The following is a 72,089-nucleotide window of genomic DNA, read 5'->3' as shown; positions in this document are numbered from 1 at the left end:
CTTTCTTCCTTCCTTTTCTTTTCAAATTTCTGTGAAGAAGTTACTCCAGTGTCTCTTGGCTGGCATTATTTCCATTGACAAGTTTCCTATCATTCTTTTCCTTGTTCAGCAGTACATTACACATCTTTTTTTTCTCTTCCACAATGTTCTCTTGTGTATCCAATGTTCTTTTCTCTCCACTCAATATATCTACATTTGGCCTTGTTGCCAGTCATATAAGATTAATGAAACCACTCAATACTAAGAAGACATTAATGATAGGGTCCCTGGGTGGCTCAGTGGGTTGAGTGTCCCATTCTTGGTTTGACTCAGGTCATGAACTCTTGGGCTGTGAGATTGAGCCCCACATTGGGCTTCACACTCAGTGGTGGGTGGGGGAGGAGGTCTGCTTGAAGATTCTCTCCCTCTGTGTCTCCCTCCCCCACTCACACACGCTCTTCCTCTAATAAGTAATCTTTAAAAAAAATTAAAGAAAGCCTTATTACCTCCAAACTTACTAAGTTGTATACATTAAATGTGTACAGTTTTTGTATGTCAATCATATCTCAATAAAGTGGTCTTTTAAAAAATTATTTTTCACTTCATTTCTCTTTTGCAAGTGAGTAAGATCTCAATGATACTTACCCTAAATCAGTATCAAGGGAAGAGAGTTCAACAAAGACAGGATATAGGGAAGAGAAACAAAATGTATTGATGCATCTTTTATAATAGATTACCTTATTTAACCAACTGTCATTTTGGTGAACAGTCATACTACCAACGCTATTTTACAAATGAAGAAAGTAGAACCCTGAGTGATGGAATGATCCATCCAGGGTGTACAACTAGTGACTTGCAGAGCAATGATACCAACCCAGGTGTACTGATGGAAACCCTTGTGCCCACAGCCTTAAGTAGGTGCTGTTCATTCCTTTCCAAAGGTTTTGTGGCTGTAAAGACAGGTCAAGTGTCCACAAGTCACCCCTACTGGATCCCCAATTCACAGAGATGCTCTGCTCTGCTCATCCTCTGCCTTCTTTATATCCCTCATTCTCCTTTCATCTTTCTACAGCACTGCCTGGACTATGAGAAATATCCCCTATTACCTGCATAAATGCTGTCAAGAACCTATATTACCCCAAAGTGTCTGAATATCTAAATATTCAGTACAGACACAAGGACTAACTAGGACTTATACAAGTTTAGCAACAACCACATGCAGAGTCCTGAGCTGGACAAGTTGGAGATGGGGCATTGTCACTCACTTAACCTCTCCTGGCCTCACTTTCCTCCTGTCCTCTGAGAAATGGAGAAGAAAATAATGTATCTTAATCTACTGAGGGCTAAAATCTGTCTGCTTTTTAACAGTTGTGACCCTTGGGCAAGTCCCTTTCTCAGAGTCTCATGCTTCCCACAGTGTTCTGAGCTACAAGTGAAACTATGTCAATTAAAAGAGTATGGCAGCCCAGGTGGCTCAGCGGTTTAGTGCTGCCTTCAGCTGAGGGCCTGATCCTGGAGATCTGGGATCAAGTCCCATGTCAGGCTCCCTGCATGGAACATGCTTCTTCCTCTGCCTGTGTTTCTGCCTCTCTCTCTCTCTCTGTCTTTCATGAATAAATAAATAAAATCTTTTTAAAAAAAGAGTACATTTGAGGGGCACCTGGGTGGCTCAGTCAAACACTCTACTCACTCTTCATTTCAGGTCAGGTCATGATCTCAGGGTCATGAAGCCCTGCACTGGGGAGTCTGCTGGAGATTTTCTCTCTCTCCCTCTGCCTCTCCCTGCTGCTCCTTTCTCTCTCTCAAATAAATAAATTTTCTTTTTAAAAAAATAATATGCGGGATCCCTGGGTGGCGCAGCGGTTTGGCGCCTGCCTTTGGCCCAGGGCGCAATCCTGGAGACCCGGGATCGAGTCCCACGTCGGGCTCCCGGTGCGTGGAGCCTGCTTCTCCCTCTGCGTGTGTCTCTGCCTCTCTCTCTCTCTCTCTCTGTGTGTGACTATCATAAATAAATAAAAAAAAATTAAAAAAAGAATATGCTTGAGGGATGCCTGGGTGGCTTAGTGGTTGAGTGTCTGCTTTTAGCTCAGGGCATGATCCCGGGGTCCGGGATTGAGTCCTGCATCAGGCTCCTTGCAGGGAGCCTGCTTCTACCTCTGCCTATGTCTCTGCCTCTCTGTGTCTCTCATGAATAAATAAATAAAATCTTTTAAAAAAGTATGCTTAAAATCATGTGCTAAGTTCTAAATGGAGGTAAGCGGTAATTCTTCAATACACTCAACTGCATTGATTTGGACTGTTTATCCAGCCTGCCACAACAGCTTACACAACAGCTTGGTGGTAAAAAGAAATGTGACTTTGTAGCCAGAGTTCCAAGATTGGATCCTGGCTCTGCTATTTACTATCTGTGTAATCTTGGCAAATAACTTAAATCCGATGTTCCCTAATTTCTTCATATATATTATGAGAACAATAGCATTTAAATCACAGGATTATTGTAAGGATTAGATGAGTAAAGATACATGAAAGGCATGAAAGTGTGCCTGGCAAAAGTAAGTGGTTCTGCTAGAATGCATGAGGGGAGTTACCCTCGGTGCACAACAGAGGTGATCATAAGTAGTGGCTGGAAGGGAGCACCAGGGAATGTTTTCAGTCCTAAAAAAAAATCTGCCTTTTAACACAGGTGCTAGTTTCATAATACATTTAGTATGTGAAAATTTATCATATTGCCTGCTGAGGATATTTGCAGTTTCTGTCTGTGCATTTTACTTCTTAAAAATAGAGTCTGGAAATTAGTGAAAAAAAAGTCTGTAGAATTGGTAGAGTCTAAGCCTGCATGTCCAAGGAGGAAACAGAAACAGCTAATATCTGGGTTACAGAGGAGAGTAAAGAGAAACTTGCACCAAGGTGTATATATACACGTAAATGATATGCCAAAATCTCAGTAGAAAATAAAATTGTACATTGTAGGTAGAAAATGGAAAGAATCAGGAGGGATCTAGTGGTCATGAAGGGTGATAGGATCTGCTGGATTGGATCTTGGGGCATAGGGATCAGGTTCACCTTCCCCATTTATGGCCCCCTCACATTCCAGAACACTTTGCCACTGTTCCATAGTTCTGTTATCCAGGCCTAAAACTCTAGGCTGGAGTTCTACTGTCTGTTTTCAGCAGCCTGAGGGAGTAGTACACTTTAGGTGAGGGAGAGTTTTGGTTGCTTCTGCATTTCAGTGAGCCCTTAAGCATTGGTTCCATCTTTCATTTTTTGTACACAGTTGGCACCACCTTTCTGTCTCATTATTGAATTTAGTGGTATATATATTTATGTCTGAAGGAAACATTTGAAAAAAAAAAAAAAACAGGGACATTAGTCCGGTAAGGAAACTCTAGGCTGAGCCCACAAGTGAGATCACCTTGATTCCTATTTTTTTCCTTTTCTTACTCCCATATTCTGAATCAATTATTGGAATGGAAAGATAATAGGACGGGGAATTGTCAGGAGAGATTAGCCCATCATCTGTCTAGGAGAAGAGACTGGGTGGGCAAGTAGTATAGTGGAGACTAGGGTTTCTTTTCTTTCTATATATTTTTTAAAGATTTTATTTATTCATAAGAGAAACACACACACACACAGGCAGAGACACAGGCAGAGGGAGAAGCAGGCTCCATGCAGGGAGCACAACGTGGGACTCGATCCCGGGTCTCCAGGATCACACCCTGGGCTGAAGGTGGCGCTAAACCGCTAAGGGAGTCTGCTGGAGATTTTCTCTCTCTCCCTCTGCCTCTCCCTGCTGCTCCTTTCTCTCTCTCAAATAAATAAATTTTCTTTTAAAAAAAAGAATATGCTTGAGGAATGCCTCAAGCATCCCGGGCTGCCCTCTTTCTACTTTTAAAGAAAGATTTTATTTATTTATTCATGAGAAACACATAGAGAGGCTGAGACACAGGCAGAGGGAGAAGCAAGCTCCCCACAGGGAGGCTGATGCGAGACTCGATCCCAGGACCCCAGGATCACGACTTAAGCCAAAGGCAGATGCTCAACCACTGAGCCATCCAGATGCCCGGAGACTAGGGTTTCTATCCAAAGTTATAGACTCTACCTAGATATGATAAAGAGTTTGGAATTCACTGAGTTGTCACTCACTCTGGCCTCCCGTTTCTCACTGGATTGGACCACCCTTTCTCTTCCCTTGTTTTCATCATCAACACTGGGGGTCCTTCATCAGAGCTCCATTTAACATTGAATGCAACATCGTTCATACCACCTTCTTCCACACCACCTCTTCTTTTCCCTTTCTTCCTCTAGAGAACACTCAGATACTAGACCCTAGTTCCCAGCTAGACCCTCTTTGTCTTTAAACCATAACTCCTGACCTTGATTCCACATTTATGAATACACCTTTCCCCTCTTCAGCCATTCATATTTCAAAAACTAATTCCTTTGAGGCTATAAAAAGCCCCTTGGAGGAAACCCTCAAGCACATCAAAGAGAAGAAAGATTCAATCCCTGGCCTGAATAGCTCCTTTCCTTCATGCTTACCTGTGGATAAAGAGGCCAGATGGCCATGAGGTCATCTCCCTAAAATTTTGTTAACAGGCTGATGGGCTCAGGCTGAGTAAGAGAGGAAACAAGACAAGAATCTTTCACCAACTTAAAAGACCCTGAGAATGCTAGGAGATCTTTGGCTTGAGAAGATCAAATAGGGAATGTAGGATGGGAGACCATCCACTCCAGGGAGTCCTTCCTCTGCTCAGGACAGCCAGTTAGACTCCTAGGAACAACTCATCCTACTATCCACCATAGGATCCACCAAAGAGTACTCAGAAAATAGGAATAAGTGTGTGTTCCAGTGGCTTCATCCACTGGACAGAAGAGACAAAAAGATCCATGGAACAAAACCAAAACACTGCAGCTTCTATGCAGAGTCCATATCTACTAGAAATCAGAGCTGCAGGCAGCCCCGGTGGCTCAGCAGTTTAGCGCCGCCTTCAGTCCAGGGCGTGATCCTGGAGACCCAATCGAGTCCCACATCGGGCTTCCTGCATGGAGCCTGCTTCTCCCTCTGCCTGTGTCTCTGCCTCTCTCTGTGTGTGTCTCTCATGAATAAATAAATAAAATCTTAAAAAGAAGAAGAAGAAGAAGAAGAAGAAGAAGAAGAAGAAGAAGAAGAAGAAGAAGAAGAAGAAGAAAAGAAATCAGAGTTGCTTCTCTGGGTAAAAGGGATATTGAGACTCAGAACAAGTCAATCATTGGCCAGATTTTAAGGGGGGGGGGGGACCCAGAATTATATGCAGAATTAATGCAAGGAAAGGAAGTCCATCTAAGGTGGAACTGAAGGCCCAAGTTTAGTTCAAAAGTATATTTCCAGTGATTACAATGCTCCCTATATCCCTGAGAAAATGAAAGGGCTGAGGACCACTTCTTGACACCAAGTGGAATTTTTTTAGATTTATTTATTTATTAGAGAGAGAGAGTGCAAGTGGGGGGAGCAGCAAAGGGAGAGTAAGAATCTTCAAGCAGATCCCCTGCTGAGCGTGGATCCTGACATGGGGCTTGATCCCAGAACCCCAGATCATGACCTGAGCTGAAATCAAGAGTTGGCTGCATGACTGACTAAGCTTCCCAGGCACCCCTCAAGTAGATTCTGAAGTTGCCGAGTACCCTAAAAACAATAGGCAGGCACAGTCAGAATCATAAAACCCAGGAAAAATGTGAGGCTCCAGAATGAGAAACTGTGATTGATGCTCCTCAGGGACCCTGCACCAAGGGCACCAAGTCCAAAAGGCCATCCTCATTCTTCTCTCTGGGTGTGTGTGTTCCTAATGGTCAACCATAAAATTTCTCCTCCATCCCTTGATGCTAGCAAAATTTCTCTCAAGAAAATGTTTCCATACAATTAGAGAAAATTAATTGATTCTCTCATCACAGCGATTCTCTGAAGAGGTGAGGCACAGCTTCTCATAATCAGAGTATTCTCAAATATATTTGTTTCTTCTAAAAGGAGAATGGTATCTTTGGTCTCTGCTGCATTTGGGGGAAGTTTAGAGTGTCCCAAGGACTGAGGCTTAGAGAAAAAAGAGGAGGTCAGTTTTATCTCTTTTTGAGAGCTGGCTTTGAATTCTTGAAGCTGATGAAAGATAAGGATGGCCAATGACAGTAGCATTACACCCCACTACCATCTTGAGTTGCCCCTTTTATCTCCCAGAGATTATTCTCTTTAAATGTTTATTATAATATTGTCCTTACAAAAACAAAAATATTCAGAGGCTTTAAAAAATGAGAAAAGCCACTAATACCATGCCCCTTACCAGAAATTCCTATTCCATAATTATTTGGAACTTTATACCACTGTGGGTTAGAATGGTTGAGCTCACACAGGCATCATAGGGCCAGAATTTCCCACTGAGCCTCCATGATTATAGCAAGAGACAAGAAACTTCACATATCATAAAAATGGAATTAGAGTTTGGTGACCTTGGGGTTCTGAGTTTTGAAGAGCAAGAATTCTCTATGACCCTAACTACTTTGATAGACAATCACTTCTACCTGTCCCCAAGTCCCTCTTACATTCCTGATGGGGGCTGGGACAATGAGCACTGCTCCTCACATAGCAGGCCCTTAAAGAAAATATACAGCAGGCCACCACTTCCCTTTCTTCTCCCCATACAAGCTCTAAAGCAATAGAAACACAGAACCACCAGCTGTGCTTTAATGAGTGGGAGATAGGAGGAAGCCAGAGCAGGGTTAAAGTCTTAGCAAACCTGAGAGTTGAAGGAGCATCTATTTTTATCAGGCTTGGGAAAGAAGCCTCATATCATCTTTAAGTAGGACCACTCTCCAGCCAGTGGATGATAGCTGGATTCAAAGTGAGAGATAAAAACTGATGCATGTTCTGGGTCACCTTCTCCCATCATGTCCCAACCAGCAGAAGACAGCCCCACTCTGAAAGTGTGTGAGAATGACTTTTTTAAGTTTTTTTTTTTTTTTTTGGCAGAGAGAGAGAAGGCACAAGTAGAGTGTCAGGCAGAGGGAGAGGGAGAACCAGGCTCCCCGCTGAGCAGGGAGCCCAACATGCGGCTGGATCCCAGGACCCCGGGATCATGACCTGAGCTGAAGGCAGACGCCTAACTGACCACGAGGTGCCCCAAGAATGACTTCTCCAGAAAACAGTGGCATTTTGAATGTTAGAGAAACTGACCCCCTAGTCCAGTGTATACAGAACTGGGTGAGCTTGAACGTGACAGATGTTTGGGGGTTATGCCGAGGTGGACTATAGGATGGATATGACAGCCCCAAGGAACAAAGTAAGTGCTGTTTATGGATTTGCTGAGTCTGGGGGACTCACTGGTCTCAAAACAGGCTTTGAACTAAAAAATGAATTCTCCCTGCTGGGTGGATATCTAGGGAAAGGAGGCCCTACTTTTTCATGCTTGACTTGATATCATTCCAAGGCAAAGGGATCCCACAGCCTTCAGTGATGGGGTGGCTCATAGGTCAGTCACACAGCACCTACAGAAAAATAAGGGCAAGAATGGGGAAAGGCTGGGGAATGAGTAGGAAAGGAAAAAATCAGCAGAGAGAGGGAAAAATAACCCAGCTGGTAGGAAGGAATAGGAATGTTTTTGTCATCACTAATTATCATAACACACCTAACCTCACCAAACAACACACACACACACACACCCTGATCTATTTGTGAGTGTCTCACATACCAGTAAGTGTGCCTGAGAGCATGTCGTTAAGGTGTCACAGGAAGGTCAGGAATGTAGAAATTTCAAAAGGAAACAAACATTTTCTCTCTCCAGGTTAAGTGCAGAACATCATATTTCCAATTGCTCCATTTCATTAGGTTCCAAATATACATTTAAATTTGATCCTTAATGTGATCAGCACATTAAAATCATAAATGTGAACAATTATGCAACAGACTTTGACCTGGTAAGAATGTCTAGCAGCATGCACAATGACTGTGTTGTCATATCGACAGTAATAACTTCACACCACTTCAAAACTGTTAAACAAAAAGGGAAGAGTGAAATGAGCTGTTCTTCCCCTCTCTGACTACCAACTGCACCAGTGGTCAGGCTTGACCACAGTCAAATGACATGGCTGCAGCCCCTTTGTTGGTGGGAAGAGATGGCCTTTGTACACAGACATGGCTGTAGCATGTTATTTTTCAAGATCTTGTTCTTCATTCATTGTCAGTGGAAGCAGAAGGAGAAAAACTTTATGCCATCCACTCTATGGGCCTGCCTCCACTTTCTGTGGGGGGCTGATGTACATTTTCCTGGGTATTTCTCGTGTACTTTCACACTGGAAAATGACAAGCCATTCTCTGGGATCAGTAATGTATTTGGTGCTTCCATAAAGCTGGGGGCCAAGAGAAAGGCTCATGAGTTTGAGGTTCTCCCTAAGTTGAGCTGCAGGGCTGCACAAAGGCCCATGGTCCACATACTGGTGGCAGCGTTCTTTTTTGACTGGCCTTGCCCCTCTGCTGCTGCTATTGGGTCTGTTCTGGCCCCACTGCCCCTCTTGCCCCCAGGGAACCCCTTGCTGCCTCCTGAGTGATGCCGGGAATAGGCAAACCTGCCCACCTTTATCAATGGCATCATCTCTGGCTCCAGACTACTGCATCTGGAGCCCTGCCCCTGAATTCTCCAGTTATAACATTTGTGAATTGCACCCAGAGAAGCCACATTCATTTTCAACCTGCTCAGCTTGCAAGGTAGATACTCCTCTGTGTCAAACCCATCATTAGATTCCCTTTCCTCGAAGGCCTGGTTGAAGATAGAAGCACTCTTCCTAGATGTCAGTTGGTGGTCACAGATGGTTGGTCACAGATGGTTTCCAGCATAAAATTACTTGTGTTGAGAATAATAAGAGTTTCTTGTCCTCCTCATCATCTTCCTCTTCTTCCACCCAGAACAGACACTTAGGCCCACTGGTCATGGGTTTCAATCTTGTGGGTTTCACTGTGGAGAGTGCTGGTCCAGTCTAGCCAACTCAGGTAGGTCTGAAATTCTTGAGAGAACACAATCATAGCCTTTTTTGTTTGTTTGTTTTGTAATCTTATATAATCCAAGAAACCTCTGATAGAAACCAATGGAAAGGAGATTGTAAGTTTACCTATGTAAGTGGAAATGCTAAAAAGGAGGAATATGGGAATATCCAACAAAAACAGATATTAAAGCAGGTTTTCTAAATACTGTCATTGATTCGTAACTGTAATTAATAATATGAAGATCCTTTTCCAAGAGACCAGAACCTCAGTACACTATTAACTACTACTAAAAAATACAAAGTAGGTTGCACCTTCATATTCTGTTCTCTTACTGACTGAAATACTTTTCATTTCTAATGCTACATTTAAAATAAAATTACAATGTGATATTTTGTTGTCTTGTTTGTTTCATTGTGGTATAAGCAACATAGTGAAGTGCAAAAAATTAAGCATGTTGATGAGTTTTAAGAAATGCATATACACAATAGCATATAGAACATTTTCATCAGATGAAAAATTTCCTCCATGTTTCTTTCCCAGTTAATCCACTCACTGAGGCAACCACTATTGTGTCTTTTTATTTTTTAAATTCTGGTATAGTTAACATACAATACTATGTAAGTTTCAGGTGTACAATTCTGATTTCTTATACCATAGATTAATTTAGGCTATTTCAGGACTCATATAAATGGGGTCATATATATCTTACTAACTTTAAACTAGTACCATGGTCAACTTTACAGGAAGTATTGAAATTGTGTAGTAAGCTCTCCAAATTTATATTTCCTTTTAAATATTTTTTTGGCTATTTTGGTTTTCTCATATTTCCATGAATTTTGGAATCAGCCTGTCAAATTCAATAAAAACAAACAAAAATTGCCTACTAAGAATTTGACAGAGATTATGTCAAATGTATAGACCAATTTGGGGAGAACCGGTATCTTGAATCTTCTGCCCAACCAACCAGATACATTTTTCCATGTATTTTGGTTCTTTTTCTTTCTCTCAGCAATGTTCTACAGTGTTTGGTGTATAGGTTTTCCATGTATTTTATTAGACATTATCTATATTTCATATTTTAATATTATTAGTACTGTTCTTTTAATTTCAGTTTCTGATTGTTGTTAGCATGTAGATGTGCAATTGATTTTTGTATTTTGATCTTTCCTGGCAATTGTCCATTTTATCGAAGTTATCAAGTTTCCTGGCATTAAGATGTTCATAATATTTAATTATTATTTGGATGTCTGCAAAATCTGTAGTTATGTCATTTCTCTCATTTCTGATTCTGACTTGTCTTCTTTCTTTTATCCTGATGAGACTGTGACTCACATCAATCTTCTGAAAAAGCCAGCTTTTGCTTTCCTTTACAGGTGATCTTTGTTTTTTTTTTTTTTGTTTTTTTTTTTTTTTAAGATTTTATTTATTTAACACAGAGAGAGTACGCACAAACACGGGGAGTGGGAGAGGGAAAGGAAAAAGCAGGCTCCTCCCTGAGCAGTGAGCCTGATGCAGGACTTGATCCCAGGACCCTTAGATCATGACCTGTAACAAAGGTAGACTTAACTGACTGAGCCACGCAGGTGCCCCTATGGGTGATTCTTTAACAATATGGATTTGAACTGCATGGGTCTCCTTATACACACTTTTTTTTTTTCAATAAATGCAGACGGCACTAAAATGATATTTTCTGTTCCTTATGATTTTCTTAATATTTTTTCCCATAATCTACTTATTAGAAAATACAGTATATAATACATATACAAAATATGTGTTAAAATATGTATTAATTGACTGTGTTATCGGTAAGGCTTTCAGTCAACAGTAGGCTATCAGTAGTTAATTTTTTAGGGAGTTAAGTTATATGCAGATTCTCAATTGTATGGGGGGTTGGCACCTCTAACCCCCATGATGTTCAAGGGTCAGTGGTATTTTCTCTATTTTTTTTTTCATTTGATTTCTTCTCTGAACAATTATTTCCTTTCTTCTGTTTACCATGGGTTTCATTTTTTCCTTTTTCTAGTTTCTGAAGATGGAAAGTGAGTCATTGATTTATGACCTTTCATCTTTACTAATAAACATATTTAGTGCTTTATATTTCCCTCTAAGTACTGCGTTAGGGGCATCCCACAAATTTAGATATATTTTCATTTTCATTCAGTTCATAATACTTTATTTACCTTTTGATTTTTTTTCAACCAGTGGATTATTTAGAAGGATGTATTTATTGGGGGATTGTCCAGATACTTTTTTATTGATATCTAACTTAATGTTGTTGTGGTCAGAAACATACTTCAACTTTTAAATTAAGAGTTGTTTTATGACCTCTGAATATGACCTTCCTTAGTAAATGTTTTGCATGCACTTAAAAAGAATGTATTCTGTTGTCTATTGGGTGGAATGTTCTACAAATGCTAAACAGGTCAAGTTGATTGGTAGTGATGATGTTCAAGTATCTACTGTATCCTTTTGATTGCTTATGTGCTGTACTCAGTACAGTACAGTCCTTGTTCAATTAATTATTGAAAGAGGGCAGAAATTTCCAACTACAATTGTGAATTTGTCTAGTTTTCCTTGTAATTCTATCAGTTTTTGCTTCATGCATTTTGAAGTTCAGCTATTGGGTGTATAAACTTTTAGGATTACATCCTCTTAATAAACTGACCCTTTACTATTATGAAATGTTTTTCTTTATTCCTTGTAATTATTCTTAGTTCTGAAGTATAATTTATCTAATATTAACATAGTTCCTTCAGTTTAATTTTTAAATTGTGTTAGCCTGGTATCTTTTTTGGTTCTTTTAACCTATTTGTATCTTTATATTTAAAGTGTTTTTCCTGTAAACAGCATAAAGTTGGGCTGTGCCTTTTTGTCCAATAAGACAACCTATTCTTTTAATTAGTGTTTAGATCATTTATATTTAATGTGATCATTTATATTGTTAGATTAAGCCTATCACCTTAATTTTGTTTTCTATTTGCCCTTCCTATTCTTTTTTATCTTTTTCTTTTTCTGCTTTCTGTTGCATTAACTGTATATTTGTTATGATTTCTTTTTATCCTTTTTTTGAATTATTAGCTATAATTTTTTAGTGGTTTATTTAACATTTCCATGATATACTTTTAGTTTGTTCTAATCTACCTGCAAGTAATATACCACTTTGTGTATAGTATGAGAGCTTTACAATATATTATCATATTTTGCCATCATATGGCCATATGGTCCCTCCAATGACTGGGTTGGCTTACCTTTCCCAGGTATAATTATAGATGGTGTGACCTTCTTCAGAGAGCCATATCCAGGAGCTCACCAAGGATTTCCTTAGATAAGGAACCGCAAAGCAATATGAGACATTAGATCATGCTTCCTTTTGGTCATCTCAACAAAATCCATAGCCAGAGTCTGCTGGTAATTTTTTGGCACTACCTGCAACAAAAAGAGTATCATTAATAAAGATATACCTCCCAAGGAACTATACCTCTAGATGGTCTAGTCTTAGAAGCCCAAGCTTAGGGGGTTCACTGAATATGTAGCATCAATGGCCTCCTTAATGTTCTTTATGCACTGATTCTCTTAGCTTATTTAAAAATCCAGCCTGGGGATCCCTGGGTGGCTCAGCAGTTTGGCACTTGCCTTTGGCCCAGGGCCTGATCCTGGAGTCCCAGAATCGAGTCCTACATCAGGCTCCCTGAATGGATCCTGCTTCTCCCTCTGCCTGTGTCTCTGCCTCTCTCTCTGTGTCTCTCATGAATAAATAAATAAAATCTTAAAAAAAAATCCAGCCTGATTTCCATGTTTATGTGTTTCCAACCAGCTCTCATTGCCAGGATGTAGAATAGGTCCTTTTGAACATCCAAACTTAAGGATTAAGATAAAATTTGAATTGTTTAAAATAGTGATTTAAAAACATTTTTTTTAGTGCAGATTTTTTTTTTCAAAAATGAAGTTTGGTTAAATAGAAGACTAAATGTTGCCTTTGTGCAGTCATCACAAATCATGAACTAGCTCAAAGAATAGTTTAGAAGGGAGAGCAAAGCAGGAGGAGGCAGCACAATACAGTGGTTATAAGTGTAGACTCTGAAATCAGAATACCTGGGTTTGAGTTATAATTTCTGATGAATGAAAGCCAAGTAGCTCTTTTGTTTAGTTATTTGATTTTTGGATATTTTGTTGGATATTTTGATTTTCTTTTAGGTATATAGGAGAGTAGTTTAAAACAGTTCTTTTGTTTTGATGATAGAAAAATGTGTGCTTCAAAACAGCTTTCCAGCTTTAAAATATTGGTATCAGTCTTTGTATAAAGATGCTGTCTTATTTAGTCTGGTGAAAAGATTCCAAAAGGGTGTGGTGACATGGCATGCATCAATGCAGTGAAGAGGTAAGTCATGACAGGCATGCAGTCTATTATCAACAAAATTATGAAATCGCTGGTGGTGTGAGACAAGTACAGGAAATTGGAGAAGATTTCAGGTAATCATCTTGAGGATTACCTGCGATCTCTCACAAATCCAGATTTGCACGAGTAAGTGCTGGACAGTAACTGAATAAATTCCTGGAGAATTCTGTTATCTTTCAGTGTCAACTCAGAAATACATTATTTCCCTGTGGCAGGAATGTATCAAAACCTCCCTAAACCATTTAAAGCATGAGCCATTAGAATGTAGAATCCCCAATCACAATATAATGGACCTCAATCATCTTAATGAACTTCATTAAGGTTCATTAAGATGATTGTATGGGTTCTTCTAGGGCTACTGCAGATAAGGACTTAAACATCAAGTCTTTCACTGGCACAAATGGAAGATGAAATTCTTAGTTATAACTACACAAATAGAAATGATGTTGACATTGGCTATGCCTTGTGGGTCAACATGATATAGAGCTGGTAATGAGAAAACAAAAATGACCTCTCAAATATGAACTTATGAATCAATGTGGGGAAGTATGCCAATGATTCATCTGCAAAGACATAAAAAGAATTTTATGAGTAATAAGAAGAGAATTTGAGTTTTCATAGACTGTACATGACTACACTTCCTTATTGGATAACTATCCTGTTTGCATTTCCATATAACTTTTTGAATCAGCTTGTCAGTTTCTACAAAAAGCCTGGTGGAAATTTTTTGTGGGTGATTAGATAATATACATAACAATTTGAGGGGAATTAATATCTTAACACCTAATCTTTCCATCCATAAACACAGTGTATCTCTCCATTTATTTCTATCTCTTGGAAGAGCCACTTTTTAAAAAGTTTTTATTAATTCCAGTTAGTTAACATACAATGTAATATTAGTTTTGGGTTCACAATATAGTGATTAAACACTTCCATACATTACTCAGTGCTCTCACAAGTGCCCTCCTTAATCTCTACCACCTATTTAACCCATTCTCCCTCCTCCCCTTTGGTAATCATCAGTTTGTTCCTTAACAGTTAAGAGTCTGTTTCTTTGTTTGCCTTTTTTTTCCCCCTTTGCTTGTTTCTTAAATTCCCAGGAAAGGCCATTTATTAAGTCTATTAGGTTTTTTATAGTTTTTGAGATCTTCTATGTAGAAGACCATGTTGTCTGCAAATAGAGACAATTTTATTTCTTCTTTTCCCAAATGTATGCACTTCCCATCCCTACCTCCCCCCACTCCACACACAACCTTCCCTTTTTGTTTTCCCTACGGCAGTGGCTAAGGTCACCAGCACAATGTTCATTAGGAAGAACAAAGCAAAAAGAAAAAAAAAAAAAGGAAGAACAAAGCATACATCTTAGACTTTTTGCCAAAAAAAAAAAAAAAATGCTTGGGGTCAAGCATTTAGTCTCATCATTAAATATGATGACCAGATTTTTTTTTTAAAGATGCCTTGTAACAATATGAGGAAGCTGGCTTTTATTTCTAGCTTGCTGAATTTTTATTCTAAATAGATGTGGAATTTCTGTCAAATGATTTTCCTGCATCTATTGAAATGATCATATGGTTACTATTTTTTTCAGGCTATGCATATGATGAAGTACACCAATTGATTTCATATATTGGACCAACCTTGCATTCTTAAACTCTACGTGGCCAGGATGGACTTTCCTTTTAAAATATTGCTAAATTTGATTTGCAAATATTCTGTTAAGGATGGCTATGGTCTATGTTCAGGAGAAATACTGATCACCAATTATTTTTTTCTTATGTCTCTGTCTCACTTTAGCATCATAGTCATGTTAGCCTCATAAAATATATCAGAGATCTTTGATCTTCTCTTTACTGGAATAGATATTGTGGAATTGGCATTATTTTTTATTTATTTAGTTGTACTGAAATCTTTTTAAGATTTTTAAATTATCTGTAGATTCTGAAATGATGCTGTTTCCTTTCACTGCTTATTATGGATATTTATGCCTTCTTTTTCTTTGTATTGCCACGGGATTAATGATCTTTTTCATAAAAAAATGTTGTTCTGTTGTTCCTATTTTGTTTTTTCTCCTCTATTTTTCATCTTCTTTTTTATCACTTCTGTTTTTACTTTCTTGGTTTTTAGTTCACAATGTTTTTATTCTAATCTATTGAGTTGGATGCTTAGGTATTTCCAGGCTTTCTTCTTGCCTGATCTGTACTTATGCAACACATTTTCTTCTATTACAGATTTAGGTGGAACTGTGAACAGTATGCAGTAATTGGAGTTTTCATTTTTTGTTTTACCTGTGGACAACTGAGCCAGAGACATTTATTGAAGTACCACTTTTCTCCTGCAACCTACATTGCCACCTTTGTCCTAACTCGAGAATCTACAGGTAATTGTTTCTGGATTCTCTTACCATTGGTCTATTTGACTACCAAATGCAATGCCACATTGTCTTTACTATTAGTTTATGGGAAGTCTTAGTCTGGTAAATTATCCAAATTTGCTCTTCAAAAGTATCTTGGCTATTTTTGCCTTTTAGCACCTCCATATGTAATTTTATAACTAAATTTTAAAATTTCCAAAAAAAGAAAGCTTATGGGGTTTTGACATGAAATGCATTGAATAATGTGGGAAATTGATCTTTACTGAGGAATGCTAAAGGATATGAATCATCGTATGTGCTATATCCAGTGCCATGGCAACCACAGGAAGAGGTACTGTGAAAATTATGAAGAATAGACTATCATAATAAGCTTGATACAGAATTAAGTGTAACAGAACATCAGAGCAAGCTCAGTTAACTACTGATAAAAATAGAGTTTCTGCCATTTACTAACAGTAGGATGATTCATAACAACTGTAGCTCTAATTCCAATTCCATATAATAGAATTAAAAATCCTCACAGAAATTTATAGCCAGTTGCTGGTTACCTGTATGGTATGCGGTATTTTGTTGTTCCTTTACTTTTTTAAATATTTTATTTATTCATGAGAGACAGAGAGAGAGGCAGAGACACAGGCAGAGGGAGAAGTAGGCTCCATGCAAGGAGCCTGATGCGGGACTTGATCCCGGGACTCCAGGATCACGACCCGGGTGGAAGGCAGGGGCCAAATAGCCGAGCCAGCCAGGGATCTCCTTGTTTCTTAATAATAAAATAAACTAACTCTATATTTATGAGTGGGCTTATTCCTTTGGATTTCAATTTCTTTCCTCATCTCCCCAACTATATATAAATCACTTTAATGGAAAATAGGTATCCTTTTTTAAATTAAGATTTTATATAAGACATAGAGAGGCAGAGACATAGGCAGAGGGAGAAGCAGGCTCCCTGTGGGGAGCCCAATGTGGGACTTGATCCCAGGACATGGGATCATGCCCTGAGCTAAAGGCAGATGCTCAATCACTGAGCCATGCAGGCATCCTCAAAATAGGCATCTTTAATATTGTCTTTCAGCCAAAAAATTTAATGAATCCATCTTTAAGCCTAATTCAGTAATGTTTTATAATCTTCTATATAGTGGTCCTACACTACATGATTTCAGGTGTTTCATACTTTTGATGCCAATTAAATTGTATTTTTAAAATTTTCACTCTGCTGGTGGTATGTAGAATCAGCTTATTTTTCAATATTAAAACTCTATAAAACAACTAAACTTCTTTACTTCTAACTTAATCAGTTCATTTTTGCTTTTTTATACACAATTGCAATACCCACAATGTCCATGTTTTCCTTTCTAATCCTTATGCCTATTTCCTATTCTTGCTTCATTGCACTGATTAACTCCTCTAATAAAATGTTAAAAAAAAGTGGTGAAGTATTAAATCAGTAGGTAGTAAGTATAAATTGTGATTCTTATAGAAGTTCATCATCAGATCAACAAGGTTGCCTGGAGGTTTGTGACAGAGGAAAACCAAATGGGAGGCCTGTAAAGTAGGAATTATGAATCTTTGTTATATCTACATTACTTCCATAGCTGTCGCTATATAGAACTCACTTTTCACTAAATTTGTGTTCACCAATAAAAGTAAAAATTTTAAAAAATAATTTTTTTGGGGGGGGTCCTTCTCATAAGGATCAGTTGGGACATTTTCCATGACCAAACCCTACAGTAGCTCAACCCAAAATATGTACTGCTAGACCTTCTTTCTCAGGTCTGAATGGTCAATTAATATCTGATGGTAGTGTTCTCAGTTCACTGTTCATAATGAAACCAAAAATTTGTCCACACAGACTAGAAATTGGCTACATTACTGTTAGGCTGCCCTCTCCTCTGCAGAGGTTCTCACCCTAAAGGTCCCCATCTTTTCAAAATAGTTCAGCCATTCAGGTGGGGAAGAAATGTGAAGGATCAAGTGGCAACTACATGAAGAACTATGTGAACATAAATATATGTACAGACACCCTCATTCTTGCCAAGTATGCCCTTCTGTAGGCAACTCCAGCAAGGGTCCTCATCTAAAGCTGTTCATGGAGGAACAGGCAGAACCACAGGAAAGAGACCAGGAGATATTTTAGAGATATCAAGTTCTCAAATCTGTGGCAGGCATAATTTCTCATCCCAAGAGTTTTGCTCTACAAGTGTCATTTGTTCCCAGGGAAAACAGTTGGGGTTGCACAGTGGAAGTCCTGAAGAGACATTAGTCAGGGTCTTTATGTGTAATCACCATGGTTTATATAAATGTACATAAAAAATAATAAAACCATAATAAAATGTCACTTTAACACACCAAGAATCAAGGCCACCAGGGTCAAAGACAGTAAAGCGAACTGTCATGGGAAAGGGATATCAAAGGCAGAGTGTCTGGAATGCAAAGCAAATTTAGATGTAGCTTTTTGCACATTAGTCTTAGCATCCAGTTGCAGGAGGATAGAGAGGAAAGATAAAAAGAACGAATAATAACTGAAAACATGCTCTACATTGTATTTTTTTAATGATAAAATACTCAAATGGGTGAAGTACGCTTGCTTGAAGTCACACAGTCTGTGAGTAGCTGAGCCAGGATTAAAACACAAGACCTCAGTACCAAAGCATTTCCACAATACCAAACTCTTAGTGAGGAAGAATAAATGGGAGAACTGGTCAAGGTGCACCAATTTCAAGGTCCAGGATCCTTCCAGAGAGACAGGTCAACTTATATGCAACTTATATTCTTGAGATGGGAAAATGCATAAACATCACCTGTATTGAATCTGATCCACCTATCTTTCCATCTTTGTACAAGAATTTTACATGTATCTTTAGGGGTTATGCTAAGCCCCTTCCTTATAATGTAGTTTCTTAATTTTTTTTTTTTTTTTTTTTTTTACTCAAGCTTTCTTCATGTCCTTTATTGGGAATTACTGTATGGCCAAAATTATGCCAAGCTAATATTAGCAATTTCACAATATCTGGTTATTGTTATATGGTATAATAAAGAACATATAACTTGACAATATTCTATATACATAATTTGTTCCACTGACCATAAAAAGCTTTACACACCATGTTGAAAATGTTCTTCATTTATGATTACTTTCCATCATCTTTGCTGAGCTAGGTATCACCACACTATAGACATGAATTCTCTTGTATAATTTTATCTATAAAGATGTCCCATAAATATCAAATCAGTCAGGTTTCTAGTATTCATTAAGGCTTGAGCTAATACTGAGAAGGCTTTATTGTGTTCAGTTCATTATGATTTTACCACTGTTATGAATCCTCTGGTGTACAGTGAGCTGTGACTTCTGAATGAATGCTTTCCCACATACAGCACACCGATAGGGTCTTTCCCCAGTATGAATTCTCTGATGCAAAACAAGATCTGACTTCTGGGAAAAGGCCTTTCCACATTCAGCACATACATATGGTTTCTCTCCTGTATGAATGCGCTGATGCCCTGGGAGGTGGGACTTCTGAGAGAAGGCTTTTCCACATTCACTGCATATATAAGGTTTTTCTCCTGTGTGAATTCTCTGATGTCCAATGAGGTGTGATTTCTGACAAAAGGCCTTTCCACATTCACTGCATTTATAGGGTTTCTCTCCAGTATGCGTTCTCTGATGTATGATGAGCTGTGACTTCCGGGAGAAGGTCTTCCCACATTCAGTACATTCATAAGGTTTCTCCCCCGTATGAATTAACTGATGTGTAATGAGTTCTGTCTTCCTGCTGAAGGCTTCCTCACACTGAGCACATTTGTAAGGTTTCTCCCCAGTGTGAATTCTTTTATGTATAATGAGGTGGGACTTCTCACAGAAGGCTTTCCCACATTCAGTACATTCATATGGCTTCTCTCCAGTATGAGCTCTATGATGTATAATCAGCTGTGACTTCTGGGAGAAGGCCTTCCCACACTCTCTACATTCATAAGGTTTCTCTCCAGTGTGAATTCTCTGATGTATAATGAGGGGTGATTTCTGGGAGAAGGCTTTCCCACAGTCACTACATTCATATGGTTTTTCCCCAGTGTGAACTCTCTGATGGATAATGAGGGATGATTTCTGAGAGAAAGCTTTTCCACATTCAGAACATTCATAAGGTTTCTCCCCAGTATGAGTTCTCTGATGTACAATGAGATGAAACTTCTCACTGAAGGCTTTCCCACATGCACCACAATCATATGGTTTCTTTCCAGTATGAATTCGTTGATGTACAATGAGCTGTGACTTCTTAGCAAAGGCTTTTCCACATGTAATACATACACAGGTTTTCTCCTTAGTTTCAATATTCTGATATTGAATAAGGGATTGTTTACTACTAAAAATGTTTCCACACTGATTATTATTATTGGGCATTACTCCATTGTGAATTTTCTCAAGATGAGAATAGGAAACACCATGGCTAGATGATTTTCCACATCCAAAACTCTCATCAAGGTTTTTTCTTGAACTGCTCTTATTACAAATACGTAGGTCAATATTATATTTCAAGTTCTTTTTAAATATATCATAGTTATGGGATTTTTGCTTTAAAGTATCTTGATCTATGCATTCATGAAATATTTTTCCCAATGCATTATATTTATGGCCTGACTCCATAGTCACTGTTTTGTTGCTGATGACTGTTACTTGCCTGAGAAGCTTGTCTTGATTCTCCTGACATCTCTGCAGCTGACCATCATCTTGACAGACTTTTAAGATGGAGTACAATGAACTATCTTTTGTGACTCCTTTCAGGATATTATTACGGAAGGAAACAGACCCCAAAATACATGATTTGGGGTTGTCAAGGTTACTTTTCCTGTCTAAAAGAAAGAAAGATAAAATAAAACGATTGTAAAGAACAATTAACAGAACGCAAAAGAACAGAACAAATAATTAATCCAATGTAGTTGATAAGCTCATAAGGATGGGGCTGGCCATCTCATAAGACAGTACAGCATACAGTATGAACAGATGAATGATGGGAAAGGATGTTAAAGAGAAAAGTTCATGGAAAAATTAGACCTGAAGAAGATAGAAAAGTATGTGATTATCACTCTAATCTTGGATTATTATTCTAGAATCTTTTCACTTCCTCTGCTTTCTGAAACCTTTATCAGCTTTTGAATTTATTTATCTTATAAACCATTTGCTATATATATATATATATATTTCACTATTATTATCCTGCCACCACTATCCACAGAAACAAGGTTTCTCTGTAGTCAAAATACTTTTAACTCTCCTCAGTCTACTTTCCTAATTAAAAACTAACACAAACAACAGAAAAATACAAGATCCTGCTATGGATTCAGTATCAGATTCACACAAAGAACCCAAGCTTATATTCCACTACTTGCCATAAATACCTTCTATATGTACCAAGTAAAACTAGCAAAATTCTCCCAGAAAAGCCTTAATTCTCTAACTTCAAAGTTTTGTTCATATACTCTCTCTCCACCTGTTGGCCTTTACCCTCCTCCTTCAGCATCATCAACACTTTATATATCTCTCAAAGCAGCTATAGCTATATGCTCTGAAAAATGCCTTCTCAAATTGTTACATCTTTAGACTCATTTTTTCTGAACTTTTAAAAACAGTAGCTGTATTTGACATATAATTTATATAGCCATGTACCTGGAGGTCTTACCATCTAAAGTGCAACCTATGTTCTTGGGAGGACTTTGCCTTTCTATTGCCTTTCATAAAAGGTGTTAGAGATATACATATATGCAGAGAGAAAGAAGATAAATAAGAAATAGCTCTCCTTTATAAAGGCTCACAATTATTTGCTGAATGCCTACTAAATTCTCAGCACAGGAACAAAGAATAAGAGATTTCAATAAGGACAGAACATAAACTTTAGGCATCAATCAATCAAGAAAACAAAAACTGATATTTCACTTCCCTTGTCTTCCATCTGCCTGATTTTCATCTGGATAGATCCAATTTGGTATGTCTCTTTTTATGATCCATGGATCTTCTCCTTGTTCCAACTTAGAGATGACATCTGGTTTGGAAACTGGATATCCTATTAAATGGAAATAGAAGAACTGGGATTGACTACACTGAAGGAAAGGTGAAGGTGTAGTTTCAAGAGGGCTACAATGAAGCAGTCCAGGTGGCCCTTAAAAAAAAAAAATGACGGGATCCCTGGGTGGCGCAGCGGTTTGGCGCCTGCCTTTGGCCCAGGCCCGATCCTGGAGACCCGGGATCGAGTCCCACGTCGGGCTCCCGATGCATGGGGCCTGCTTCTCCCTCTGCCTGTGTCTCTGCCTCTCTCTCTCTCTATCATAAATAAATAAAAATTTTAAAAAAATGACCTCCATTTGCGAGGGTCTAAAGATCCTAAAAGTCATTATATATTTCAGTAACTACAAACCACAGCACCTTATAAGGAAAGGCTCTTGGATGGACAAGTCTGAGTTATGTAGGAAAGCCATCCTTACCCATTGAGACCAGGTGGCTGAAGTTCTCCAGCATCACATCCTTGTATAGGGTCCTCTGAGCAGGGTCCAGTTGCTGCCACTCCTCTTGGGTAAAATCCACAGCCACATCCTTGAATGATACTAAGCCCTGTAACAGTATATTCCTGTTCAATCTGAAGTGATCTTTTTCATCATCTCTACTGCAGTATACAAAACTATGCCTATGCCTAGTTTTGTATCATAGTATTTGGGAAAAACAATACAAAATCTTGTCTTTACAAGAAGAGCCAGTCACAGATCAGGAGAACAGAAGAGATAGATCAAAATGCCAATTTGATACAATGGTAATTTAATAAATGATAAGGGCAGCATTCAGTAACTGAAAGGAAGACAGATTATTCAAAGAATAATACTGAAACAACTGGATAATCAACAGAAGAATAATGTTGAATCCCTATGTTAAAGGTAGAATTGTATCCCCTTAAAATCTGTATGTTAAAGTTCTACCAGTTTCTCAGAATGTGACCTTATTTAGAAACAGAGTCATTTCAGATATAATTAATTCTCTGACATCATTAGGGTGGACCCTAATCCAATATGACTGATGTCTGTATCAAAAGGAGAAATTTGCAGAGAGACAGACATATCTAGAAGAAACATGATATGAAGTGATAGGGGAAAAGATGGTCATGTACATGCCAAGGAGAGAGGCCTGGAATAGACTGTTCCCTTATAGCCTTCAGAAAGAATATCAAACCTGCTGACACCTTGAGTTTTGACTTCTAGCCTCCAGAACTATGAGACAATAAATTTCTGCTGTTTGATCTACTCAGTTTGTGGTACTTTGCTACAGTAACCCTGGCAAATGAATAGACTGTAACCTATGTCTTAGATAATAGAAAACATACCTTCTGGATGGAGCAAAAATTTAAACTCTAAAAAGATAGCCAAGAGCATTAAAATAACAAAACAAAACATGGGAAAACTTTTAGTAATAATTATAGATCAGAAAAAGCCTTTTAAAAGGAAAACATTAAAAAGAGAAAACACACATATGGATAAACACAGAATGTCAGAGTTCTTAAAGATCATAATTTAATCCCCTCAATTTATAAGAAAATAATCATAGCTTCTCCTCAATGAACAGTCTCATATATATATATGCTATACCTAATAATATAACGAAGTACACCAATTACAATAGCAGTACTGAAAACAGATGTAACGAGAAATATCAGGAAACACCCAAGAAAAAAAAAACAGATTATTGATGTGACATTAAAATAAGACTTGGGTAAGTGTAGAGGCATAAGGTATTTCTGGAGGGAAAAGTGACTATTTTAATTATGTCAGCATCATGTTCACAATAGTTATCACCTAATAGAAGAATCTCGGTTATCTGTATATTTTATTTATTTTATTTTATTTTATTTTATTTTATTTTTATTTTTTAAGATTTTATTTACTTATTCATGAGAGACACAGAGAAAGAGGCAGAGACACAGGCAGAGGGAGAAACACGCTCCATGAAGGGAGCCCGATGTGGGACTCGATTCCGGGATTCCAGGATCACACCCCTGGGCTGAAGGCAGGCGCTAAACCACTGAGCCACCCAGGGATCCCTATCTGTATTATTTTAAAATGTTTTTCAGGTTTTCCCCCTAATCTTTCATTATTATCAAATATTTCTTTGAGATTAAAAAAAATAAACACTGTTTCAAATGACATTTTCCTGCTTAAAAGCATCCTTTGGTTCCATCCTTGCATACACAATCAGCCTCATCTCAGTCATCTCAATTTCAAGATGCCTCTCATCCCATGCCAAGTCCCATATTCACACCATCAAACTGTCAGACATTTAGTTTGTCATTTAAACAGCCTTATTAATTTTCTCATTTTACATATGAGAAAAATGAGGATTACAGTGGTTAAGTAACTACTTGCCAGAGATTATACACTGAATATATGATTAGCTCGCAGATTTAAAAGCAGGAATTAATCGATAGCTTGAGTTCTTGACCACTGCACTCCACACTACTTTCTGGATATTGTGAACAAGATCTTTTGTATCTTACTGTTTTATTTTTTTAAAGATTTTATTTATTCATGAGAGACACACAGAGAGACAGAGACATAGGCAGAGGGAGAAGAAGGGTTCCCATAGGGAGCCTGATGCAGGACTTGATCCCAAAACCCCGAAACTATCACATGAGCCAAAGGCAGATGCTCAACCATTGAGCCACCCAGGTGCCCCTGTATCTTAATCTTTTAATAACATCTTTAGTGAAACTCCCCATGAAACACCCTAAATCTTAGTTTCCCTCAAATTCTCAGCCTTCCTAAAACTACTCTGCCCTTTCTACTTTTGTAACTGTTGCTTCCCATCCTTATCCTACTTCCCTCATGATTCAAAGTTCAATAATTTTTTTTAAGTTATTTATGATAGTCACACAGAGAGAGAGAGAGAGAGGCAGAGACACAGGCAGAGGGAGAAGCAGGCTCCATGCACCGGGAGCCCGACATGGGACTCGATCCCGGGTCTCCAGGATCGCGCCCCGGGCCAAAGGCAGGCGCCAAACCGCTGCGCCACCAGGGATCCCTTCAATAATCTTTTGAGCCTATTTTTTACTTCCTTAAAAAGCTGGTTGTTCTCCTGTTTCTGCTTTAACAGTTCCTTGTTCCCATGTCTATTACAGAGCTTTTATCTGTCAATGCTGGTTTACAAATCTGTTTACCTAATTTTTCTCTGCATTCCTCCCAGAAATAAAACCATACCTAAATCTTGAGATACTCCACAGCCAGCCAGTGCATATGATATACATTAGGTACTCAACAAACATTTGGTAAAAACAAATGAATGACGATTATAAAGTTCACGTTTAGTTAAAAACAGTTTTGTGTATTACTCAGTTGTATTCTTCTGAATAACAGTGACATGAGAAAGAAAATAAATGTAGAATGTAGAGAAAATCCATTCTGACAGGAAGTTTAATAGGTGTAATTCTAACATTCTGATTTTGCTTTATTAATTATACTCAAATGCTTCGATATACTACATACGTATAAATTTTGTTAATTTTGAGAAAAGTATAGTACATAAGCAGTGGGAAATTTTACTTTTATCTTCTACAAACACTCTTATGACTTGGGTGACTGGGAGAATGGAAGAGGTGGAGGAGAACAGATATGTGTACAAATGACTTCACTCCTGGACAATATGCAAAAGATATAAATCCCTCTTCCTAAAGGAATAGGCATATAATCAGTTAATTAGTCCTGGTAGTTAGATTTATTAAGCTAATAAAAAGTCCATTTTCCTTCTCTAGAGCTGCTCTAACAGAAATTTAAGACTGACCAGATAAGTAATTTTAAACTTTCCAGTAGCCACATTCAAAACATTATTTCAAATATATAATATATATCCCAAAACATCCAAATATTGTTTCAAAGTGTAACCAATCCTTAAAAATTATTAGTGAGCTTTTTGGAACTATATCTTTTAAACTCAGTATGCATTTTACATATATGGCACATTTCAATTCACACTAGCCAATTTCAAATGTTTAGTTAACCACATGTGGCTGGTGGCCACAACTCTACAGCTACTGATATCCAGAAGAAAACAACCCCATCTTTTCTCTATAGAACTCAATAAGCTGTACTGTAAAATATACATGAGAATTCTAGATTGGACAGTAACAGTGATGATGATATAATAGTAATACTAACAATAACAACTAACAATACAGAACAAACTATCCCCAGATACAGTTCCAGGCATGGTTTTTTATTCACTTAATTCTCACAACAACCCTGTGAGGATTCTAATCTCCATTTTAAATTTAAGAAAACAGTCCCAATTTAAATAAAATATTAAAAAAAAAAAAAGAAAGGAAAAGAAAACAATCCCAGTGCATCTGCTAAGATAATAAAGAAATCTAAGTACTGGCATGGGAAAGACATTCAAAAATCTTAACATGGGACAGTAAAATTTTAAAAGTTGCAGCACAGAATGTTTACTATAACATTATTTTTCCAAAGAAAAACACAATAGAGAGACACTATTGGGCAGCCCAGGTGGCTCAGCAGTTTAGTGCTGCCTTCAGCCCAGGGCCTGATCCTGGAGACCTGGGATCGAGTCCCACGTTGGGCTCCCTGCATGGAGCCTGCTTCTCCCTCTGCTTGTATCTCTGCCTCTGTCTCTGTCTCTCTCATGAATAAATAAAATTTTAAAAAAAGAGAGACACTCTTATACATTTGTATTTTCACATGTACACACTTAATCACAGTTATATTCATATTGAAAAGGTTTGGAGGATTACAAACAAATGGTAAATACTGATAATCTCAGGAGGAGGAGAGCTTAAGTTAAAAGGTCTCTCACTTTTAAAATTTTTATTATTTATACAGTTTAAAGTTATATATGGTGTATATAGCCAATGTTGGCAGGGAGAAAAAGTACCACAGACTGCTAAAAATGGAAGTGCAGAGAAGGAACTGGCCTTGAGTTGGACAGTGATCCTACATAATCAGAAACCACAGCAAAGGGTAAGGAACATCAGGGGCTCGTGCTCTACCAAGCTTTGCCAGATAATTATAATTTAAGAATTTCCCTTTTGGAGGAAAACATATTTTGGAAGAACATTTAAAATGTACCCATCCTGTGTTATCTGGATTTTACCAGTAGATAGAACTGGACAATAGGAAGCCTCTGTAATCAATTAGGTTCTCTAAACCAGAAATCTAACAAACATTTTCCATAAAGTTTGTATATTAAACATTGCAGGCCATTTGGTCTCTGTTGTACTTACCCAACCCTGCCATTGTTGCAGGAAAACAGCCATAGATAATACATGAACAAACAGTATGGCTGTGCTGCCAGTAAAACTATTCATAAAAATAGAGAACTGGATTTGACCAACAGGTAGTAGTCTGGTGAGGCCAGCTCTGAAGGATCAAGTTCAAGGCATTTGGCTATGACATTATGATACCTTCCCTCTAAAAGAGATCATTCTATGACATAGCTATATGCAATCTACTCTTGCTTTTTCCACAGGGCTGCTGATGAAAACACTATATACTCCATTACATTTTGGTCTTTTGAAAGACCCAAAATGGAAATTTTAGTCTCACATGGCAAAAAATAATTTCTTCCCATGAGAAATTTATGTTTTCTCTTTAGAGGATTGCAAATCATGTAACTCATGAAGTCTACAAGAAGATCAAAGAAATTACTATGTCCATTTTTAAAAAGTTTTCAGGCCAGGTTATCCACATGTTACCTAGAAACTCTTTCTAGGTCTTGATTTTTAGTTTGGCTACCTTTTTCCTAATCCAAATTTTAGCTATCTGTTCTTTCCCATTTGATTGAACAGAAAATAAAGGAGGGAAATTAAAAATACAAGCAACTCACCTGGGACTTCATGATTTTCTGCTCTCTTCTAAAAGGGCAGATGTCTGAAAAAGCAAAACTGGTGATCAGAAGGACATTTTCATAGACCAGACTCTGTCTGCAGCTTCCATATTCATCACTTCAGAAATGTTCACCACTAGAAGTCAGGTGGATAATACGACAACCAATGGGATAAGGCTGTTTGGTCCTTGCAGAAGGGTCAGGAACCATTAGGTGAAGGAAGTTCTCTTGTGACTACACTATAATGATACAGAACTTGGTCAAGGTCATTTAATTGTATAGATGAGGGATCCCTGGGTGGCGCAGCGGTTTGGCGCCTGCCTTTGGCCCAGGGCGCGATCCTGGAGACCTGGGATCGAATCCCACGTCAGGCTCCCGGTGCATGGAGCCTGCTTCTCCCTCTGCCTGTGTCTCTGCCTCTCTCTCTCTCTCTCTCTGTGACTATCAAAAATAAATAAAAATTAAAAAAAAAAATAAAAAATAATTGTACAGATGAGAAGATATGTTTCATATTGACTTACTAACAGCTTATAGTTCCCCTATGAACCAGTAATTCTATTCGTAGAAAATTTTCACAAGGTAATAAACATTAATAGATCTATATAATCATTAATGGCAGATGGACTTCCCTGGCAATAAGAATGCCTATGACCAAAACTGAGAAATGTATTCCCTTATTCCCCCAGAAAGAACCTGCAGTTGATTCCAATAATCTCCCAAGAGGTCTTTTATATTTCCCTTCACTCAGCAAATTCCCCTGCCAACCAATAATCATGGACCAAAATCTTAAAATTTAAGATATTTTCTGTTTAAACTATTATTGCTGGGTGGCTCAGCAGTTGAGTGCCTGCCTTCAGATTGGGGCATGATCCTGGAGTCCCGGGATCAAGTCTCACATCAGGCTCCCTGCATGGAGCCTGCTTCTCCCTCTGCCTGTGTCTCTGCCTCTCTCTCTCTGTGTCTCCCATGAATAAATAAATAAAATCTTTAAAAAAAACCAACAACTGTTATGGCAGATTTTCAAAAGTGTAGTCATCTGCATACAAAAATGGTGATAGCTTGGAACCACTCATACAAGAGAATATGATACAATGCAGAAAGGTATATACCTGGTCAATTTTTCTCAGTCCTAGGAGGAATCATACAGACAAGACTGAAGTGATTCAGAGGAACTGAAAGCTCCCATGACAGGGAGATTGTTCTATGTGGAGTATTTCAGGCGTTGTCAAAACTGATCTGAAAGGAAACAATCAAAATAGTGATGCTTGGGATCCCTGGGTGGCGCAGCGGTTTAGCACCTGCCTTTGGCCCAGGGCGTGATCCTGGAGACCCGGATCGAATCCCACGTCGGGCTCCCGGTGCATGGAGCCTGCTTCTCCCTCTGCCGGTGTCTCTGCCTCTCTCTCTCTCTCTGTGTGTGACTATCATAAATAAATAAAAATTAAAAAAAAAATAGTGATGCTTATGTCTGAGTACCCAGCAGGTGTTCAGTGTTTCCTGAATAAAATATAAAATGATTGCAATAAGCTTAGAAAAAGGCCGAAAATCATACTTTTGGTAATAATCCATCCTTTTTTATTTGTTTGGTCCATCATTGTTGCGGGGGGAGGGAGGGCAGGCTAAGGGTGCAATGGTGGACTGAGAAGGGGTCTGACCTTTAAGAATTCGATAGTTGCATAAACCTGTGGAAATTTTAATGTATGTAAAAGTCTTTCCCAGTAAACTGAGGCTGATCTTCATGACTCCCTCATCCCATTACTGCTCTCTCCAAATTTCTGAATCCTCAGGCCTGCCAATGACACATTCAACAGAACTGTCCCATGACCGTCACATCACTGAGCATCACATGGATGTCCCGGTCATCTAGTCCCCAATCACTGATTCTCCAGAGTCCCCTAAATCACTGGCCCCAGCTAGTTCCCCTATACGCCATTTCTGATCCCACAGACAACCCCATCACTGACACATCATTCCCCAATTACTAATCCCATACCTCACTCCAACCCTGACTCCCAAATAAACCCAAGCCTAACCCCACATACCTCCCGACCCGTGACTTCACACGCCTCCAAGCACTGACGCCCACAGACCCCTCCCTCTCCTGTTACCAATCCAAAGGACTCGCGGCACGTCCCCGCCTTCTGACCTGCGGCTCCGTTATCAGGTCCCCGAAACGCCCATCACCGCTTTCCCCGGGACGGCTGTCACAGCCATACTGGCGAACTCTCCCGCTTCCGGTCTGGAAGAGAACAGCGCGGGGCTCCCGAGCCTGCGCCGTGCGGTACTGGGAGGCTTTGCCCACTCCGCATCCTCGGCGGCTTTGTTCAGGAGGCAAGATGGCGGCCCCCAGGCCCCGAGTTTCGCCGTGTGAGGCGCCATCTTGAGAGTCTGGTCAGTTCCGTACACGCGGAGGAATTCGGGTTGTTTCTGGCGGGGCCACCGCGGGGGCCCGAGATGATGGAAAGGAGGAATACACGAACCAATGAGGTGCGACCTTTTGCCGGAAGCTATTTAATAGGATTGGGGAAGAAGTGTGAGTGACAACGACCTCTATGAAGAGACTGCATTTGGCGAAAGGGAAAGAGTTTGGGATGTTAAAATACTGTCCTTGACGACCCTACTTACACATGTTCGTAAATGGCACAGCCCCACACCTGGAAGTCCTACTTGCTGAGAGGGGTGAGAAGTGGAATAGTACCGTCCCCTTCGCGGAGAGGCCGCTGTGGGAAAGGGGCCAAAGTGGTGGAAGGGGTCACGGGGGCGGGGCGTGCCGAGGCAGGGGATGCCCAGTAGAAGTGAGCTTCAAACTAAAAACTAGCATGAGGAATTCTCTAGGGGAGACTGCTTGCAGGAGTTAAGTTGCAGGGGCCGACTGAAGAAGAAAGGAAAACTGAGAGACAGGAGGGAGACTGAGGCACAGAGCGATGCCGTGGAGAACCCGGAGGAAGCAGGGGCCGCGATAATGCGGCAAAGGAGAGGCCAGTGTAGACAGCGATGGGAGCCTGAAGGGCAGACGAGCGGGCGCATGGGCACAGCGGAGGGGCTCAGAGGGAGACTGAGAAACAAGAAACCAAAAACAATAGAGAAGAAGCCAGCGACGCGGTTAGATTTCAGGAAAACATGAGTTGAAAAAATAATGAACCAGCGAAGTACTTACCGTAACCTTTAGGTCTTATGTCAGGCATATATATATATATATACACACACATACAGTATATATCTATAATTATATATATGCATTATATATAAATTCACGTTAACATGTTTCATGTGCTTAAATAGATCCTATTTTGAATCATGGTTTTCAAAGAAGTCATGGCTTTTGGCTCATGTAATTAAGTAGCGGTTTTACATGGAGCGTTTCCATTTCTCTTGTCAAGTAAAAACAAACCTGGACTTAGATGAAGAGAGGTTTTATTCAGAAAGATGATTACAATAGGGAGAACACTTCATTCTCAGAAATCTGAAGGCGTCTCAAAAATCAAAGCGACCCTGCTCCCCACTCCGGCCTTTAAACACACACACACACACACACACACACACACACACACACACACACACACATAGGGTTGAGAAGGGTTAGTAGGAACTTTGAAGAGGTGGGAGTGTGCATGTGGCCAAAGCAGGGCATTTAAAAATGTTTCTGGGGTCCTCAGATTCTGAGAAAAAGCTGTTAGGGGAGGATGTTCTGCATATACATATTGCTTTAGGCTGTGTTTAAACTTAGGGACAAGCCAAAACTTAGGGGCCTGTGGGAAGAGAGAAGCCTAATTTTTGGTCAAGACAAGGAAGAGGGTAAGAAGGGTGCAATTGGATCATTCACTTCAATTTATTTTTTTTTCAATTTTTAAGACTTTATTTATTTATTCATGAGAGACACACATAAAGAGAGAGAGAGGCAGAGACACAGGCAGAGGGAGAAGCAGGCTCCATGCAGGGAGCGCAACGGAACTCGATCCGGGTCCCCAGGATCAGGCCCTGGGCTGAAGGCAGCGCTAAACTGCTGAGCTACTCGGGGTGCCCACATTGACTTCAATTTAAACTCCCAGTTTCATTAATATTTATTGCATGCCTTGGGCTTAAGACAATGTAGCCACTGTGTTAGGCACTAAAGGAACAGTAATGATTAATTCAGAATCCTCCAGGAGTAATGCCAGTAGAAGTTATAGATATGGGAAAAGGGGAAACCATGGAGAGCCTTGTAAGAATTGTAAAAACCACAGCTCTTGATCCAAAGAGTAAGGAGAAACTGTCCCTAATGTAGTGTCTCATTAAACAAGAAGCTGGAGGAGACCTCCTTCATAATGAAATAAAAATTAAAGCTGCTGTAAGATACTATTTTTATCAGCTTGTTAAAAAAATATTCTAATTTTGGAAACATATGGTATTGGTAAGGCCATGGGAATCAGGAATTTTTGTGTATTACTGGTAGCACAGAAAAATGATACCGCCCCTAAATGGGTGGTTTAACAATAGCTAGCAAAAATGCATGTATTAATTATCTATTGCTATGTAATTATCTGAAACTTAGCAGTTTGAAACTATAAATGTTTGTTGTCACATTTCTGTGAGTCAGTTTGGGAATGGCTTAGCTGGATGGTTCAGGCTTAGTCTCATGGGGTTGTAGTCAAGCTGTTGGTCAGGGCTGCAGTTATTTCAAAGCTCAAATGGAGGAGGACATGCTTTCAAATTCAGTCAAATGGCTGATAAGTCTCAGAATATCAATTTCCAAGTTCAGTTTCTTACCATGTGGACCTTTCTATAGGCTACTTGATTATCCTGACATGGTAGTGGACTTCCCTCTCCTCATGTCTGCCTCAATGTGACAGCTGGCTCTACCAAGACCAAGTGAGTCAAGGGAGAGAGAGAGAGAGCCAGCAAAGGCACACAAAACAGAAGCTACAGTCTTTTTATAACTTAAATTGGAAGTGATAGCTCATTACTTCTGTATTCTGTTTGCTAAAAGTGATTGACTAAGGCCTGCCCACCAACAATGGTATGGGAATTGAGCTCCACCTCTTAAGGGGAGGATGTCAAAGAGCATATGGACATATCTCTAAAACTACAACACTGGGGATACCTGGGTGGCTCAGCGGTTTGGTGCCACCTTCGGCCCGGGCCATGATCCTAGAGACCCAGGATCAAGTCCCACATCAGGCTCCCTGCATGGAGCCTGCTTCTCCCTCTGCCTGTGTCTCTGCCTCTCTCTCTCTCTCTCTCTCTCTCTCTGTCTCTCATGAATAAATAGATAAAATCTTAAAAAATAAAATAAAACCACAACACTACATAACTTTTACCCTTTGATTCAGAAAGTCCACTTCCAAGAACATATTTCAAAGATGCCTTGGCAAAAAACAAAAACAAACACCTACTAACAAAGGCCTGGTTTTATAAATTATGGCATACACATAGTACAGTACTATTTATCAGTAAGAGATCCAGAAAAATCACTATGTACTTTTATGGAGTGAAATTCAGGATATAATGTTATAAGGAAAAATGAAAATGGTTTATTACCACTTAGTTTTATAAAATGTGAAAATGAATGAATACATATAGAGTTGACTCTCATTCTTCATGATAGTTATGTTCTATATAAGGTTGCCAGAAAGAATTAGTGAATACTGAACCACTGCTCCTAGAGGAAATATACAAATATATATACTTATAAACACACATATACGTAAGACATACACAATACAGATGTATTACAGGGATTATAATCTTAAATTGCAACTTTGTGAATTTTACAACTTGTATAATTAAGATTATAATCTTAAAATCAACTCATCCTGGCAATTTACCTTAGGTCACTCCACTAAGAGGTGCCAGAGTTGGATTCAGATTCCACCAGAGTGGCCCCAGAGCTGGAGTTTCTTACACTACATTACACTACCCCTTCTGTATCCATCCTCTTGAAAGCTGGAACAAGAGGAAGAACATCCCTTCAGTTCAACCTCACATGGAGATGTGTGCATGAGGTAACTCAAATTTTTCACCATTCTGTGCATGTCTGCTAATGACTACAAAAGCACCACAGATGTGGAATCTGTGAATAATGAAGATCAATTGTATATAATTTGCCTAAAAAATAAAAAGTAAATAATGGAAGAATAAATCATCAAAATATGATCTATAAAGAGTGCTGTTAGCTACCCACTGAAATGTAGCAACTTAACCCAAAACTTAGTGGCTTAAAACAACACACTTTATTGTCTCTGTGTGTCAGGAATCTGGACATGGATTATCTGGGTCCTCTGCTTCAGGGTCTCCCACAAACCTATAATCAAGGTATTGGCCTAGACTGGGGTCTCATCTGAAGGTTCAAATGAAGAAAGATCTACATCCAAGCTCAATTACATGATTATTGGCAGAATTCACTGTTGGAAGGATTGTTGAATGAAGGGCATTCACATCCTTGCTGGTTGTTGGATGGGAGCTACCTTGCCATGCAGGACTCTCCAGCTTGTGAATTCAATGAGGCAAGAGAAAGTATGAGCAAGATGAAGTCACAGTTTTTATAACCTAATCGCAGAAGTAATACTCAATGTTGCCATATTCCATTGGTTCAAAGCTATTTACTTATACTGAGGGTATTTGTAAAAAGACCATGAATACCAGGAGGTGGGAATCACTGCCCATTATAGACACTTCCTACCACAGGGAAGAAGGAAATAAGATTTAATTTTCTTTAAATGCACGTGTTCCATTGCTTTGACTGTAGAACCTCAAAAAATTTACATTATGAAACCAAATTCAATTTTATAAAACAATCCCAAATGTATACTTCTGATCAAAAGGAAGTTACAAGGATTGGGTTACACATTCAGGGTTCACCTGAAATAATGGGAAAAAACAGAGAAATGTATGAAACAGTAGTTTTCAAGACATTGGACATCAGGCATTTAAGGACAGTGATCCTTAAAGATGGGAAACAAATGAGGTAACCCCTTTGATTGCTCAGCTTACTGCCTTGAGAAAATTTCCAGGACACAACACAGGGAAGGGAAGCACAGGCAAAGTCCAACAGACACCCAGAGTTGAGGAGACAGAACCGAGAGTACAGGCAGACCAAGGAAGCTAGAATCACAGAGAAGAGGACTAAAGAGGAGAAAACTGCACCAAAAAGAGAACTCCAGAGATTCCAGAAGTTTCATACTGGAAATGAGATAGCAATGAAAATGAACAAAAGCAACAATCATAGAAAAGAGGGATCCAATAAGAAAAAAAACAAGATTCCATTGCTAGATAAGAAACCCATCCTTCATCAGCTAGGTGATCAGTATGATGCCTTACTAGGGTGCTTTGGATCGTACAGTTTCTTAAAGAAAACCTTAGAGTAGCAGGCTAAAAAAGGATGATTTCAGACTTTAAGAACCCTTATAATCAAATTCTAGCTGAAAATAAAAAGCTTAAAACATAGCTACATGAAACAAATATGGAACTGACAGATCTTAAATTGTAGGGGGAAAAGGCCACCCAGAGATAAAAAGGTTTGCTGTGAGGTCACTATTGGAAATAGAAAAAAAAAAAAAGAAAGAAAGAAAGAAAGAAAAGAAAAGAAAAGAAAAGAAAAGAAACAAAGAAAGAAAGAAAGAAAGAAAGAAAAGAAAGAAAGGAAGAAAGAAGAAAGAAAGAAAAAAGAAAGAAAGTAAGAAGAAAGAAAGAAAGAAAGAAAGAAAGAAAGAAAGAAAGAAAGAAAAAAAAAAAGGAAAGAAAGAAGAAAGCAAGCAAGCAAGCAAGCTTTAGAAAGAATGAATACCTGAAGTAGAAGTAGAGCTCAAATGCTACCAGAACTAAAAGAAGACAAATAAAAGCTAAAGGATGAAAATAGGGCACTGGTCAGTGATAAGCAAACTTTCCAAATTAAAAAGAGAAGCAGCAAGTAATGGAATTGCACATATTAGCAACCCAGTGGCCCATAATCGACAGTTACTTGAAACCTGGGAACAGTCTTTAGAGACTATCATTTTCAGGTATCCTGCCAAATGCCCACTTATCTAGGTTTTCAGTTTCATTTTTTCTTTTCTTGTATTGAGACCATTGTTTCATATTAATTTAGCTGCTGAGAAGTTTGCTTTAAACAAGTTTTCTCAGTGATTAAAGCAAACTTCGTTACAAGTCTAGGATATAAAGAAAGTGCTAAACAAAAAAAAAAAAAAAAAGAAAGTGCTCAAGGCCAGATATTCCTCAAATATTTAACCAGAAGCCTTAATTGTAAACACTTTCATGTCAATAAAAACTTTGAGGGCAGCCCAGGTGGCTCAGCGGTTTAACGCCGTTTTCAGCCTGAGGCGTGATCCTGGAGACCCAGAATCGAGTCCCATGTCAGGCTCCCTGCATGGAGCCTGCTTCTCCCTCTGCCTTGTCTCTGCTTCTCTCTGTGTGTCTCTCATGAATAAATAAATAAATAAATAAATAAATAAATAAATAAATAAATAAATAAATAAAATTTTAAAACAAAACTTTGAGCTCTCGCAGAAGACAAATATTCAACATTTTTGATGAGCCAGTTTTGGGTTGTTCAATATTTACATTTTTTTTTTTTTGCTTTCTATCTATGTGTCTGTTTTTCCTTTCTAACTCTCCATTTGCCAGACTCTTCCATGTTTTCACAGATTTTTCAATTATAGAAACACTTGTACTTCTGAGATCATTGTTATGTATTAGACTAATGCTGTGTTGTCTCTCACTTAAATTTCTTTTTTTTAAAAAAATATTTATTCATGAGAGACACAGAGACATAGGCAGAGGGAGAAGCAGGCTCTCTTCAAGGAGACTCCGGGATCATGACCCAATCCCAAGACTCCGGGATCATGACCTTAGCTAAAGGCAGATGCTCAACCACTGAGCCACCCGGGTGCCCCTCTCACCAAATTTCTTGGTGGAATATTTGCTTTCACTGTTTGTGCAATATGTGTTTATTTCTTGTGCAAATGTTTTTTTTTTTAAAGATTTTATTTATTCATGAGAGACACAGAGAGAGAGAGAGGCAGAGACACAGGCAGAGGGAGAAGCAGGCTCCACGCAGGGAGCCTGATGTGGGACTCGATCCCAGGACTCCAGGACCACGCCCTGGGCCGAAGGCAGGCACTAAACCGCTGAGCCATCCAGGGATCCCCTCTTGTGCAAATGTTTTAAAGTCTACTGAGATTAGACTGTTTCAACCCATTTTTTCCTTCATTGGTCAGTTTGTTTTTTATTATTGTACTATAAGATGTTGGATGCTGTAATCTTCACATTTTAGTAGATCCTGAATGATGCTATGTATGTATATATAGCATATATGCATATATATATATATATATATATATATATATATATATATATATATATAACCAAGTGTGTTTTGACTTTAAGACCACCAAATGTCATGCTTGACTATTTTCTTATTTCACATATCTGTTAATGCAAAGTAGGCTATTCCATAATTGTGTTAAAAACAAAATTTGCTAACAATGTGAATAAAGGCTTTAAAAGGCCTATAAGTGGAGCTCTGTCTCTACATTTTTCTACTTTAATGTGCATTTACTTTTATTTTCAGTTTTCACTTCATAGTGTTCAACCTCAGTTAAAGTCACATAAGGTAACTCTTCACACTTACCTAAATCTGACTACTGTCTAAAATCCTGTGAGTAGCCAGAATTTTACATAGCCAAAGTAATGCTATGACATCATTTGCAGACTTAACCTGTGACTTAATGCACTCTCATTTCCATGTAAAAGGACATTAATTTTGATATTGCCATCATGTTTGAACTACTTTATACATTTCAGTGGCATTTTCTTTAAAAAAAGAGCAAAACTAGGGGTGCCTGCATGGTTCATTTGGTTAAGTGTCCAACTCTTGATTTTGGCTCAGGTCATGATCTCAGCATTGTGGGATGGAGCTCTGCATTGTGCTCCACACTCAGTGTGAGGAGTCTGCTTGATATTCTGTCTCTCCCTCTGCCCCTCCCTCATAAATAATTTTTTTAAATCATTTTTTTAAAAAGAGGAAAACCAAGTATATAATGGAGATAGCTTTTATTTGGACAAGCAGCTTTTCTATTTCCATTAAACCGTGGAAAAAATATACCTTTCAAACAAATAACTGTCTACTTACCCACTAAACAGTTTAGCCATTTGAATAAACTATATATATATGTATATATATACATATTATATATAGTTTATATAAAGCTTATAGCATCTACTTGTATTACTGATTTACATATTAAATGTGAGTATGCTCCTTCATTTTATTTTAAGGATTTTATTTATTCATTTAGAGAGATAGTATGTGTGTGTGTGTGGTGGGTGGTGAGAGGGAGAGAGAGAATCCCAAGCAGACTACATGCTGAGCATGAAGCTCAATGCAGGGCTTGATCCCACAACCCTGAGATCACAACCTAAGCCAAAATCAAGTTGGATGCTTAATTGATTGAGCCACCCAGGTAACCCCATTTTATTTTTTAAATAATTTTTTTGGTTGAAATATAGTAGACATACAATGTTATATTAGTATCAGTTATACAGTGTAGTGATTTGACAGTTCTACATATTACACTGTGCTCACCACAATAAGTGTAGTTACCATATCTCACCATGTTATTATAATATTATTGACTATATTCCTTATGTTGTACTTTTCATCCCTGTGACTAACTTTATAACTGGAAGTTTGTATCTCTTAATCTTCATCTATTTCACCCATCCTTCCAACCCACTCATATCTGGCAACCACCAGTTTGTTCTATTTATGATTCTGCTTCTATTTTGTTTATTCTGTCTTTTCGATTCCACATATAGGTAAAACCATATGGTATTTGTCTTTCTCTGACTTATTTCATTTAGCATAATATCCTCTAGGTCCATCCATACTGTCACAAGTGGCAAGACCTCATTTTTTATGGTGGAATAATATTCCATTCCATATAATATCTTTATCCATTTGCTTATCAATAGACCTTTCCATATCTTATTATAAGTAATGCTGCAATAGAGATAAGGTGTATATATATTTTTTAATTAGTGTTTTTATTAGTGTTTTAATTAGTGTTTTATTTTAATTAGTATTTCTGTTTTTGAGTAAATACCCAGTAACAGAATTACTAGACCACATGGTGTTGCTAATTTTATGAGGAACCTCCATAGTGTTTTCCACAGTGGTTGAACCAGTTTACAATCCCACCAATAGTGCATGAGGCTTCCTTTTTCTCCACATCCTCACCATTGCTTGTGATTTTGTCTTTTTTTTTTTTTTGTCTTTAACACTACCCATTCTGTCTGGTGTGAGGTGATCCCTCATTGTAGTTTTGATTTGCATTTTCCTCAAGATTAGTGATGGTGAACATCTTTCCATGTGTCTGTTGGCCATCTGGATGTCTTCTTTGGAAAAATGTCTATTCAAGTCCTCTTCCCATTTTAATCAGATTATGTTGTTATTTTTGGTGTTAAGTTGTGGAAATTCTTTATATGTTTTGGATAGTAACCCTTCTCAGATATATTGTTTGAAATGTCTTCTTCTATTCAGTGTGTTTCCTTTTTGCTTTGCTGATGGTTTCCTTTCCTGTGCAAATGCTTATTCTGCTATAGTCCTAACAGTTTATTTTTGTTTGTTTCCCTTGCCTGAGAATATATCTAGGAAAATATTGCTGAGGCTGATGACTAACAGACTATTGCCTATGTTTTCTTTTAGAAGTTATATGGCTTCAGATCTCTTAAGTCTTTAGTTCACTTAGAGTGTATTTCTGTGTATAGTTTAAGAGAGGGGTCCTGTTTCATTCTTCTACATGTTGCTGCCTAGGTTTCCCAAAACCATGCGTTGAAGACTTTTCCCCCATTGTATATTCTTTTTTTTTTAAATAATTTTTTTGATTTTTATTTATTTATGATAGTCAGAGAGAGAGAGAGAGAGAGGCAGAGACACAGGCAGAGGGAGAAGCAGGCTCCATGCACCGGGAGCCCGACGTGGGACTCGATCCCGGGTCTCCAGGATCGCGCCCTGGGCCAAAGGCAGGCGCCAAACCGCTGTGCCACCCAGGGATCCCCCCATTGTATATTCTTGACTCCTTTGTCAAATGTTAACTAACCACATAAGCCTGATTTGTTTCTGTGTGCCCCTTTGTTTTAACAGGTCATTGTGTTCTACTGCCCATTTTATTTTTTTATTTTCTATTAAATTTTATTTGGTAACACTTACCAGGAATTCTACCCTCATAACTGATCTCAATGTGCACAATGCAGGGCTGGTAACAGCAGATCTCTGGAATGCATTTATCTTGCATAACTATAACTTCATGCTCCTTGGAAGCTCCCTAAGTCCCCCTCCGCCAGCCCCATTCCACTGTGTAGTGGGTTTGCCTTTTCTAGATGCCTCATATAAGTGGGACCTTGCAGCAATTTGTCCTTCTGTGACTGGCTTATTTCTCTACATGACATCCCCCAAGTTCATTTGCACCATTTACCTACTGCAGAATCCCCTTCTCTACTGCCCATTTTTTATTACTTTGAGACTGGGAATGTTACAGTCAGCAACTTAAGCCCTTCTCTCTCAACTGGCCTTAACATGACATAGAGTATTCTATTAAACCAGCTCAAAGTCCTGATTTTAAAAGATACAAAGAGGGATCCCTGGGTGGTGCAGCGGTTTAGTGCCTGCCTTTGGCCCAGGGCGCGATCCTGGAGACCTGGGATCGAGTCCCATGTCGGGCTCCCAGTGCATGGAGCCTGCTTCTCCCTCTGCCTGTGTCTCTGCCCCTCTCTCTCTCTCTGTGACTATCATAAATAAATAAATATTTTTTAAAAAATAAAAGATACAAAGATAGTTGTGGGAACTTTACTTTTTATTATATTAAACTATATAAATAGTGCATCTAAATATAATTTCCAGGATCTTATGTGGATGTAAAATATACAGATATTTGAATAATTTAAGTGACTGAACAACAGGCATGCTAAGAATTATATTTGTAATATTTGGATGCCCTATGGTGAATAATTAAATACATGTTTCTAATACCTTACCATTTTTTAATTTAAACTATGTATTTTTTGTATACCTAAAACTGAATAGCTACAGTGCTATATTGATTTTACTGGTAGTACAGAGCTGTTTCTGCATGAAAATAATTGAAATAACTGAAAAAAACTATTTTAGAATAAGATGTATTTTAACACATATTAAAACTAAACAAATAAAATAAAACTAAAACAAATAAAATAACTTCTGACAAATAAAAGTCCAGGATTTGGTGGCTTCACTGATGAATTCTATCAAACATTTAAAGAAAAATAAATGCCATTTTCCAGAAAGTCTTCTAAAAAACTGAAGAGAAAGATACACTTCCAAACAAATTTTTGGAGCATTATGCTGTTACCAAAGCCAGACTAAGATACCGCAAAGAAAAAAACTACAGACCAATATCCCTGAGAAGTATGAATGTAAGAATTTTCAATAAAATAGTAGCAAACAGAATTCAACACATATTAAAAGGATTTTTCACCATGAACAAGTGGAATTTATTTCTGGAATGCAAGAATTGTTCAATATATGAAAATCAATATAATATGCCATATTAACAGAATGAATGAAGAAACCACATGATCATCTCAACTGGTTCAGGAAAAGCACTTGACAAAATTCAACACACTTCAAAGAGTACAAATCGAAAGAAAATAAGGGCGATATGTAAAAAGCCCACAGTCAACATCATAGTCAATAGTAAAATTATGAAACTTTCTCTCTAAAATCAGAAAGACAAAAATACCTGTTTTTGCCACTTATATTCAATATAGCATTGAAAGTCATAGCCAAAGCTATTAGACAAGAAAAAGATACAAAAGTTATCTAAAATAAAAAAGGAGAAAAATTATCTCTGTTCTCAGATGACATGATATATGCAGAAACTCTAAAGATTTCACAAAACAACAGATCTGATAAATGAATTCAGTAAAGTTGTAGGATACAAAATCAACACACTAAAATCTGCTGCATTCCGATACACTAACATGGAAGAATCCAGTAATTAAATTATTAATTCTAATTAAAATAGCATCAAAAAGAATAAAATACACAGGAATAAACTTAACCAAGGAGACAAGACTTATACACTGAAAATTACAAACATGCCTGAAAGAAATAAAACACACAAATGTAAACAAACTGCATAATCATGGATTGGAAAACAGTATTTTTAAGATGTAAATATCACCCAATATGATCTACAGATACAACAAAATTTTTTTATTTCTTTTTTTTTATTTTTATTTATTTATGATAGTCACAGAGAGAGAGAGAGAGAGGCAGAGACACAGGCAGAGGGAGAAGCAGGCTCCATGCACCAGGAGCCCGACGTGGGATTCGATCCCGGGTCTCCAGGATCACGCTCTGGGCCAAAGGCAGGCGCCAAACCGCTGCGCCACCCAGGGATCCCCAAAATTTTTATCAAAATCCCAATGACAACTTTTTTTTGAGAAATAGAAAAATCCATCCTAAAATTCTTATGTAATCTCAAGGGACACTGAATAGTCAAAACAATCTTGAAAAAAACAATGTTGAAACCCTGATTTCAAACTTACTACCAAGGTATTGTAGTCAAAATAGTGGGATCGGGTGTAAGAACAGAGATATAAACCAATGAAATAGAATAGACAGCACAGAAATAAACCCTTGCAAATGATTTGAACAATGATGCCAACACTATTCAGTGGAGAAAGGACAGTCTTTTCAACAAATCGTACTGGAAAAACTGTTTATATCTATATGCAAAAAATGAATCTAGATCCTTATCTAACACATAAGGAAAACTAGCTCAAAATGGATAAGGTACTAAACCAAAGAGCCATTGGGGAAAGCTGTCCTTCAGAAATGGGAAGATAAAGATTTTCCCAAACAAACAAACAAACAAAAAACAGAGGGAGTACATTGCCACAGTATTAACCTTATGAGAACTACTGAATGGAGTTCTTCAAGCTGAAATGAAAGGATACTTATAACATGAAAACACATGAAAATATGCAACACCCTGGTAAAGGTAAAAATATAGTCAAATTCAGAATACTCTAATACTGTGATATACAGCTGTATTAACCACTAAACTCCAGTAAAAAAAAAAAAAGTTAAAGATGAAAGTATTAAAAATAACTATAGCCAAAATAATTTGTTAATGGATACACAATATAACAAACATAAACTGACATTAAAAATACAAAATGGGGATCCCTGGGTGGCGCAGCGGTTTGGTGCCTGCCTTTGGCCCAGGGCGCGATCCTGGAGACCTGGGATCGAATCCCATGTCGGGCTCCCGGTGCATGGAGCCTGCTTCTCCCTCTGCCTGTGTCTCTGCCTCTCTCTCTATCTCTCTGTGACTATCATAAATAAATAAAAATTAAAAATAAATAAATAAAAATACAAAATGCGGTGAGGGAGTAAAAGGATAAAGTTTTTGTATGCAATCAGGGTTAAGTTATTGTCAGCTTAAAATAGAATGTTATAACTTAAAAAAAAAAAAAAGATTTATTTAGGGACGCCTGGCTGGCTCAGTGGTTGAGCATCTACCTTTGGCTCAGGGTGTGATCCCAGGTCTGGAGATTGAGTTCCATGTCGGGCTCCCTGTTAGGAGCCTGTTTCTCCCTCTGCCTATGTATTTGCCTCTCTTTGTGTCTCTCACGAATTTTTAAAAAATATTTATTTATTTATTTATTTATTTATTTATTTATTTATTTAGAGTGCATGTACAAGTGGGGGGAGGGGCAGAGGGGAAGGAGAGAGAGAGAATCCCAAGCAGACTACATACCAAGTGCCAAGACTGATGGGAGGCTTGATCTCACGACCCCAGGATCATGACCTGAGTCAAAATCAAGAGTCAGATGCTTAACTGGGGTACCTGGGTGGCTCAGTCAGTTGAGTGTCTGACTCTTGGTTTTGGCTCTGGTTCTTGTGGTTGGAGGATCAAGCACTCAGTGCACAGTCTGTTTCAGATTCTCTCTCTCCCCCCCCACCCCATCAGCTCTCACTCTAATAAAATATATTTTTTTAAAAGTCAGATGCTTAACCAACTGAGCCACCCAGATGCCCCTATAACTATGTTTTATGTAAGCCTCATGATAAGCAGAGCAAAAACCTACAGTACACAAAAGATAAAGAAGAGAATAAAAAAATACCATTATGAAAAAATAATCAACTGACAAAGGAAGACAGCAAAAGAAAAAGAAAAAACACAAGAAATACAAAATAGCCAAAAAAAAAAAAAACCCACAATGATATCAGTAAGTCTGTACCTATTGATACTTACATTAAATGTAAATATATTAAATTATCAAATCAAAAGGCATACAGAGGCTGAGTAGATTTTTTTTTGAAGACCCAATTATATGGTGCCTAGAAGATACTCACTTCAGCTTTAGGAACATGGATAGGATCAAAGAGACATGATGAAAAAAGATATTCCAAGCAGATGGAAACCAAAAGTGATCAAAGGTAGCTTTACTTGTATCAGACAAAATACAGTTTTAAGTTAAAAACTATAACAGAAACAAAAAAGATCACTATGTATTGATAAAGGGGTTAAGTCTTAAAGAGAATATAACAATTATAAATATTTATACACCCAACACCAGAGCACTTAAATATATTATGCAAATACTAGCAAGTCCAAAGTACAATCATAACAGAAGACTTTGGTTTTCTGACCCCATTTTCAACAATGGATTGATAAAGCAAACAGAAAATCAATAAGGAAACATTAAACTATACTTTAGATCCACTGAATTTAGCAAATATATACAAAACATTGCATCCAACACCAGCAAAATACACACTCGTCTTACAGGCACACAGAACATTCTCCAGAATAGATCATATGATAGGTCACAAACAAGTCTTAACAAATTTAAGAAGACTGAAATCGTACCAAGTATGTTTTCTGACCACAATAGTATGAAACTAGAAAATAATTAAGAAAACTGGAAACTCACAAATATGTGGAAATTAAATAACATACCTGAACAACCAATATATTTAAAAAGTATCTTGAAACAAATGAAAATAGAAACACAACTTACCAAAACCTATTGGATGTAGCAAAAGCAGTTCTAAGCAGGTAGTTTATAGTGATAAATGCTTACATTAAGAAATGATATCAAATAAACAACCAACTTTACACCTCAGAGATAGAAAAAGAAGAAAAAATTAAGCCAAAAGTTAGCAGAAGGAAGGAAATAATGAAGATCAGAGCAGAAAGAAATGAAATAGAGACCACAGATACAACAGAAAAGATGAATGAAACTAAAAGCTGTTTTTTTTTTTAAAGATAAGCAAAATTAACACACCATCATTCAGACTAAAAACGGAGAGAAGACTCAAGTAAAATTAGAAACAAAATAGGTGTGCAGCCTGGGTGGCTCAACGCTGCCTTCAGCCCAGGGCATGATCCTGGAGACCCAGGATCGAGTCCCACGTTGGGCTCCCTGCATGGAGCCTGCTTCTCCCTCTGCCTGGGTCTATGCCTCTCTCTCTCTCTCTCTCTCTCTCTCTGTCTGTCTGTCTCATCAATAAATAAAATCTTAAAAAAAAAAAAACAAAATAGGAGACATTAAAATTGATACCACAGAAATACAACAGATCATAATATCACTTAGAACAATTATGCCAACAAACTGAATAACTGAGAAATAAATTCCTAGAAACATACAACATGAGACTGAATCATTCATAAAAAATCTTAACAGACCAATAACAAGTAAGAGACTGAATCAGTAATCAAAAACATCTCAAGAAAAGCTCAGGACCGGATAGTTTAACTGGTGAATTCTACCAAATATTTAAGGAATTAACAATAATCTTAAACTCTTCAAAAAAAAAAAAAAAAAAAAAAAAAAGGAAGAAGGCAACACTCCCAAATTCTTTTTACAAGGCCAGCATTACTTTTTTTTTTAAAAAAGATTTTCTTTATTTGAGAGAGAGCATGAGGGAGATCACAAGCAAGGGCGAGGGATAGAGGGAGAAGCAGGAATCCCTGCTGAGCAGGGAGCTAAATGCAGGACTTGATCCCAGGACCCTGGGATCATGACCTGACCCAAAGGCAGACACTTAACTGAGCCACCTAGGTGCCCCAAGGCAAGCATTACTTTGACACCAAAGCCAGATAAGGGCACTACAAAAAAAGAAAGTCCAATATTTCTGATGAATATATATGCAAAATTCTCAACAAAATATGGGCACACAGAATTCAACAGTACATTTACAGGGTTATACACCATGATCAACTGGGATTTATACCTGGGATGCAAAGATGTTACAACATATGCAAATTAATAGAAGTGATTCACCACATTAACAGAATAAAGGATAAAAAATCATCTCAACATATGCAGAAAAATTATTTGACAAAAATTCATCATCTTTTCATCTTTTTCATAAAAACTCAAGAAATTAGTCACAGAAAGAACATACCTCCACATAATGAAGGCAAGATATGACATGCTCACAGCTAATGTCATAATCAGTGATGAAGAGTTTCCTCTAAAATCAGGAACAATACAAGGATGCCCATTCTTGCCACTTCTATTCAACATAGTACTGGAAATATGAGATGTGTATTTCTAGACATGATGTATTTTTCATGCCATTGTAACTGATATCTTTACATTTTCACTTTACATCCATTGCATAAACTTTATTTTTAAAAACTTTATGTACAGAAACATTGCTATTTATTTCTAATAATTAACCTATACATTTTCATCTTGTATGCATATCATTTGATCAACAAATAATGTTTTATTGCTTTCCGATCATACTAATTTTTTTCTTACCTGATTTCTCTGACTAGATCTTTCAATCCAATGTTGAATAAAACTGGTGAGAATGGACATTGTCTTTTTTCTAGATTTTAGGTGGAAATTTTTCTATACACCAATATTAAATTTTGCTATATTTTATAGTACATATTATGTCATGATCAGAAGGGGAAAATGCAAAATGGGAGACCCATAAGAATATAAGAACTCTCAAGTATTTTCTTTACATAATTTCCTGTTAGTATATTATTATTTCCTTTTCACAACATTTCTGTATGTTCCTGAGACCCTGATTTTCCTATGCTTCCAAAGGGTTAGGTGGAGCCCACTTTCATCAAGACCTCTCAAAGCAAATCACTCAATGGTACATGCCTGAAGGTTTTATTTCCCAGGTCCAAATGGCCAATTATATCCAGTATCAATCATTGTTCACAACAACACAAAGAATTTTCTCATACACATTTGCACATCTTTTTGAGGTATGCCATGTCCTCTCCAGAGATTACCACAGAGTCTTATATCTCAGAGTAAACAAGGCCCTGCAGAGGAAGGGGCAGCTAACCAAGACATAAGAAGGAATCAAGCAGGAACGTTACTACAGGAATCATATTTAGCCACACAGGTCACTACATCCCTCCTACATATGATTTTTCCCCATTGAGATGTTTTCCTAAAGATTCTTATGGGAGAAGAGTTGGGCCCACAATGAAGAATACAGAAACATTTTAGAGACAGCAGGTAGGACTTTTATGTCCTGATTCATACCTGTCTGTGTAAGTTATCCCAGTTACGTCTTTGGCATCCCCCATGGGTTATTCTCTGAGGGCTACTCAATTATAATAACTGGTGCTTTTGGGAAAGGGTAACACACGATCTGTGGTGGTATCACACAGGGTCTTTAGGTGTATAAATCATAACTTGTGTTTTCAAAATGTAATAAAAATTGAGGTCTCCATAACAGTATGAGTTAGGCCACCAGAAACAAGGGCAGTGTAATTGACAAAAAAAGACAGGAAAGGAAACTGGGAATCAGAAACATAGCGTCTAGAATGCAAATCAAGCTTAAAGGAATACAACTGGGTATTAGCAACCTCCTGCAAAAGAACAGGGAGGGAAAAAAGGGGATAAATATGAGCTAAACACATATTTTCTGCCAGAATTTTATATACAGATGAGGGAACAGATACTGTGGATGGAAAAGGGTTTCCCTGAAGTCACACAACCTGTGAGTAATGGAATAAGCATTAAAATCCCGGACCAGCTATGTCCTTTCATCATACCAAGCTCCTAGAGGGGAACAGTAAAAGAGAAAAATAGCAAGAAGTGTCAATTGCAAGATCCTGAGTCCATCCACTGACATAGACCAAATTATACTCTTGAAATGAAACACACAAGCAAACAAAAAGACATTTATTGAACCTTATCAATCCAGCTTTCCATCTATCTAAAAGAATAATTTCATAGGTACCTTTAGGAAAAACAAATCCTTCCCCCAAGCACAGTTACTAGGTTGTAGCATCTTTTGACTCAAGCTTTCTTCATGTCCTCTATGGGGAATTACTACACGTCATAATTATGCTAAGCTAATGTTAATAATATTACCGCATGTCCAATTCCTATTATGTAACATAATCATAAATATCTAATTTCAAAATAAGCTATATTTGTAACTTTTTATATTTATCATTCAGTTCAAATCTCAAAAGTCTTACATCCATCCCATAATGAAAATGCCCATTCTTTATATAACTGAGATGTCTGTATTATCTCTGATAAAAAAACTAAACACATTAGGAACTTTATTTTGCTTGTGAAATTTTATCAGTAAAGATGCCATCAAACTAATGAAATCCATGAGCTTTGTATTATTTATTAAGGCTTGTGCAGATACCTTAGACTTTTCTGGGCTTAGCCCATTCTTATGATTTTACCACTGTATGAATTCTCTGATGCACAGTGAGTTGTGACTTCTGAATGAATGCTTTCCCACATACAGCACACCGATAGGGTTTCTCCCCAGTATGAATTCTCCGATGTACAACAAGGTCTGACTTCTGGGAAAAGGCCTTTCCACATTCAGCACATACATATGGTTTCTCTCCTGTATGAATGCGCTGATGCCCTGGGAGGTGGGACTTCTGAGAGAAGGCTTTTCCACATTCACTACATACATAAGGTTTTTCTCCTGTGTGAATTCTCTGATGTCCAATGAGGTGTGACTGCTGACAGAAGGCTTTTCCACATTCACTGCATTTATAAGGTTTCTCTCCAGTATGCGTTCTCTGATGTATGATGAGCTGTGACTTCCGGGAGAAGGTCTTCCCACATTCAGTACATTCATAAGGTTTCTCCCCAGTATGAATTATCTGATGTATAATGAGTTCTGACTTTCTGCTGAAGGCTTCCTCACACTGAGCACATTTGTAAGGTTTCTCCCCAGTGTGAATTCTTTTATGTATAATGAGGTGGGACTTCTCACAGAAGGCTTTCCCACATTCAGTACATTCATATGGCTTCTCTCCAGTATGAGCTCTATGATGTATAACCAGCTGTGACTTCTGGGAGAAGGCCTTCCCACATTGATTACATTCATAAGGTTTCTCTCCAGTGTGAATTCTCTGATGTATAATGAGGGGTGATTTCTGGGAGAAGGCTTTCCCACAGTCACTACATTCATATGGTTTTTCTCCAGAGTGAACTCTCTGATGTATAATGAGGGATGATTTCTGAGAGAAAGCTTTTCCACATTCAGAACATTCATAAGGTTTCTCCCCAGTATGAGTTCTCTGATGTACAATGAGATGTGACTTCTCACTGAAGGCTTTCCCACATGCACCACAATCATATGGTTTCTCTCCAGTATGAATTCGTTGATGTATTAGGAGTTGTGACTTTTTTAGAAAAGATTTTCCACATTCAATGCATTCACAGGTCTTCTCTCCAGTTTCATCATTCACATATTGAATAAGAGATTGTTTATTGCTGATAATCTTTCCACATTGACTACCTTCACAGTGTTTCACCCCATTCTGATTTTTTTCATGTTTAGAATAGGAAGAAATAAGTGTACTCCCACATCCAAAATTCTCATCAGTGTTTTTTCTTGCATAACCCCTAGTACAATGGAATAACTTTATATTAGGTTCCAAGCTCTTTTCAAATGAGTTACATTTACACAGTCTTTGTTTTGAAGCATCTAGGTCTGTGTAGTCATGAAATAGTTTTCCTAATGCCTTAAATGAATAGCCAGACTCTTCAACAACTGTTTTATTTTTAATGGTCATGACTTGCCTGAGAAGTCTGTTTTGATTTTCCTGATCTCTCTCCACCTGGTCATCATCCTGCCAGACCTTAAAAATGGAGTACAATGAATGATCTCTTGTTACACTTTCCAATATCTCCTTATGGAAGGAAACACCTCCAAGCATGTTCAATTGAGGATTTTCGAGTCTATTCTCACTCTCTGAAAGAATAAAAAATAAATAAGATCAAACAGATAAAAAGACCTAGTAGAGGGCAAAAGAGGTAAAACCAAATGGATGATACATGATAGTCCAACAGACAGAATTGGGAGGGCAAAAGGCCATTTGAAACATGTAAACCTATCACATGAGTAATTAAAGATGGACATTACTTCTGATAGTGGTGGCATGAAGTAGTTGAGGAATTTTCCTCCCCCAAAAACAAAACAAAAAAAGATTTAAAAACAAAACAAAACAGGGACACCTGGGTGGCCCAGCAGTTGAGCATCTGCCTTTGGCTTAAGGTGTGATCCTGGGGTCCAGGATAAAGTCCCACATCGGGCTCCTTTTGGGAGCCTGCTTCTCCATCTGCCTATCTCATGAATAAATAAATAAAATATTTTTTTAAAAAAAACCACACAACTAATTTAGGGCACTGAAAAAATACCAACGAGAGGTAATAAGCTGAAAAGTGCTTACTCACCAAACATTTCTACTTGATTAGGTAAGAATGGGGAGACTGTGGCATTCTTTCCTAGGGTTTTCTCATCTCCCATCCTGTAACCTAATCCACAGGTTACAGCTTAATGCTATTTAGTAGAGCAGCTAGAAACTTAACAGGAATTTGAAAACAAAAAAGTCATTGAAAGGTTGAGATAATAAACCCTTCCTATACCCCACCTGACCACTAAAATATTTGTGCAAAGATATCCTATAGAGTCCAGCAGAGATTGGAAGTTTAGAAAGTCTTGCAAATTTTTTATACCTTTAAAGTGTTCTGACATATATGCAACTCAGGCAGCAAAGAGTGAAAGCCACAACTGCCTTTTGATATCTAATACCACCTCTGTCCAAATCATTAGCTCACCTCTACTTTATCCAGGTGAAGAGGACTCACTTAGAGAGCCAGACTTGAACAAACAAATAAAAACTAAACAGAGGCATCAGCAATGACACTCTGTGGGAGAAACAGATGTCACAGTTTAAGCCCAAGCAAGTTAGATGCCTCTAAGACAAAACAAAAACCCTCAGAAGGACCAGAAAAATCCAGACTACAGTAGATCATCATCTACAATGTAAAGTTTTCAACCAAAAATTACCAGACATATAAAGAAACAGAAAACTGTGGCCTAAGCTAAGGAATAAAACCAGTCAATAGAAGGTGATTCTACATAGGTACAAATGCTGTATTTTGTAAACAAAGATCCCAAAGAAGGTATTATAAACATATTAAAGAACTTCAAGGAAAACACTGTTAGAGAATAAGTGAATGAATATGTAATTTTAAAAGAGAAAAAAGTATACAAAGGAACTAATTTGACTTTTTTGTACCATGATTGTAGTGGTAGTTAATTTACTTACTCTATGCCTAATCTTTACTTTGTGTAAGTTAAAACATAAAAGAACCAAATGAAAATTCTAAGACTGAAATTAAAATTTCACCAGATGGGCTTACTAGATTTGAGAAAGCAGAAAGCAAAATCAGAATAAGTAAACTTAAATAAATCACTAAAAATTAAGTAGCCCAAAGAACAAAAAGAGATTATAAAAAAATAAACAAACCTTCAGATATATGTGGTATAATATTAGGCATTCTATCCAGTATGTGTATAGTTGGAGTGTTTCAAAGGGAAAGAAAAAAAGTCAAGAAAAAAATTAGAGGGCCGCCGGGTGGCTCAGAGGTTAGCACAGCCTTCAGCCCAGGGCCTGATCCTGGAGATCCAGGATCGAGTCCCACATCGGGTTCCCTGCATGGAGCCTCCTTCTCCCTCTGCCTGTGTCTCTGCCCCCCTCTCTCTCTCTGTCTCTCATAAATAAATAAAATTTTAAAAAATTAGAAACATGTCTTTAAAATCACCCAGTTGGTGACAAACATTAATTTACATATCTAAGAAGCTCCATAAACTACAGGCAGGATACCTAGGTAACTAGTCACATCAAAATCAAATTGCTGGGGCAGCCCGGGTGGCTCAATGGTTTAGTGCCTGCCTTCAGCCCAGGGCCTGATCCTGGAGACCCAGGTTCATGTCCCAGTCAGGCTCCCTGCATGGAGCCTGCTTCTCCCTCTGCCTATGTCTCTGCCTATCTCTCTGTCTCTGTGTCTTTCATGAATAAATAAAATCTTTAAAAACAAAACAAAACAAAATCAAATTGCCAAAAAATGAAGACAAAGAAAAATCTTGAAAGTAGTAAGAAAAAAAATGACACATCATGCTTAGGAGAGTAATAGTACTGCAAGTTGAGTTTCAACACACTAAAAAAAACCGAAACACTGGAGTGACACATTCAAAATACTAAAAGAAAGCAACTTGTCAACCAAGAATTCTATATCAAGTGAAACTTTCCTTTAAACATGGCAAAATAAAGGCATTTGCAGATAAACAAAAATATCTGCTAGCAGAACTGATTTACAAAATGTACTAAAGAAAATCTCTCTGACAACATAATACCAGATGATAAGTTAAATCCATAGGACACTAGGATTTTTTTAAGTGTGTAGGTAAATATAAGGAATTTGGATGTCTGTTTTTTCCTTTTCTTTTGTTTAAAAAACTTTTTAAAGAAAAAATAACAACATTGTCAAACCTATGACAAACTTAAGTGTAACATACATGATTAAAAGAACAAAGCAGGGACACCTGGGTGGCTCAGTAGCTGAATGTCTGCCTTTGGCTCAGGTCATGATCCCAGGGTACTGGGATCAAGTCTTGAATCAGGCTCCCCGCAGTGAGCTTGCTACTCCCTCTGCCTATGTCTCTGCCTCTCTCTGTGTGTCTCTCATGAATAAACAAAATCTTAAAAAAACAAAAAACAAAAAGCAACACCAAAGCAGCACAGGATGGTCAGGGAGAGTAGAAAATGGAACTGTGCTACTGCAAAGTTTCTATGTTTTGCCAGAAAAATAAAGAGGTATTAACATGCAGTAGGTTATAAGAAGTTAAATATCACATTGTAATCCCCACTGCTATATCACACACATAGAACTATGAAGAAAAATTCAACCAGGCAATTAAGATGGTATGCCAAAAGATGTTCTTTAAACATAAAAGACAGGAAAAGAAAAAGGACCTAAAGAAAGATTAAAGAAATAGAAAACAAATAGCAAAATGGCAAATATAAATCAAAACAAATCAACAATTACATTAACTGGGAATGGAATAATATTCTAATCAGAAACCATCAGACTGGATTAAATGGTAAGAATCAACTGTACGTTATAAGAATTTTATTTTATTTTAGTTTTTATTTTTTTGAGTTAAAGGACAGAGGTATTAAGATACAAAGAAAGCTCTCAGGAGTGAGAGGGGTCCCACCAGGGTTGCCCAAGAAATTAATTTTAAATTCAAAGACAGGCTAAAAGTAAAAGAATGGGAGGGAAAACATCATGCAAACTATAAGCACAAGAGAGGTAAAGTAACTATATTAATATTAGACAATACAGACTTCAGGACAATAAATATTATTAGAAACAAAGAAGTATATTTCAAAATTGTGAGATTTGCAAAAAGATAGAACAATTATAAATGTATCTCTACCTACCACAAATGCCCACAACACACAAACCACAACAAAAATAAAAGGAAAAACAAATTAGTAATTATGTCCACAGATTTCAACATCCCTCTCACAAAGATTTCTAAAACAAGTAGACAAAAAAATCATTAAGCATCAATGAACCTGACCTAACATCTGTAGATATCCCATCCAATAACAGAACACACATTCATTTCAAGAATACATGAATCAGACATCAGAATAGACTATATATTGGGCTTCAAAACAAGCTGCAATTTTATGAGGATAGAAATTATACAGAGTATATTCTCCAACCATAATTAAATTAGAAATAAATAATAAATAATAATGAAAGGGAATAAATAATGAAAGGGATCTTGAAAATTCCAGCAAACATTTGGAAAACAATATACATATAATATACATATAAATATATGTAAATATATGTATATATACATATACATATATATGTATATACATATAATATACATATAAATATATGTATACATATATATAAATATACATATAAATATATGTATACATATATGTATAAATATATATTATATGTATATATACATATACATATATATACATATAATATACATATAAATATATGTAAATATATGTATATATACATATATGTAAATATATGTATATATGTATAATATACATATAAATAACCTGTATGTTAAACAGTCTAGTAAGAAATAGAAAATAACTTGAAGTGACTGAAAATGAAAACAATCTATCACATTTTCTGAAACAAAGTTAAAAAAGGAATACTTAAGAAGGCAAGTTGTATGCAGGTAGTCCTCATCTTGAATGATTCCAATAGGCATGAATTTCAGTTAGCACAGTTTAGTTACATAACACCAGTCTGGCAACATTACAGTTAACATTTTAATTACCACAGTATACTATTTATGACTAATAGCATAAAGTACAAACTTCACTGCTAGCACTTCACTTCCATCCAAAATCCCTATGTAAATAACAGATACGCTTCATGATCTGTACCTAATCATTTCACTTATTTCAAAGTCTATTGATTTTTAACTGCACATCTGTTATCCAATATATATACAGAATGCAAATGTATAGGTGTGTTTCCTCCTTGTCTCCCACACACGGTATTTTACAAATATGAATAATTAAAAAATGAAAGTGGCCTACAAAGCTGAAAACGCAGCAAAGAAACAACACTAACAACACTGGATGTGTTTAGAAAATAACTGATCATAGAAATGGTAGCACTGCCACTATTCATGAGATTTTAGGTATGTAGCCAGAACTTAGTGAAGGCAAAACTTACCGACATAAATTCTTGGGTTATGATGAAAAGAATAAATATATTACACAGAAAATGAACCTGGCGAAAATCTTTACATTATCTTGGACATATATCACAACACTGAAAACACAAAGGGTAAAATGCTGGTAGCTAATCCAATCTAGAAAAGAGTTTGATAATTTGGTAAGGCATAGAAAACAAGCTCACTTCCTATCATAAGTTATATAATGATAAGAAGGTAGACACTGTTCAAACTACTCTATATAAGATTGTTGAAAAAACATTTTCAATGCTGTCAGTGTTTTAAATTGCAAGGTAGTAACTATTTATTTTACTGTATTTTCATTTCTCTATACAGTTATAACAAATAGACTGTTTTGAATGTTTTCACAAAAAAGTTTAAATGTCACAAAGCAATTGTAGTTTTTTCCCTTGATTATGAAGATTACTTTGCAAAGTTTTGACTTCTATGGTAACTTTTATGGTCCCTCACTACCATACAAGGTGAGAATTACCTGTATTTAAATGCTCATATTAGAAAACAATATGAGTCTCAATTAATAATCTAAGTTTCCACCTTAAAAAGCTAGAAAAAGAATAAATTAAACCCAAAATAAGTAGAAGACAGGAAAAATAAAGACCAGAGTGGAAGTCAATGAAACAGAAAATGGACAAATAGAAAAAATATCAATGAAATAAACTGATCTGAATAAACTAATAAAATTAACATGTTTTAGCTAGCAATGAGGAAAAAAAAAGAAAGCAGGCATAAAGTAGCAACATCAAAGCATAAAGTAGCAACATCAGCAAAGACAGAACATCTCTAGACTAAATCCTACAGACATAAGAAAAAAATAAAGAATTATGAAAGATTTTATACCAATGAATTTGACAATTTGAATAAAATAAAAAACATTCTTTTAAAGGACATGAATTACCAGAACTGGCTCAAGAAAAAAAGGTAACTTGAATAGATTCACATCAAGGAAAGAAACTTAGTAAATTAAAATCTTCCCACAAAAAAATGTTCAGACCTAGACTGGTAATTTCCATTACTGTAATAAACCATAACCATGAGTGCAATACCTTCTCTAGGTCTGTGGGCTCCTCTAGTAAATCATCAAACCTAAGGGTGGTCTTCCAGACCCCCAGTATATGTAGCAAACCAAATCCAGCAATATATAAAAAGAACTATACACCATCACCAAGTGGAACTTGTCCCAGAATGTAATGTTGGTTTACTATCCAATGACAGGTTAATTGAACAGCATATAAACAGACCATCTAAGTAAATGCAGAAAATGCATTTGTCAAAATCTAACACATTTTCAGGATAAAAACATCAACAAAATTGGAATAAAAAAGAAATTCTTCAACCTGACAAAAGGCATGACAACTTACAGCTAATATAATTAACAGTGAAAGACCGGTTTTTTCCCCCCTAAGATCAGGAATAAGACAAGGAGGTCCATTCACCATCCTATTCAATATTGCACTGGAGGTTCTAGCCAGGGTACTTAGGCAAGAAAATGAAATAAAAGGAATCCAATGTGTGAAGGAATGTCTCAATTTGTAGATGACAAAACCATTTATACAGAAAATCCTAGGAAATAAACTAAAGAACAATTAGAACTAATAAATGAATTTATTATTAAGTCTGCAGAGTAACAGACCAATATGCAAAATCAATTCTATTTCCATATACCTACAATGGACAATCCAAAAATTAAATTAATGAAACAACTGTATATACAACAGCATCAGACAGAATAAAATACTAAGTAATAAATTTAACAATTATAGAATTTATACTTTGAGAACTATTGTCGAAAACATTAAATGAAAGAGTAAAATTACATGTTCTGCAGATTGGAAGATTTAATATAGTTAAGACAACAGTACTCCTCAAATTGATCTATAAATTCAACTAACCTTTGTCAGAATCTAAAGATAGTTATTTGTAGAAATGGATACACTTATTCCAAAATTCATATGAACCCTCAAGAGCCAAGGTTTCCAGTCTTGGAAAAGAAAAACAATGTTAGAAGAATGGCATTTCCCAATTTCAAAACTTACTACAAGCAACAATAGTCCAGAGATTGGCATAAAGACAGATCTATAGGCAGACAGAATAGTACAGTCAGAAATAAACCCGTTCATTTAAGGCTAATTGATCTTTGGCTAAGGCTCCAAGATCATTCAATAGGAAAAGAATAATCACTTCAATAAATAGTGCTGGAACAAATTCATTCTATGATGCCCTCATTACCCTGATTCCAAAACCAGATAAAGACACCACACAGAAAAAGAGAACTACAGGCCAATATCTCTGATGAACATACATGCGAAAATCCTCAACAAAATATCAGCAAACAAATCCAATAATACATTTAAAAAAATCATTCACCATGATCAAGTGGGATTTATTCCTGGCTTGCAAGGGTGGTTCAATATTCCCAAAAGAATCAACTGATATGTCACATCAATAAGAAAAAGGATAAAGCCAAGTGATCATTTCAATAGATACAGAAAAAGCATTTGACAAGGTATACATATATTCGTGATAAATGTTTCCTCAACAAAGTAGATTTAGAGGGAACATGCCTCAACATAAAGACCATATATGAAAAACCTACAGCTAACATCATACTCAATGTGGGAAAACTGAGAGCTTTTCCTCTAAGGTCAGGAATAAAGGATGTCCATTTTTATTCAACATGGTACTGGAAGTCCTAGCCACAGCAATAAAAGGCATCCAAATTAGTAAGGAAGAAGTAAAACTTTCAGTATTTGTAGATGACATGATACTATATACAGAAAATCTTAAAGACTCCACCAAAAAGCTTCTGGAAATGATAAATGGATTCAGTAAACTCACAGGATACACTGTCAATGTACAGAAATTCATTGCATTCCTATTAAATATATAATAATATATAATATATATAATATATAATAATTCATATTAAATAATGAAGGCGCTAATAGAAAAATTAAGAAAACAATCTCATTTACAGCTGTACCAAAAATAATAAAATACCTAGGAATAAACTTAACCAAAGAGATGAAAGATTTACATTCTGAAAACTATAAAACATTGATAAAAGAAATTAAGATAACACAAACAGAAAGACATTCCATGCTCAATGATTGTAAGAACAAATATTGTTAAAATTTCTATACTACCCAAAGCAATCCACACATTTAAGGCAATCCCTATTAAAATATTAACGCATTATTCACAAAACTAGAAGAAAAAAATCCTAAAATTTGTATGGAACTTCAAAAGATCCAGAATAGCCAAAGCAACATGAAAAAGAAAAACAAAACTGGAGGCATCACAATTCCAGACTTCACATTATATTACAAAACTGCAGTAATCAAAACAGTATGGTACTGGTACAAAAATAGACACATGGATCAAAATAACAGGATAGATAGCCCAGATATAAACCCACAATTCTGTGGTCAATTAATCTGCAACAAAGAAGGCAAGCATATGCAATGGAAAGACAGTCTCTTCAACAAGTAGTGTTGAGAAAATTGGACAGCTACATGCAAAAGAATGAAAATGGACCACTTTCTTACACCTTACACAAAAATAAACCCAAATGCACTAAGGACCTGATTGTGAGATCTGAAACCATAAAAATCCTAGAAGAGTACAGACAATAATTTCTCTGACATCTGCCGTAACAACATCTTTTTAGATATGTCTCCTGAGGCAAAGGAAACAAAAAGGAAAAATAAATTATTAGGACTGCGTCAAAATAAAAAGCTTCTACACAGCAAAGAAAATGACCAGTAAAACTAAAAGACAACCTACAGAATGGGAGACGATATTTTCAAATGATATATCTGATAAAGGGCTAGTATCCAAAATATATAAAGAACTTATACAACTCAATACCCAAAATCCAAATAATCCAATTTAAAATGGGCAGTAGATATGAACAGCCATATCTCCAAAGACAACATCCAGATGGCCAACAGACAGGAAAACATGCTCAACATCATTCATTATCAGGGAAATGCAAATCAAAACCACAATGAGTTGTCACCTCATACCTGTCAGAATGTCTAAACTGAAAAGCTCAAAAAACAAGAGTTGGTGAGGATGTGGAGGCAAAGGAACACTTGTGCACTGCTGGTGTGAATGCAAACCAGTGCAGCCAGTATGCAAGACAGTATGGAGTTTCCTCAAAAAATTAAAAACAGAACTACCCTGTGATCGGTAATCACATTACTGGGTATTTACCCAAAGAATACAAAAATCCTAATTCAAAGGGATATATGCATCCCTATGTTTATTGCAGCACTATTTTACAATAGTTAATTTATAGAAGCAGGCTAAGTGTCCATCAACAGATGAATGGATAAAAAAGATGTGGTATGTTGTGTATATCAATGGACTATTATTCAGCCATAAGAAAGAATGAAATCTTGCCATTTGCAACATATATGGATCTTGAGAGTATAATACTAAATGAAATAAGCCAGAGAAATATTTGATTTTACTCCCATGTAGAATTTAAGAAACAAACAAATGAACAAAAAAAGAAACCAAAAAAGAGACTCAACTATAGAGAACAAACAGAGGTCGAGCAGAGGGAAGGTGGGTGAGGGGATGGGTGAAATAGGTGAAGGGGATTAAAGGTATACTTATCTTGATGAGCGCTAAATAATATAAGGAATTGCTGAATTGCTAGGTTGTACACCCGAAACTAATACAACACTGTATTTAACTACACTAGTATTTAAAAAATATATAAATAGGGGGATCCCTGGGTGGTTCAGCGGTTTGGTGCCTGCCTTTGGCCCAGGGCATGATCCTGGAGTCCCGGGATCGAGTCCCATGTCAGGCTCCCAGCATGGAGCCTGCTTCTCCCTCTGCCTGTGTCTCTGCCTCTCTCTCTCTCTCTCTGTGTCTATCATAAATAAATAAATAAATAAATAAATAAATAAATAAATAAATCTTTTAAAATATAAAAATAAAAAATAAAAAATACAAATAAATAAAAACACATCATAATAAAAATCAAAATAAATAAAATAAATAAATAAATGGTGCTGGAACACATGGATTGCCACATGCAAAAGAATGAAGTTGGACCCTTACTTCACACCACATGCATAAATTAACTCAAAATGGATCAAAGACCTAGATGTAAGAGCACTAAAAGTATAAAACTTTTGGAAAAAACTTGGGGTAAATCTTCACAACCTTGGATTTGGCAATAGATTCTTGGACATGACACCAACAGCACAAACAACAAAAGAAAAATAGAGAAACTGGACTTTATCAAAATTAAAAAATCTTGTGCTTGAAAGGATACTATCAAGAGAGTGGAGAGACAACCCACAAGATGGAAGTATTTGCAAATCATATGTCTGGTTAAGAGACTTAAGTCAAATGAGAACTCTAGAAGCTTCCAGGTTGGTGAACACATGGAGGTGCTGGGAGAGTGGTACACCAGGAGAGGGTATGTAGTAAGTTCTGCGGCCTTTCCCCATACCCTGCCCTATGTATCCCCCCATCTGGATGTTTCTGGGTTATATCCTTTTATGGTAAACTGGCAATCTACATAAAGCAAAGAAGAGCTATGAGAGTCCTCCAGATTTCTCTTCCCCTGTATCAGTGACAAAGTGGACTGCAGATGGTGTTAACTTCACTCAATTTGGATTCCTGAGGCATATAGAGCATGCCCCCTGCTGAACTGTGTTGGAAACATAGCATGTAAAGGAAACAAAACACTGTTGTGTTAAAGCATTGGCACTTAGAGATTAATTTGTAATACAGTAACATCTAGCCTGTCCTAATTAATAATAAAATACCAGAAGAAAATAACAAAAAAGAGCTCTATAAAATACACTTTATCCATACAAAGAACCTTTACATAAAATCTCCATATAAGTTCTACATAAGAATTTTATCTCTATAAGGAATTCTTACAACTCAATAATAAAAAGACAATTCCAAATAGACAAAGGATCTCAACAGACTATTTTCCAAAGAAGATGCAGAATGGCCAACAAGCAGATGAAAATATATTCAATATAATTAGTCATTACAGACCATTTTACTTAAACACAAAGTTCCTATATGACCCAGCAATTCCACGCCTAGGTATATACCAAAAAAAAGTTAAGCGTATGTCTGCACAAAAACTCATACATGAATGCTTATAGTAACATTATTCATGTTACCAAATATCCATTAACTAATAATTGTATAACCAAATGTAGTATATCCATACAATGGAGTATTATTCAGCCAAAAAGAAATGAAGTACTGATATATGCTATAATGTTGACAACCCTCAAAAATGGTGTGGTAACCGAAAGAAGCCAGTCACAAAACGCCACATGTTATATGATTTCATTTTTTTTAATATGATTTCATTTAAATAAAATACCAAGAGTAGGCAAATCAACAGAGAGTGAAAGCAGACAGTAGTAGTTGCTTAAGTCTGGAAGATGGGGAGCAGGAGTGTGATAGCTCAGGAATGTGACATAATTTCTTTTGCAAGTGATAAAAATACTTTAAAATTGACTGTGGCAATCGTTATACATATCTGTGAATACACTATAAACCACTGAGTTAAAAAAAAGAGTTGTTAACTTTGAATGAGTGAATTGTAAGGCATGTAAGTTATATCTTAAAGTCATTTAAATAAAACAATAACAAAATTTAAGAGTATAGCTACAAGTATGGACTTTTAACTGTCTGTATTCACACTCTGTATCCATGTTTATAATCCATTACTCCCCAATAAATATTTTTTATTGAAGTTAAGCCTAGCAAATTCCTGCAGAAAAGCCATAACGATTCCTAACTCCAAGAATTTGTACACATCCATTGCTAGAGCTTACCTTCACCCTCCTCCTGCCTAACCCACCCTTCAAATATACTTGAGAGTAGCTGGTTCATGCTTGGAAAAAATGCCTTCTTAAGTTATGCCACATCTCTTTAGACTATAATTTTCAGTGAACTCCTAAAACATTAACTATACTGGTTATACAATTTTATACAGCCATGAACTTTGATGTCTTGTCTTTCCATGTATAACCTATGGTCCTGAAAAGCATCTGACTTCTATTGCCTTTGAATTTCTTCTAGAAAGGCACTAAAGATATGATTGTTGAGTAAATCGGTGAGAAATTTTTCTTTTCTTCATGATTCGCTATTAATTAACAAGTTGTTGAATACTTACATGTTCAGCAGAGGAGCAAGAAAGAATAGGAGCTGCCAATCTGAGTGGAAGCATAAGTCTCAGCTACCAGCCAATTAAAAACAAAACCAAGGGAACTGAGATTTCACTTCCATTGACTCTCACCTGCCAGATTTTTACCTGGATAGATCCAATTTGGTATGTCTCTCTTTATGATCCATGGCTCTTCTCCTTGTTCCAACTTTGAGATGACATCTGGTTTGGAAACTGGATGTCCTATTACAGGGAAATCAGAGAGGAATTGGGTTGACTATACTGAAGAAAACAGAAAGGGTGATAGGCACCTGGACTGTTCAGCTGGTCAAGTGTCCGACTCTTAATCTCAGTTCAGGTCTTGATCTCAGAGTTGTGAGTCAAGATCTACTAAAAAAAAAAAAAAAAAAAAAAAAAAAGGCTGCTATTTAAAAAGCCCCACAGTGAAGCTGTCCAGCTGGCTCAGCAGAACATTGACCTTCTGCTGGAGAGAGAAAAGAACACAAATTTAGTCATTACCTATGTCAGGAACCCATCCACCTTGTCAACTTGATCAAGTGAGAAGAGAGAGGCATGGGATTAGATGTTGAGATATCTGGGGAAGCCATCCTTACCCAATGAGACCAGATGGCTGAAGTTCTCCAGCATCACATCTCTGTATAGGGTCCTCTGAGCAGGATCCAGTTGCTGCCACTCCTCCTTGGTGAAAGCTACAGCCACATCCTCAAATGACAATGGACCCTATAACAGCATGCTCCGTTTCAATCTGAAGTGATCATTCTCATTTTTACCATAGCATGCCAAACCATATGCCCAGTTCTACATCATGCCTATTTAGAAAAATGATGTAAAATTCTGTATTTAGCAAAAAGAGTCAAACACATCAGACGAACAGAAGAGCAAAAGAGAATCACAAATGGGAATTCAATAAAGGTAGCATTTTGAATAAATGAGTTATTCGGCAAATGATATTGGGAAAACTGGATAGTCAATCAGTTAAATAATGAAGTTGAAACTTCACATTTTACAAACAATAGAATCAATAGTTTTCAGATGGAGAAAAAAATCTAAGCATCACAAATTATTAATACTGGTTATCCTAGGAGGAAGAAAATGCTAGGGTCCCTTTCACTTTATAATTTTTATTTTTTGTATTTTTTAAAATGTTTTTACCAAGTAGGGATAATTCAGTCCAGGACAAAAAATAGTAAAATGATTTTATAAATTAAAAAAAAAAAGGGGGGGACCAAAAACTGGCATTCAGTTGAGGAGCATCCTCACAAACCCTGAGACCATAGCAAGGCTATGGAGAATCAGAGACCCCTGTGCTCCAAGTGTTTGCCAGTGAATTTTAGGTAAAGAACTGCCTATTTGGAAGAAATAATTACTTTGGAGACAAATAGATACTCATCATTCCATTTTATCTAGGTTTTATCTTTGGATAAAATGTACCTTAGTTCCTCAAAGAATAATGTTTATGGAGTTCAGCTCTAACATTATGACAACTGCCCTCTAAAAAAAATATTTAAAGACACAATCACAAAAAAAATCTACTGACACATTTATGCAGAAGTATAGGTCAGGACATCATCTAAAGAAGACCCTCCCAAAATAAATTTCTTTTGTCCTAAAGGCAAGAAATACTTTCATTGAAAATTGAGCTGATTTCTATTTGTGGAGAATGCCAAATCATGTATATGATGTCCTCTATCTCTCCACTGTGGCTGCTAGAAAAGATGGAACAAATCTGCACTTTTTTTCAAATTTGCACTTTATTACATACTTATATAAAATAAACATAATGTAAATATAATGTATATTATATCTATATAAGACTTATATATACATACATGAACTAAATAGTTATTTTATGTGGCTTAAAAGCACATAATCTACGTATTATACAGCAACTCGTTCCAAGTCTTTGTTCTACGTTTTCCCTAATTCTAATTTTTAGCTTTCTGCACTTTTCCATTTGATTATATGGAAACTAACTACAAAATAAGCAAGCAACTCACATGAGACTTGGTCATTTTCTGTTTTTCTTCCAAAAGAGCAGAGGTGTGAGGAATCAGGACTGAAAGACAGACTATATCTCCAGGAGCCATTTACCAGTCTAGAAACAACCACCAATAGAAGTCAGATGGGAAATAGGCCATGCTGTAGAAGGGTCTGTAAGCACCATGTGAAAAAAAAAAGTTCTCTTGTGATCATATGATCACAGAGAACTTGTAGAAGGTATATTTTTAATTGGTTGAATGCAGATATTTCTGTTGATATACAAACACCTTATTGTTCCCCTTTGAACTAGTAATTCTCTTTGTAATTCTATCTGTAAGACTCTAAATAAGACAATAGTCATGTATACATATATATGTAAGAGTTAACTGAAGACCGAGCAGTTCCCTGATAATAACCAAGTAGAAAACCAAGGAATGCACCCATATTCCCTAGTCACAAGCAGCTGGCAAAATCCTAAGAACTCTTTTATATTTTCCCCTAACCCAGCAAATTCTCTTGCCAAATCAAAATTCACAGATTAAAACTGTTGATTTTGGGACACCTGGGTGGCTCCGTGGTTGAGCGGCTGCCTTTGGCTCAGGTGGTGATCCCAGGGTTCTGGGATCCAGTCCTACATTCAGGCTCCTCGGAGGGAGCCTGCTTCTCCCTCTATGTCTCTGCCCTTCTCTGTGTCTCTTATGAATAAATTTTTAAAATCTTAAATAAATAGATAATAAATAAATAAATAAATAAATAAATAAATAAAAACTTGATTTTAGCATGTTTTTTGTTGAAGTTTGTATTGCTGATATTCAGTAGTGCGGTTGCCTACGTAAGAAAATAGTGTCAGGTTAGAACCTTTGAAACAGGAATATACTACAATCCAGAAAGATACTTACCTGGTAAATTCTTCTCAGTCCCAGGATGGGTCACACAGAGAAGACTGAACTCATTCACAAGAAGTGAGTATTCCCATGAAAAGTAGATAGTTTCCTATAGGGTTATCCCAGGCTTGTTCAAAATCAACCTGGAAGGAAAACCATCAATGCTCCTCTCTGGACATCAAACTGTGGAATGAGTAAAAAGCAGGTGTTTTAATAAATGTTTGCTGAACAGAATATAGAACAATTTCAATAGACAGAAAGATGCAGGGCTGAAATCGCACCTCATATATGAAAAAGAAAAAAACTGGCACTCAAATTCTCCTATTTAACATAATTACCCAGAACATCAACATCAGGCAAGGCCACTCTGTGACCATGACGGAACAAGACAGAAACAAGACCTCTCCAAAATCATGTCTGAACACAGACCCAAAGCACCAGCAGGGTCCAACCCCGTCTCCGAGTTCACAGGAGCTACTGCTACCTCCTTACCTATTACAGCCTCAGCTTCAGGGCAGTCTTTCCTCTCTCTAGACTCATGGACATTCCCCAACACTGAATTCCTCCACTTCCTCACAACATCCAAGTCAGAGCAAGGCCCACCCCCTTAGGCCCTCCCCCAAATCACCTAACACAAGGAGAAATCCTAGAAGAAGTTCTAAGACCCTCTTACGGAGAAGCCCCCACTTTCCTCACGGTGCGCGCGTTCCCGACTAGATGCCAGAGCCATAAACTCAACTGATTGAGCTACAGGGTGTTCCTGGGGGTCTTCGGCTAGAGAGAATTAACAACGGTAGACCTTTAGATTTGTTTGCTCTCACGTTCGGAGGACGTTTTCTTCCTGGAGGACGCGAGGGATCCAGGGCGATGGGAGGTTTGAGAAAACATCTGAGGTGGGGCTTCACCCTGGGGGCGGCCTCGGACCTGCAGAAATTGTAAAGTGAGGCCTTTCCCACCAAACTAGAGCTGACCTTCATCGGCCCGGGGCTGCTTTAATGACCCCTACAAATCAACGAATTACCCAGGCGCAGAAGTCCCAAATCCCAAAGAGCACCTGCACTGAATCCCGACCACTGGTCCACAGAACACTGGCCGCACGGAACCCCTGACACACAGATCATACAGCTCTCCCTATTACTGACCCCTAGACGGACCCAACACTCATCCCACAGACCTCCCATCAGAACGCACAGGCCTCCGATTACTGACTCCCGCAGACCCCCGCCCCAGTATTAACCCCAGACTTCCTCCTGACCCAACCCATACATCCCCCTTCTGACCCCCAGCTCGATTATCAGGCCCCGAAACGTCAGTCCCGGCCTAACCCTCGTCGTCTGTCACAGATTAACGTGGATTGATGAACTCTCCCGCTTCCCGTCTGGAAGAGCCCAGCGCGGGGCTCCCGAGCATGCGCCGTGCCGTACAGAGCGGTTTCGCCCCCTCGGCATCCTCGGCGGCTTTGTTCAGGAGGCAAGATGGCGGCCCCCAGGCGCGGGGGCTCGTGGTGGGAGCCGCCATCTTGGGGGACCCGGCGGGTCCGTGCAGGCGGAGGAATTCGGTGTAAGGCCTGCGTTTGGACGGTGCCACCGCGGCAGCGAGGGGAGGGGGGCAAGAACTGAAAGGAGGATGCTACAAACCGGTGAGGTGCGAAGTTTTGCAGAGAGCTCTTACAGGAGGCCTGGGGGCGAAGTTGCAGTAGTACAGTCCTTTACTGGGGAAAAAGGAATTTGGAATAGTGCAATCCTTTTGTAGGGGATTCTACTTAAAAGTGCCGATGATGGAACAGCCCAGAATTCCACCGAGGTACCAAAGTGGAGGCCGAGTTAGGGGGCGGTGCAGGGGAACGGAGAGGTGTCGTGAACTTCTAATTATGCTAAAAAAACAATGAGAAGGAATCCGCCAAAGGGAAGGGACGACCACAGTAATGTGTTGCAGGGACCGACTGATGAAAAAAAGGAAAACTGAGACAGGGAAAAGAGACCGAGGCACAAAATAAAGGAGAACCTGGGGAACAGAGAATAGAGGCTAAGGGACAAGAGGGGGTGGGTGGGGGGAGACTGAGGAAGGCCCCGGGAAATCCTCGTCTGGACCGCGAAGGTCTGGGTGTGAGGAGATGGGTGGGAAAAGTTGAGGCAAAGTGCGAACCCTATGGGGCGACTCAGAAGTCAGGCGGTGAGCAGCATCGCTCTTTAAACTCAACTGGATGATGAGGCATAGATTTTGTGCCTTCCCCAGTCACCGTTGCTGTTTTCTCCCCTGGCTTCTGAGGGTGTACCCATCCTTGCATCCCTCAGGAGAGATGCGTTTCAAGTGTGTAATTTAAATCACGGCAGTCATAATCATTAACAGTCTGTTGGTTTTGTGGATTGACGGTTCTGCTCTGTGCGGACATCGTGCTAGTTTAACTTTTCATGTTGTACATATGGTGACCCTGTGTTCTGAGAGTTCAGAAATGAAGATGAAAACTCTAATACCAACCACAGCATGACCCATACATACATCACCAAAATAAGGGCAGATGTAAAGACACAGCGACACCTGGATTAGGGAGGTAAATACAACAGAGCAAATTGCACGATATGCAAAAGAGAATTCACACCTGGATTAGGGAGGTAAACACAACAGAGCAAATTGCACAATATGCAAAAGAGAATTCGCGGTGGGGAACGGTGGTGAAGGGGATGTGTAAGTACATATGGAGGCGGAAACAAATCTAGGATGACAGGCAAGTACTTCAATAAATAAAAGGGGTTTTGTCTCCCAAAAACACATAGATACTGAGTTGAAAATAGTGATCTCCCAATTATATTAGAGGGACAGCATAAACATGCATTATTCTATATAGTTCTATTTACTGATATGTAAAACTGATTAAAGTTACAATTCCAAATTCAAATGTTGTAACTAAAATCTCCTGTGGACAAAAAGAAATTTTGATAACTGCTGACTTGGCCCCTTACAGTGTAAGGACAATCTTGCTTTCAGCAGTATGTAAGATGATACAGCAAACCTGACAAGAAAAAAAAAAAAAAATCCAGGATCCAGTACCATCGGGCTCCCTGTGAAGAGCCTGCTTCTTCTCTCTCTTGCCTATGTCTCTGCTTCCCATTCTCTCAACCTGTCTTTCATGAAAAAATAAATCTTAAAAAAAAAAAGGAAATTACAATTAACATCCTAAATGTACAACAAACTACTTTGAATCATTACCAGAGTACTTTTAACAGCACACAAAACTCTGATCCTTTATAATTCTGTCCTCCCCTTACCTCACCTTTATGATGTTATTGCAGACAAAATTGACATAAGGTCAGAAATTGTTACAAGAGAAAAAAGGTCCTTATAATTCATAAAAGGGTCAATTCATCAAAAAGTTTGATAATTACAACCATTTGTGTGCTAAACAACAAAGACCAAAAATATTGAGGCAAATATTGATGTTATTAAAGGGAGAATGCACAGTTCTATAATACTGGAAGACGTCAACATCCCACTTTATAAAATGGTTGAACATAGAGACATAAAATCAATACGGAAATAAAGAACGTTATTAACACTTAAACTGGGCCTAAGAGATATATAGACTACTACACTCAACAATGACAAAATACTCATTTTTTCAAGCTCACATGGAACAGTCTTCAGGGCAAGCCATATTTTAGGCTACAAAAGAAGTATTAAATCTTAAAACACTGAAAACATGTATACTATTTTCTCCAACCACAAGGAAATGAAATCAGAATTTAATGAGAGAAAAAACTGGAAGGCCCACAAATATGTAGAAATTAAAAGGGGCACTATTAAACAGCCAATGTGTAAAAGAAGAAATCACAAGGGAAATTTAAAAATACTTGGAGACACATGAAATAAACACACTATACTAAAACATATGGGATACAGCAGTGGCAGTGTATGGATAGAAATTTAGAGCTATAAATGTCTCCGTTTAAAAAAAAAGCAATATTGCAAGGAATTACATAACTTTATTCCTTAAGTAACTAGAATGATATGAAAACTAAACCCAGAGCCAGCAGAAGGAAGGACGTAATAAAGATTTGAGTGGAAATAAACAAAATAGAGAAGAACAATGGGAATCATCAACAAAACCAAGAGTTGATTTTTTGAAAGATCAACAACATTCACACACCTTTAACTAGACTAACAAAGACCCAAATTACCAAAATCATACACAGTTGACCCTCGAACAAAATGGGTTTGAACTGCATGAGTCCACTTATGTGCAGATTCTTTTTTCAATACATACAGTATATGCTACTGGAAATGCATTTTATTTTTTAAAGATTTTATTTATTTGAGAGAGAGAGACAGAGATAGTGATAGAAAGCATGAGCCTGGGAGGAAAGGAAGAACCAGACTCCCCACTGAGCAGGGAGCTTGATGCAAGGCTTGATCCCAGGACCCTGGGATCATGAGGTCCTGGAATCATGACCTGAGCTGAAGTCAGATGCTTAAAGGACTGAGCCATCAGGTACCCCTGGAAATGTATTTTCATTATGATTTGCTTAGTAATACATTATTTTCTCTAGCTTACTTTAAGAATACAATATATAATACATGTGACATACAAAATATGTGTTAATTGTTATTGATAAGGCTTCCAGTCAACAGGAGGCTATTAGTTACATATTGGAGGAGTCCAAAGTAATATGCGGGTTTCAAACTGCATGGGTGGTGGGTAGGTGTCTCTAAACCCCATATGATTCAGAGGTTAACTGTGTGATGGTGGGGACATTAATACAAACCTGCAGATCTGTATCTGTATTTATATCTATTTATATCTTATGATCTAATAATATCATAAGGATAGTAGGAAAAATTATATACCAATAAATTAGATGACCTAGAAAATGGACAAATTCCTAGAAGCACACAAACTACTGAAACTGATTCAAGAAGAAATAGAACAGCCCTATATCAGACCTATAATGAATGGACTGAATCGGTAAGCAAAAACCTCTCCACAAAGAAAAGCTCAGAACCAGATGGCTTCACTGGAAAATTCTATAAAACACTTAAAGAATTAATGGAAATTATTCTCAAATCTCCCAACAGTGTCTGACTTTTTGATGCTATCTATCCTAGGGGGTATGAAGTGATACTAAAGCCAGACAGGGACATCACAAGAAAATTACAAACCCATATTTCTTAGGAGTATATATGAGAAAAATCTTCAGCAAAATCTTATCAAACCAAATCTAGCACATTAAATGGATTATTCTTTTTATTATTACTACTAGTACGAACAAGTGGGATTTATCCTAGAAATAAAAGAGTGGTTCATTATTAAAAAATCCATCAGCATACATTGATAGAATGAAGGAGGGGGAGCAATCCTGATCATCTCATCATCTCAATTAATGCAGAAAAAGTATTTAACAAAGTTCAATACCCTTTTATGATGAAAATACAACAAACTAGAAGAAGGAAACTTCCTAAACATGATAAAGATAAGTTATGAATAACTCACAGATAACATATTCAGTGGTAAAAGGCTAAAAGTTTTCCCTCTGCGATCAAGCACAGAACAAAGATGCCTTCTTTCAGCACTTTATTCAACATTGTGTTAAATGACAGCCAGAGCAATTAACCAGAAAAAGAAATGAAGGGCATCCAAATCAGAAAGAGAGATATAAAACTGTATCTATTCATAGGTAACCTAATCTCAGTATAATTAATAAAAAAAAAAAAATCCCCCTCCTGCCTCACACACAAACTAGAAAGCAAATAAAGAAATTCAGTAAAGCTGCAGGACACAAGATCAGCATACAAAGTAAGTGGTATTTCCATACAATATCAATGAACAATTCAAAAAAGACATTAAGCAAACAACTTGATAATAGTTTCCAAAGGAATAAAATGCCAAGGAATAAATTACACCAAGCAAGTACACTTCTACACTGAAAATCACGAAAACACTACTGAGAAAAGTTAAAGGCCTAAGCAAAAGGAAAGGTAGTATGCGATCGTTGATTGGGAAACTTGATATTTTGAAGATGCGGTATTGCCCAAAGGCATCTACAGCTTCAGTGAACTCCCTATCAAAACTCAGTAGCTTCTTTTGCAGAAATGGAAAAGATGATCCTTAAATGCATATGGAACTGCAAGAGACGTGGAAGCGCGGAAACAATCTTGAAAAGAATGAAGTTGGAGGGCTTACACTTCCTGATTTTGAAAATGACTAAAAAATTATGGTATAATGGGAAAGAGGGGCAAGATGGCTGGAGAGTAGGGTCCCCAAGTCACCTGTCCCCACCAAATTACCTAGAAAACCTTCATTCAAATCATCCTGAAAATCTACGAATTGGGCCTGAGATTTAAAGAGAGACCAGCTAGAATGCTACAGTGAGAAGAGTTCGTGCTTCTATCAAGGTAGGAAGACGGGGAAAAAGAAATAAAGAAACAAAAGGCCTCCAAGGGGGAGGGGCCCGCGAGGAGCCGGGCTGAGGCCTGGGCGAGTGCCCCCAAGACAGGAGAGCCCCGACCCGGAGAAGCAGGAGCTGCACCTATCTTCCCTGGCGGAAAGGCGCCCGCGGGCAGTTAGAGCAGGACCCAGGAGGGCGGGGATGCCCTCAGGCTCCCTGGGACACTTACAGGCACCTGCACGCCCTGGAGAGTGCGCCGAGCTCCCTAAGGGCTGCAGCGCGCACACATTGACCCGGGAGCAGCTCGGAGGGGCTCGGCGGCGGTTCCGCGGAGGGGGCTGCAGGGCGGGAGCAGGAAAGCAACAGCGCAGGCCCCGGAGCACAGGGCGCCAGGACACAGCCCAGGATCTGGACTCCCCCAGTAAGGCAGAGGCCGTGAGGGCCCAGGACAGCAAGGACGGTCCTGCCCGTAGCTGAGCAGATCAGCGACCCCGCCCCCGGAGCCTCCAGGCCCTGCAGAAGGTGAGCTCTGTTGAGCTCTGGAGTTCCTGCGGGGGCTGAATCCAGGGCTCTAGAGCTGCCTCAGCCACTGGGGTTGCTCCTCCAGGGGCCTCACGGGGTAAACAACCCCCACGGAGCCCTGCTCCTGGCAGGGGGCAGAGCAGCTCCCCCAAGTGCTAACACCTGAAAATCAGCACAACAGGCCCTTCCCCCAGAAGACCAGCTATTAGGACCAGTTCCAGGGGAAGTCAAGGGACTTAAAGTATACAGAATCAGAAGATACTCCCCCCGTGTTTTATTCTTTTCTTTTTGATTTCTGACTGCTTCCCCCACCCCTTTGTTCCCCTTTCTTTCTTTTTCTTTCCCTTTTTCTTCTCTTTTTTCCTTTTATTCTTTTTTTCTCTTTTCTTTCCTTCTTTCTCTCTCTTTTTCTCCTTTTCCCAATACAACTTGTTTT

At 37.7% G+C, this 72,089-nt stretch overlaps 1 protein-coding gene and 1 non-coding gene across 36 annotated transcripts; both read right to left on the bottom strand.

Moving 5' to 3' along the window:
- Positions 1–18,275: 18,275 nt before the first annotated feature.
- ZNF300 (zinc finger protein 300) lies at positions 18,276–66,292 on the bottom strand. 35 transcript variants are annotated; one of them, XM_072756842.1, is made up of 8 exons: positions 66,032–66,149; positions 65,491–65,675; positions 64,767–64,934; positions 63,885–63,982; positions 62,481–62,607; positions 61,999–62,109; positions 48,325–49,856; positions 18,276–20,062 (listed from the first exon to the last, which is right to left on the bottom strand). In XM_072756842.1, the coding sequence occupies exons 4-8, from the start codon at positions 63,972–63,974 to the stop codon at positions 19,034–19,036; spliced, it is 2,889 nt and encodes a 962-aa protein (XP_072612943.1). In that variant the 5' UTR covers positions 63,975–63,982; positions 64,767–64,934; positions 65,491–65,675; positions 66,032–66,149; the 3' UTR covers positions 18,276–19,033. The 35 variants fall into 35 exon arrangements, with proteins under 35 accessions (XP_072612943.1, XP_072612944.1, XP_072612916.1 ...); XM_072756815.1 differs by lacking the exon at positions 18,276–20,062 and having other exon boundaries at positions 47,789–49,856; positions 62,014–62,109; positions 65,551–65,675; positions 66,077–66,292; XM_072756817.1 differs by lacking the exon at positions 18,276–20,062 and having other exon boundaries at positions 47,789–49,856; positions 62,014–62,109; positions 65,573–65,675; positions 66,077–66,292.
- LOC112927157 (uncharacterized) lies at positions 27,638–29,917 on the bottom strand. The gene is made up of 3 exons (XR_012001209.1): positions 29,757–29,917; positions 28,720–28,846; positions 27,638–27,654 (listed from the first exon to the last, which is right to left on the bottom strand). It is a non-coding gene; the product is annotated as an uncharacterized protein (transcript).
- Positions 66,293–72,089: the final 5,797 nt, after the last annotated feature.

Source organism: Vulpes vulpes, chromosome 4 (genome assembly GCF_048418805.1).
Source record: "Vulpes vulpes isolate BD-2025 chromosome 4, VulVul3, whole genome shotgun sequence".
Lineage (NCBI taxonomy): Eukaryota > Metazoa > Chordata > Mammalia > Carnivora > Canidae > Vulpes > Vulpes vulpes.
Note: the sequence above shows the minus strand (reverse complement) of the source record. Positions and strands in the feature narration are given on the sequence as shown.

What these genes read in the sequence shown, in the direction of transcription:
- ZNF300 (XM_072756842.1), bottom strand. Translation starts at nt 63,974, where the DNA reads ATGGCTCCTGGAGATATAGTCTGTCTTTCAGTCCTGATTCCTCACACC. An exon ending in AGAAAATGACCAAGTCTCAT is followed by an intron (nt 62,608 to 63,884) that starts GTGAGTTGCTTG and finishes ATGCTGTTATAG; the next exon opens with GGTCCATTGTCATTTGAGGA. An exon ending in CAGCCATCTGGTCTCATTGG is followed by an intron (nt 62,110 to 62,480) that starts GTAAGGATGGCT and finishes TCCCTGTAATAG; the next exon opens with GACATCCAGTTTCCAAACCA.